Raw genomic sequence first — 72,089 nt, 5'->3', positions numbered from 1 at the left:
CATGTCTTATGTAATAAACAATAGTTAAAGAGCTTGTACAAGACCCGAAAGGCTCAAGTACGCCTTGCCACAAACCGAGGGTTCTCCCTAACTTCTATGGGTTACTTTCGGGCCGTGACAATACCCATATACTAGCACCCTGTAGTTGGTCAAACAAGCCATCAATCTTGGGGATGAGATACTGATTCTTGATTGTGACCTTGTTCAACTATCTATAGTCAATGCACATTCTGAGAGAACCATCTTTCTTCTTTATGAACAACTCCGGTGCATCCCTTGATGAAATACCAGGTCTGACAAAGCCCTTATCTAAAAGGTCTTTGAACTTCTTTTTCAATTCTTTAAGCTCAGCTGAAGCCATCTTTTAAGGAGGCATAGAAATAGGCTGGGTATCTAGAAGGAACTCCGGGAAGATCTTCTGGAAAAACTTTTGGAAACTCACTGACTACTGGAACTGAGTTAAGAGTAGGGGTTTCAGAGCTAGAGTCCTTAACCCAAACAAGATGATAATTATAACCTTAGAGATCATCTTGCTGGCCTTAAGGTAAGAAATGAATCGTCCCATAGGCGCTAAGCTACTACCCTTCCATTCTAAGATTGGTTCGTTTGGAAACTGAAATGAACAATCCTAACAATCAACTGAGGCATAACAGGAATGTAACTAATCCATGCCTAAAATGACATCGAAATCTACCATTTCTAACTTTACATGATCTTATGAGGTGACTTTCTGAGAGACCAATTTTCGTATACCTATGTAGCTATAACTGGGTCACCGACTGGAGTAGAGATTGAGAAAGGTTCTTAGAGAGTTTCTGGACTAACACTAAATTTGACTGCTATATAAGGAGTTACAAAGGAAAGAGTAGATCCTAGATCTAATAAAGCATACACATTGAGATCAAAGCTTGTAACGTACCAGTGACTACATCAGGAGAACCATCCTGATCCAGACGAGCCTGAAGACCATATAACTTGTTCTAGCACTGATCGCTACCTATATCGGATGAGTTACCTTGCGGAGACTTGCTGGTGCTGCTGAAGTTGTAGACTGAGCTCTACCGTTACTACATCCTTGACCCTTTCTAGAAGGACAGTCTATTAACCTGTGACCAGACTGAATCCATCTAAAACATCTTCCCTTTTCTATGAGGCACTCGCCCAAATGGTTCTTACCACACTTAGGGCAAGTGGGGTAAGTCTTGGTGCCTGAAACACTTCGTTGAGAGTTAGATCCTGGTGCCCTAACCTTTTGATCATACCTATCTTTGGAGGATGAAACACTAACTGACAAAGGGGCTGGACTGAAAACTTATGCTGACTCTGCGAGAGATTTCCACCACCTTATTTCTGTTGAGAATACTTATAGTTCCCATTCCTAGCCTTCTTATTCTCCTTGGCATGTTCCCTAAGCTTATCACCCTCAACCTGCCGAGCATGAGTCATAAGCCTAGAAATGTTCATATCTCCCTGTAACATAGCATTTCTGCACATTGTTTTCACCGAATCGGACACTCCATACAAGAACTTATTCATTTGATACTTGGAGTCAGCAACCATGTAAGGACAATACTTGGAGAGTTGGTTAAACTTGAGCCCTTAGTATTAGACTCTCATGTTACCCTGCTTTAAGTTTATGAATTCTTGGGCCCTTGATTCTCTCAACTCTATCGGGAAAAACCTATCCAGAAAAGTCTCACAAAACATTTCCAAGTAGTAGGGGCTACATTTGTACCCCTATTTTACTTCCACTTGATCATTCCTATTGACTTGAACCACCTCAAAGATCTTCCTGATCTCATCTATGAAATTTGGGGATCATCATTAGTATGAGAACCTAAAAAATCAGGTGCATTTATCCTAACAAATTTACTGACCATAACTTTTGTTGATCCACCATTAGCATTCCCAGGAGCTTGAACCCGCTGATTGTTCTGGTAAAAGACACTCTGAGCCAACATATGACTGGCATTTCCAAATTTAGAATTGGAGACTTCCTGATCTGGGACTGGAGGAGCTGCGTTTGCATTCCTGGCAATCACATTCTTGACGTTGGCTCTACGAGGAGACATGATTTAAAACATAGAACATCAAGTTAGAATGGATTCAAATCATACCTTACGCACAATAAGAGTACCAAGAAAATGAGGATTTTTCTAAAATACTTTGTATCCTCCCTCTCATTAGATGTGGTGCGCACTACACACCAATGAAAAGGACTCTACCTAGTGCGACTTTTCAGGCATCCTACACTGAAACTGTAACAACCCTCAAAATGAATTAGGATAAAATAGAGAATCACATGTGTTCTATGAGTTAATAAGGCGTTAAAATGGTGAATAATAGCTTTAGAAGTCAGTTTGAATAGTTTGGAAGTCAAACTTCGAAGAACAACTAAGACGTTCAGAAACTAGTCTTGTGTGTGTGCGAGTATGTCTTTGCATGTTTGTGTTGTTTGGTGTCTAAAATGATAGAAGGGGACCCTAGGATCTATATGGGAATGTTTAGGGTCAAAAATTCTAGGTACGAATCCCCGAGGACCACCCTAAGAGTACTTGAGAAGGAGCCAAATGTTTTCCATGAAGATGCAAAAACAGCCCCAATCGACGACCCCAAACACCGCCCTCTAGGTCAATCGACGCCTCGTCAAAAGGGAGAGTGGATCCACACATAGTTGTGGGAGATTAGCCCCCAAATAATGGGTCTATGACCATAACCAAGACCTGCAGGACGAACCGTTGACCAAACGACGCCCCGTCTATTGGAGTCGTCGTTTAGCACTGCAATATCTGCAGGGTTCTGGCCAACTTAGGCGTGAAGTGGTAAATTTGCCCCACATCCTAATTAACTAGTAGATAGTTATTTTAGGCATTTTACTGTATTATAAGTTAGTTAAATACCTTGACCTAAATTAGACTCCACTTTTCAAAATCAAAACCCCTCTTCCAAATAGAAATCTTTCAAGACTCCATTGGAGCTTGAACCCAAGTTGAAGCTAGGATTGAATATTTTCAGTGGTTTCTCCATCAATTTTCTGGAATTTCAACTATTATGGTATGATGGTTCCATTCTTGACTCTTCCTTCATTCAAGTAGCTAATTCCAAAGGCTTTTTGAAGATCACCAAAAACCTTCAAACTCTATTTTGAATTCTAAGCATGAGATCTTGTTTAAAAAGGTTTAAAGTGATGTTTCATGAAGTAATCAATGTTAATTGATGGTTTTAAGGTCAAAAACTACATGAACCCATGTATTTCTTGAATTCCTCATTTTGGCTCTAAAGTGGGTGTATTGATCATGATCTAATTAGGTTAAATTCATGTTTAGATTGTTATGAGCTATTGAATTATATGTTGATTACTGTTGAAATTGTTCTTATTTTGCCTTATATTATTGATATCTATATTGTGTTTTGTGGGATCATTGATATGGATTAATTGTTGGCCTAGTCTTATGGACATTTTCATTGATAAGATCTTTTGATTGTGTGAATTTGTTGGAAAGTCTATGGAATGATGATTGTGGCTATTGGAAGGTGGTGACTTGACCTAATTCCTTTGTTTAATATAGAATTGATATTTAATTGCTATTGATTGGTATGATCCACTTATGGTGACAATGTTTAATCGTTATAAATGTTATGGACATGACCTTGTTGGCATTATTATGTAAACTATGGTATTATCATGATATGGTATGAGTGACTTATAGGGTTAAGGTGCTCATATGATGTCTATATGATTTTGTATAGGTGTTATAATGACTTGATTGAAAGTATTTCCTCTCTAGTTGTTGCTATATGATAATTAAGGACTAAGGAGAGTCTTTATAGAATGATGTTGTATCTTGTGTTGTAGACATACTTGTCCCTACTTGGTACTTGTTATTGTATTGAATAAGTGTATGAATGAAAATCTAGGATCGGTAGACCTAAAGTAGGTATCCTTCTATGAATGACTAATGTGAAACCTTGAATATGTAAAGAAGATTAATTAAGAAGGCTTGAATGGATAGACCTAAATGGTGCCTCCTACTTGAGTGGAATGATAGACTTAGAGGTAGGTTGGTAGGAACGACATAAAACAATCTTTAAGGAAGTCATAAGAGCAATTGAAATAGACCTTGGTTGGCAGCCCTAGTGGACCCATCCTTGGAAAAGATATTATGAGTTGGTAGGACTTAGTGATGGTACCCTCTAATACACCTATATGAATGAAATTACTCTATGTAAACAAAGTCAAAGCACCGAGTGGATATGCTTAATTGAGTAGCTCTAGTTGAGTATGAGGCTAGAGTACAAAGAAACCTTTTGATATATCCTAAACCATGTGCCTACACGGGATGTGTCCTATTTCTACCCTTTGCAAGTAGAACACCTTCCACGGTGTGGGGTCTTATTACACCGGATTCCATACCTAGCTAGTGGGTCTATGTCAGCTAATGCCTATTATTTATCACGTGGAATGTGCATTCTGGTATTGGATAGGTTCTATAATGTGTAGGAAGTGGAATGAGATGCTATTTACACATGACACGAGTAGGCTTTGAAGATGCTACATTGAGTTCCCTAGGTCTTCCAAGACCATTATGTGAAGTCCCTAATTGTTTACTTGTCTCTTAAATGGATAAATTGAATAATGTTGACTTAGTTAAAGTATGTGAATAGAAAGGTTGTTATCTAGGGTAGCTTTGGGGATCACTTAGGTGTGCTTGAAGAGGGTGTATGGACGGTCTGTTCATCTCTTACTCAAGTGAGTTTTAGAGTAACCATAGGTAGAGGGTCTAAGTGAATAAAAGGCTTACTTGTTGAATAAAGAATATGTCTTATATGAAATTTTGAATTTTATTATTTCTCTTAAACTCTTTTGATGAAGATTTCTATTAAAATATTATGAAAGCATATCTTAAAGTAAATGTCCCTTTTTGCATGGTTTTCTTGATACTTAGTGCATTAATTGTGCTAATTCCACATGATTCTCTATGTGTACAAGTGTAGGTGGCAAGTGCGGATTTTATAGAAGTTGAAGCTTGGGAAGTAGATTTCTCTCAAGATTGGTATGTCCTCATATGATCGAGGTTATGGCTCTTAGTTCTATTTTTCCTTTTCTAAAAGACTTTGTAATAAACTATAAGTTTCTTTTCAAATTGATGAAAGGGGTCAGGCTTTGACCCTATGATATTGACTTGTGTCTAAGAGGCCTTATGATGAGACATAGTTTCTTCCTTGCATTTTATAAAAGAGTTGGACTATTATTGTGAAAAACTTTAATTCCGCACTACCTTTCATATCTATGTGATGAATGAATGCTAAGAAGCTTGTTTAAGACCTCCGAAAGGTCAAGTACGCTGCATCAGGAATTGGGGGTGCTCTCGGATCGTGAAAAACTTGGTATTAGAGCATAAGGTTAGGAAGCAATCTTTAGGATTCAAAGTCTCAAAAAGCAACTCCTAGTAGAGTCTTGTTCATCTATGTGAGTCGTGACACATCTATGAATGAGAGACTATAGGACGATAGATGTTTTACTTTCTTCATTACTCTTGTGTCGTGCCATAGAGTTGAGGTTATAAGTGTATTTTCCTAATCTCTTATCTTGTGTTTATATGATATGAATACAAGAAGGACGCCCGCAAGAAGAGTGGATAAGAGAGTTCCCCCTAGGTGAACAAGTTCCCCAAGGAGGTCAAGTTCCTCAAGATGAACAAGTCCCTATAACTAATCAAGAGAATGAGGTTCAGGTGGTTCCCCCGGACATGAATAATGAGGAAATTAGAGGAGCTCTTCTTACCCTAGCTCGAGCCATAATGGCTCAAGTGAATTGAGATGTGGGTCCTTGGATGAATGCTCCTGAGAGTACCATGCCCTCTAGGTTGAGGGACTTTGTGAGGATGAATCCTCCTACTTTTCTTGGTTCTAAGGTGGGAGAGGATCCCCAAGAGTTTCTAGATGGTGTTTATAAGGTGTTGAGTGCTATGGGGGTGACTTGTATGGAGAAGGCGGAGTTGGCTTCGTACCAATTGAAGGAGGTTTCTCAAGTGTGATACACACAATGGAAAGATAATAGGCCGGTTCAATCGGGTCCCATAAAATGGGAAGAGTTTAAGGAAGCATTTTTAGAAATGTATTTTCCCCATGAGAAGAGAGAAGTGAAGGTGGAAGAGTTTATACACCTAAATCAAGGTAACACGAGTATGGATAAGTATTCCTTGAAATTTACCTTATCGTCTAAGTATGCTCCATCTTTGGTATCTAACCCTAGGGATGAGAAGAGTAGGTTTGTGACCGGTGTTGCTGACCTTTTGAAGGAAGAGTGTCGTAAGATATTCTCCATAATGACATGACTCTATCTAGGCTTATGGTGTATGCTCAATCCATTGAGGAATATAAGCTTGAGAGGAGGGGTAGAGGTGTTAAGAGGGGAAGAACTGATTAGAAAGGTCAACCTAGGTTTAAGAAGAGAGATCCAAACCAAGATGTCCCTAGTTCTTCTAATGTTAATCATGAGAAGGGTGGTGGTTCCTAAATTGCTAAGCCTACTTTCTCTACTTGTGGAAAGAAGCATTTTGGGAAGTGTCTAGCCAGTACTAGTGGGTGCTATGGCTGAAAGAATGATCACAAGGTGAGAGATTGGACTACTATTGCTTCCATGGGAAGAGAGGTCCAACAAGCTCCTTATGATGGTCTGGGTATTGGTGAACAAAACAGGAATCATTTCTATGTTCTCCAAGCCAACAAGGAAGCAAAACCAGATAAAGGTACCGTCAAGTTATAGTATACCCTCTTATGTTGTTCTTGATAGAGTGATGGATTTTTCCCAAGTAGGGAGCATGGTGAATAGTTGGGTTGATGGATTTTGTCTCTTCTCTTCTCTTCTACTCAAGCTTAAGAGTTAGAACTATCTAGTAGCATGTGCATGAATTGGGATTCATTTGTGAAAAATGAGTTTCATGGTTCCCTTACAATTTTAGCATGTTTCCATGAATGTATTTTTTTTTGTATGGTAAAATGAGCTAAAATGATTTTGTCTCACATGTTGATGTGCATCTATAATGATTGCCTAAATGTTGCATAAGTGAACTAATAAGCATGTCTAACAGTAAGCTTTTGGAAATGTTACATAATTGTGTTTTATGAGAAATGGACATAATGTGCTTATAAATAATGTAGTCAGCATGATTATATGTGAAGAAGGAAGTTCCTCCAATGTGAAATGAGAAATGTGAAGTCGTATTGCATGATAAGTTGTAGATGTTGTTCCTACTCTCTTGTTGTGTTTTGAATCTCTTGTTATATGGATTTGATATTCCTCCAAAATAGGTGTATAATTTTTTGGTATGGTATGGTTGAGGGCTTCTAGTCATGAGTTTTAGAACCTTGATGATGTTTGAAGAATGTTTGTATCATTCGAGGATGAATGTTTTTATAAGTGGGGGAGAATGTAACAACCCTCAAAATAAATTAGGATAAAATAGAGCCTAACATGTGCTATATGAGATAATAATGTGTTAAAATGGTGAATAATAGCTTTATATGTTGGTTTAAAGAGTTTGAAAGTCAAACGTCGAAGAACGACCAAGACATTCAGAAACTAGTCTTGTGTATGTGCTAGTGTGCCTTTGCATTTTTTATGTGTAGTTTGGCATCTAAAATGATAGAAGGGGACCCTAGGATCCATATGGGAATGTTTAGGGTCTAAATGTACGGGTAAGGATACCCGAGGAACACTCTTCAAGGACCCAAATGTTTGCCTTGAATCTGCCAAAACAGCCCCAATCGAGGACACCAAATGATGCCCAATAGGTCAATTGATGCCCCGTCAAAACGGGGAGTGGATCCACACTTAGTTGTGGGATATTAGACCCAAAATAAGGGGTATGTGACCAAAACCACGACCTTCAGGACGGACCGTCGACAAAATGACACCCCGTAATGAGAGCCGTCGTTTGGCTCCTATAATTTCTGCAGGGTCACGGCCAACTTAGGGGTGAATGGATAAATTCACCCCATGTCCTAATGAAATAGTAGATTGTTATTTTAGGTGTTTTAGTGTATTAAAAGTTAGTTTATACGCCTAGACCTAAATTAGACTCCACTTTTCAAAAGAAAACCCCCTCTTCCAAATAGAATTCTCTCAAGACTTCTTTGGAGCTTGAACCCAAGTTGAAGCTAGTATTGAAGATTTTCAACAGTTTCCCCATCAATTTTTTGGGATCTCAAGGTATGGTAATTTCATCTTGACTCTTATTTCATTCAAGGAGTCAATTCCAAAGGCTTTTTAAAGATCACCAAAAACCTTGAAACTCTATTTTTAATTCTGAGCATAGGTTCTTGCATAAAAATGTTTAAATTGATGTTTTATGAAATAATCAATGTTAATTGATGGTTTTAAGGTAAAAATCTCTATGAACCCTTATATTCCTTGAATTCCGAATTTTGGCTCTAAAGTGGGTGTATTGATAATTAGGTTGAATTCATATTTTGATTGTTATGGGATATTGAATTATGTGTTGATCATTTGTTTTATATTATTGATATCTAATTAGTTTTTGTGGGATCATTGATATGGATGTATTGTTGGCGCCGTCTTATAGACATTGTCATTGGTAAGATCTCTTGATTGTGTGAATTTGTTGTAAAAGCTAAGAAATGATGATTTTAGCTATTGGAAGGTGGTGAATTGACATAATTCCTTTGTTAAATACAAAATTGATATTGAATTTCTATTGATTGGTATGGTCTACTTATGGTGGCGCTGTTTAATTGTTATAAATTATATGACATGGCCTTGTCGGCATTATTTTGTAAACTATTGTATTATCATGATATGGTATGAATGAATTTATAAGGTTAAGGTGTTCATGTGATGTCTATATGATCTTTTATAGGTTCTATAATGAAATGATTGAAAGTACTTCCTCTCTTGTTGTTGCTATATGATAATTGAGTACTTTTGGAGAGTCTTTATAGAATGATGTTGTATTTTGTATTGGCAGACTTAGTTGTCCCTACTTGGTACTTGAATTTTATATAATGAGTGTATTAATGAAAGTCTAGGATCGGTAGAACTAAAGTGGGTAACCTTCTATGAAGGACTAATGTAAAACCTTGAATATGAAAAGAAGGTTAACTACGAAGACTTGAAGGGATATACCTAAATGGTGCCTCCTTCTTGAGTGGAATGATGGACTTAGAGGTAGGTTGTCCGGAACGACATGAAACCGCCTTTAAGGAAGTCATAAGAGCTATCGAAATAGACCTTTGTTGGCATCCCTAGCGGACCCATCCTTGGAAATGGTATTATGAGTTTGTAGGACTTAGTGATGGTACCTTCTCTAATACACCTATGTGAAGAAATACTCTATGAGAATAAAGGCAAAGCACAAAGTAGATATGTTTAAGGGAGTAGATCTAGTTGAGTATGTGGCTAGAGTACAAAGGAACCTTTTGATATTCCCTAAACCACGTGCCTACATGGCATGTGTCCTAGTTCTACCCTTGGCAAGAACACCTTCCATGGTGTGGGTCTTGTGACATCGGATTCCATACCTAGCTAGTGTGTCTATGTCGGTGAATGCCTATTCTCATCATGCGGGATGATGTGCATTCTAGTATTGGATAGGTTCTACAATGTGTAGATAGCGGAATGAGATGCTATCTACACATGGAATGAGTAGGATTTGAGGGCTAAATTGAGTTTCCTAGGTCTTCCAAGACCATTATGTGAAGTCCCCTAATTGTTTAGTTGTCTCTTAAATGGCTAAATTTAATAATATTGACTTAGTTAAAGTATGTGAATTGAAAGGTTTTTATATAGGGTAGCTTTCAGAATCACTTAGGTGTGCTTGAAGAGGGTGTAGGGCGGTCTGTTCATGTCATACTCAAGTGAGTCTTGGAGTTACCTTAGGTAGAGAGTCTAAAGTGATGAAAAGGCTTACATTTTTAATACAAAATATGTCTTATATGTTATTGTTGACTTGTATTATGTCTCTTAAACTCTTATGATGAAGGTTTCTATTAAAATATTATGACAGCATATCTTAAAGTAAATGTTTCTTAAGTAAAGAAGACATTCACTTAACACTAAGTTGAATCTATCTATGTCTTAAATAACCCTCTAACTAACTAGAAATCCTGGGACACGCCCCAGCTAAGTCTAGGAAAACTGAAACCAAAGGACTAAAAGTTCTGAAAAAAAACTCATGACTATTGTCCTCGTAGAATGAGGACACACCACTGATGTTACTGAATTAGACATCGAGAACCGATCACGAGAAGATGTAGCGCATATGCGTCAGTATTTGAAAGGTACTGAGTATGTAGGACAGAGTAAAGCTGAAATAACATATAAATAAACAAGGCAATAAAACAATGAAATAGTTTGAACATGATAAAGATACTGAATGCTGAGATAACTGAATGAAGTGACCAATTATTAAGATGTTAAAACTGAATATTGAATATATTGATAAAAAGGTCAATGCAATAGAATCTCACTGAACTATGAGAGCTACTAATAAATGATAATAAAACCACATGAGCTAAATGTGGAGTTCGATGTATACACCCCATTAAAAGGTCCCAATATACCCTGCCAGAGGTATAAAGACATGCTAGCGTGATCACTAAATTGATGCCTACAGAGGGAAATCACAACCTATTTGGCTAGTAGTTCTGGGACTATTTGGGTACGCTGAACCCTAGTCCAACTCGGTATTATGCTACTCCCAATGAATTAAGTAGTTAACTGATTATGACTAAGTTTCTGTAAATACTGGATAGCTCAAACAGAACATGCAGACTTATAATGCAACAATTAATCTGATAATGATGCATTAAAAGTTGATGCATGTATAACTAAATAATTGAGATATGACCTAGCATGTGTAATTCAAGAACTAAAGAAATATGTAGCTAGGGTTCTGAAATTCATCCGAGAAACGATGTAATAACATGATAATCTGATTTGAAACATGTTAATAACTAATTCATGATAATCTGCTGAAATTCTAGAATCCCTAGGTCTATTCATAATATGGGAATCAAGAAATTGACTGAATTCTAGGGACTGAATCGGAGAAAAGAACCCATTAGTTAAATCCCACATACCTGGTGACTAATTCAACAGAGAAATCTTTCAATTTTGGGCTGGAACTGATGGAAACTTGTTGCGTTCTTGAATTAGGATTCTTGACCTCTTTCTCCTATCTTGTTTCTAATTTTCTGATGTTTGATTAATGATTTTGACTTAGGTAAGTTATAGTTTTGTTTATAGGCCTAAACTGACTAAAACCTCATGATTTAAGATCTAAACGACGTAGCTTAGGGGCCAAAGAACAAGGAGATGATTAAAAGACCCCATACTTAAAAGCCGACAGAATTTTTGATTGATGATTGATGGATCGTAAGTTAACTGACGGTACATACTGGTCGACCGTCGTTTGTTACTGAGAGCTTAAAGTCAATGGAGAATCGATGGAGTCGACTGACGGTCTGTAGTTGGCTCCATTGCTGACACCTGCAACTTCTGAAAAATCTGCATTTTTGGTCTAGTTTTGATATGGGTTACATTATCTTCCCCTTGGTACCATTTGTCCTCAAATGAAGACTAAAATAGCTGAGTATGGAGGGAAAGAGCTGCAATCCCTACTACTAAGCACTGAGAACTGAATTTTTGACTGAACTGAGTTCCAAGAATATGCAAATATGCTAAAAATGCAAGTACAAACTAAAATAACATGATACTAAGACTGAATTTGTGCATGAACGACTGAAAAATTGAATAGGAACTATTACCTCAAGATGGAGTGGAATCAAAAAGAGAGAGGTGAGGATACTTGGTTTTAGTGGCTGCTTCTGCATCCCAAGTATCTTCCTCTACGGACTGACTTCTCCACAAAACTTTGACTGAAGCGACTTTTTTGTTTCTCAACCTTCTAACCTGACAGTCAAGGATCTCAACTGGTACATCCTCATAAGAAATACTATATTTCACAGCCACACTCTCTAATGGCACTACGAAGGTTTGATCACCTAGACATTTCTTCAATAGTGAGATATGGAAAGACTGGAGGCATTACTTCTAATTCTGCTGGCAACTCTAAATCATATGCCACTTTGTCAACCCTTTTCAAGATTTTGAAAGGGCCTACATATCTAGGAATGAGCATCCCTTTCTTGCCAAACCTCATCACCCCCTTCATAGGTGAGACTTTCAAAAACACCCAATCATCAACTTAGAACTCTAGTTCCCTTCTCCTTACATCTACATAAGATTTATAATGACTTTGGGACGTCTTAAGTCTATCTATAATGAGTTGCACTTTCTCCATAGCGTAATGGACTGAATCTCATCCTATCAAAGCTGCTTCACCAACTACAAACCAACAAAAAGGAGATTTTTATGACCCGAGGGTATTCCCTAGAAGTTATGGTATCCTCAAATCGTCACACGGCGTCGTCGACCTTTCAGAGGTCCAAGACAAGCCCTTAGACATCTTTCATTGTATAATCATAAAAATAGCGGAAATTAAAACTTTTCATAGTAAATCATATGCTAGAATATTACTTTGCATATATATAAAGTCATAAGTACATAAGTAGACTCTAAGTCTCTTTTCCATCTTAAGACAACTCAATAAAATATAATAGGGACACGACCCTTATCAACATAACATATAAGTCTAAGCTATTACATCAACTTAAAGAAATATCTTGACATAAGCAACCCTTGAATCATAAGGGTCCCTTTACTTGAACTTGGTAGATGTATCCAATATCTTTGCTTACTAGACATCCTCGAGCCATCAACACCTACACTTTGTGTAAAAAGATGAAAAAGAATGGTATTAGTACAAGAATGCACTAAATATGACAACCATGCAAAAACATGAATTTAAAGAGGACATTTCATTTGAAATAATGCAACATGCCTTTTTATTAAACTTTATGAACATAGACACATATAAGCTCAATATAGTTCACATACATCATATAGACATGGATACTACTCATAATAGCACATAAAGTCATTTATCATACTTTGAGACATATCAAATTCATAAAATACATTACCTTTATTTTATTAAGCCTCAAGTGTACTTAGTACAATGTATCACCTTGAGGTCACCGTAGAATAGTGTTTCATATATATGCTTCATAAACACAACCACATATATTCACAAGTCATAAGCACATTGTAGACATCAACTTCACATAAGGACCATCACCTAAGACAACTCCTAAGTCACACTAGTGCAATGCGCAGGTAGCATCCCATAATACTACTTCCACAAAGTGTACCTAAGAAGTCACCCTAGACTAGGTATAACATGCTTAACAAGTCATACCACTTTCATTTACAACTAGACATAAGGCCACATACTTGATGCTACATGCTTAACAAGTCATAACACTTTCTTTTACAACTACACGTAAGGTCACATACTTCATAGCATCATATAAAGACTTTTTAATTTACTAGAACCTTAATCATAACTCATTTAGTTCATATCATAGGTAAACCACCCTCATAACCCCTTCACAAGCTTACTTGTGCAATGTACACATGGAGTCCCAAACCTCCACATATACTAAGTAAACTCATTTAGAAGCCATAAGTGTAACTCACATGCATAATCATAATTCATGTATTAACATAGAAAAGTCACTTAAACATGCATTCATACAAGTCATACATAACATAAGTCTTTACTTCATAAGAGGCTCCAATCCTATCCTTTCTTGAAGTCATCTAGTGCAATACATAGGTAGGGTCCATAGTCCTCCCTATACTATGTACACTTCTTAAGGAAGTTAGATTAAAATCATATTCTTATCTTAGTTAATTTATTAACCTTCGGGAGACATAGCCATAACCGACATAGACCATGTGAGCTACATGGAATCCGGTGTTCTACTCCCACACGGAAAAGAGAGGGTTAACACTTACCTAAGGTGCAATCATTCGTACATAGCTATCTAGGTGAAAACCACAAGCTATAACCTACGGGGTCATGTAGTTATGTAACATGGAGATTGATTCTAGAAACCTTGACTTACTAGCGTGGAGGTTTCCATCTTATGAGACAACATCTATGTTGGAACCCGGACTTGCTAAGCCTGAAGGTTCTCTTTGTGGAAACCGGACTTACTAACGTGAAGCCCGCACTCTCATTTTTCATGTTCACTCGGTGCAAGGATCTAACTCCCTTTTAAATATATTTAAGTCTTTACTGCATTAGGTCATAAAGAAGGCTTTAGGAGCTTGCTCCTTCATACATCATATTGCTCAAAGGATTCTAAGATGAGAATGTCCTTTCATCATAGATCCTACTTCATGTGAGAATATCCTTTCACATGTTCATACAATCATACATCATGTGTGTTGCATACAAAGTGAGATCTATATTCACATAACACCTCTAATCACACATGTTCATAACTTCATTAATAATATACTTCACATGCATAGAAATAGGTAATGACGCATAGGAGAACTATCCTTTCCTTAATCATCATGAATCTACCCTATTCATAGATATGCATGAAGTGTGTGTGTACATTGGTCAACATGATCACATAATGGCTTAACACCTAACATTGAGGAAGCCACCTTCTAAAGATCACAACACATGAAAAACCTTTCCTCAAGTCTCAAGTCATACACACATATAGAGTATTAAGGACTTAGACTACACACACTCACATTACATCATAGGAGACACTAACATGTTCAACATTAGAATAGAGGATTCCTAGCATACTTTGATCACACATTCATATAGGGTTCATATAGGTAGGGGTCATGCTACAAGAATATTTTTCATAATTAGCCATATACACCACAACTAACCCTAACATGATCATCACACATATACACATAAAATCATCTCCATACCTAGGTCATGCAACTAGTTTTGAGGGCTATTCATATACTTCACATAACTTCGATTCACTTAGAACATGATATTAGAATAAAGGCTAAATCCTCCAACTCCTTAAACATGGAAATAATCATATCAATTCATCTTTCATCAAATGCCTTCAAGGATATGATCACAACACATAAACATGTACAAGAATGTAAACACCGCCACCATAAGTGGATCATACTAATCAACACAATTCAATGTACATTCTAAGTTAATTAAAGGAAATAAGTGAACTTACCAAATCTCCAAGCTATTATCATCATTGATCATTCCTCCAAAACTCATATTCAATTGATATAGATAGCAATAGCAATAATCAATTCAATACAATTTAATCACAATTCTATAAACATGAAATCAAGATCACAAGACCACATTATAGGCTAACTTTGAGAAATTAGGAGGATCATGGGTTCTTCATAAAATTGGATAACAATTCATCATAAAATCATTATCTAAACATATATTCATCATTACAATGCTTTTGAAATCAATTTGAGAATGAATTCATGGTTATATTGAAAGATAGGATTTTGACTAAGAATCATGTATGGAAAAGCTTTGAAAGGACTACACAGATGAATGGTTATCTATGCATGAAGGATTACCATACCTTATACATTAGAAAGCCCACGAAAATTTGAGAAAAATTCTCCAAGAATCCACTTCCATAGCTTGTTCTTGAGCTTGGTCTTCAATGGAGGTTTTGGGGTTTTGGAAGAGAAGAGAGTTTTGGGAATTTTGATTTCTTAATGGGTGTTGGGGTTTTGACTTGGTAAAGGGGTTAAATAGGTCCTAAAAAAAGTTTAGAAACATCCCCTAAAATTACCAAAACACCCTCAACTTATTGGGACATTTAGACATGTCAAAATTGACTTTAAAATGACACAACCGGATCTGGGAGGTGGCTGTGCATCACGGAGGCAGCCTTTGGTTCTTTCCCAAATAATTTTTGAGGCAGTGTTCCCGTTTTGGGCGTGCGTCGCGAGGCTGGCTTCCCAATCTTGCTGCTGCACGCTGCCTTGGGCAGCCTCCTTGTCCAACATTTGGGTCCTTCTTGGGGGCCCTTAGGGTGGTCCCTGGGGAGTCGTACCTGGACGTTTTGACCTTAACATGTATATTAAGATAATAGGGTCAAATCCACTGCTTTTATACTCCAAACAACATATAAAAACAAGGCAAACATACAAGGACACGCTAGCACGTCGAAAGACCAACTTTCAAACGTCTTGGACGTTCTTGGAAGTTTGACTCCAAACCTCTAAAAATCAACTATACAAGCTGTAAAACACTTTATTAACATGTTATTACCCTTTTTAGGTACATATGATGCCTTATATATCTTAGTTCATTTAGAGGGTGTAATAGAGATCTACGTCTATGCCCATACAGTGCCTCATAAGGGATCATCACAAATTCATTAATGTAAAGCCTGGCATAGTCTCCGCTGAATCTGTAGTCTTGACCGCCAAAAAGCAAGAAGACTTAGTCATCTTGTCAACTATCACCCAAATAGAGTCATGTTGTCTGCGAGTATGAGGTAACCCTGTGATGAAATCTACATTGATAACTTCCCATTTTCAAGTAGAAATGTCGATCTCTTGAGTAATACCCCCTGGTTTCTGATGTTCTACCTTGACTTCCAGACAATTGGGGCACTTACTCACAAAATCTGCTATATTCCTTTTCATGTCATTCCACCAATAGACTTCCTGCAGCTCACGGTACATCTTAGTGGCACCAGGATAAATAAAATATTAAGAGTTATGGTCTTCTGCAAGAATATGTTGTCTCAACTCACCCACATCAGGAACACACAATCTACGCTGGTAGCAAAGTACACCATCTCCCCCTTAGAGAAAACCTCCACTCTCTAATTGTGGAATGCACCCTTACGTTCAAGCAAGATTGGATCATTGTCTTGCTTTTCCTTAACCTTCACTACCAAAGAAGATTCTGCCTTATTCTGAATTGTTACACCACTGTTGATATTCTCATAAGGCTAACTCTTAAGCAACAAGCCTGTGAACATCCTTCACTAGTTCCTTCCTTTTTTCCTCAACATGGGCTACACTACCCATAGAAAATCTGCTAAAAGCATCTACTTCTACATTTTCCTTACCATGATGGTAATGCACATTCATATCATAATCCTTAAGGAACTCAAGTCATCTTCTCTGGCAAAAATTCAACTCTTTCTAGGTGAACACATATTGAAGGCTCTTATGGTTAGTGAACACATCTACATGAACACCACACAAGTAGTGTCTCCATATCTTGAGTGCAAACACTACTGTTGCAAGATCGAGGTTATGAGTTGGATCATTCTTCTCGTGAACCTTAAGTTGTCTAGAAGCATAAGCTATAACCTTATCTCACTGCATCAACACACAACCTAGGCCAACTCTGAATGCATCACAATAGATCACATAAACATCTGAATCCTCTGGTATAGTCAAGATAGGAGTTGTGTCAATCTAGTTTAAATTCTGCAAACTTTTTCTCACAATCATCTAACTATTGAAACTTGACCATCTTCAGAGTCAACCTAGTAAATAGTGAGTCTATGGATGAAAATCATTCTATGAACCTTTTGTAATAACCCGCTAGACCTAAGAAATTTTTGATATCTGTAGCAGAGGTAGGTTTGGGCCATTGTTTCACTACTTCTATCTTCTGTGAATCCATTCGGATCCCCTTGCTAATACAATGTGACCAAGGAAAGTAACGAATTACAACCAGAAGTCACATTTGCTAAACTTAGAGAATATTGGAGATCTTTGAGAGTCTGCAGAACAACTCTTAAATGACTCACATTTTCTTACTCATTCCTAGTATAAATGAGAATATCATCAATAAAGATCATAATGAACAAGTTCAAGTACTTTTTGAACACTCTGTTCTCAAATTCATGAAAGCTGCAAAAGCATTTATTAGTCCAAATGACATAACTACAAATTCATAATGACCATACCGAGTTCTAAAGGTTGTTTTTGGAATGTCACTATCTCTGACTCTGATCTGATGATAACCTAATTTGAGGCCTATCTTTGAGAAATGACTAGCATCCTAAAGTTGGTCAAACAAGTCATCAACCCCGGGGATGGGATACTTATCTTGATTGTGACCTTGTTTAACTGTCTATATTCAATTCACATTTTGAGAGAACCATCTTTATTCTTTACGAACAACATAGTGCACCCCATTATGAAAAACTATGTATGATAGAGCCATTATCTAGAAGGTCTGTCAATTGTTTTTTCAATTCCTTAAGCTCAGCTGGAGCCGTTCTGTATGGAGGAATAAAAATAGTATGGGTATCTGGAAGACGATTTATTCCAAAGTCAATTTCCCATTCGGGAGGAACTCCGAGAAGATCTTTTGGAAACACTTTTTGAATCTCACTGACTATAGGAACTGAATCAAGAGTAGGGGTTTAAGAGCTATAATCCTTAACCCGAACTAGATGATACAGATAACCTCTAGAGATCATCTTACTGGACTTCAGGTAAGAAATGAATTGTCCTATAGGCGCTAAGCTACTACCCTTCCATTCTAAGATTGGTTTGTTTGGAAAGTGAAAACGAACAATCCTAGTTCTACAATCGATTGAGGCATAAAAGAAATGTAACCAATCCATGCCTAAAATGACATCAAAGTCTACCATTTATAACTCTACAAGATTTGCTAAGGTGACTTTCTGAGAGACTGTGATAGGGCAATTTCTGTATACCCATCTAGCTATAAATGGGTCACCGACTGGAGAAGAGACTAAGAAAGGCTCTGAGAGAGTTTCTGAACTAACACTAAACTTGATTACTATATAAAGAGTTACAAAGGAAATAGTAGACCCTGGATCTAATAAACATACACATCAAGATCAAAGACTTGTAAAGTACCAATGACTATATAAGGAGAACCTTCCTGATCCTGGCAAGCCTGAAGAGCATACAACCTATTCTAGCGTTGACCGCCAGATGTACCAGAGGAGTTACCCTTTTCAGTTGGGCGACTTGTTGGTGTTGCTGAAGTTGTAGAACCATTACTACCTTCTTGGCCCTATCTAGAAGGACAATCCCTTAACCTTTGACCAGACTGACCACATCCAAAGCATCTTTCCTTTTTTATGAGGCACTCGCTCGGATGGTTCATACCACACTTAAGGAAAGTGCTGTAAGTCTTGGTGCCTAAAACACTTCCCTGAGACTTAGATCCTGTTTTTCTAACCTTCTGATCGTAACTGTTCTTGGAGGATGGAACACTAGCTGACGAAGAGGCTGGGGTTGAAAACTTCTTCTGACTCTTCCACCACCCGATTTCTGTTGAGAATAGTCATAGTTGCCAGTCCTTGCCTTCTTATTCTCCTTTGCCTGTTCCCTAAGAATATCATCCTCAACATGCTGAGCATGATTCATAAGCCTAGAGATGTTCATATCTCCTAGTAACATAGCATTTATGCACTCTGTTTTCACCAAATTTGACACTCCATACAAGAACTTATTCATATAACCCTGGAGTCAGCAACCATGAGGAGCATACCTGGAGTGTTGGTCAAACTTGAGCCCATAGTCTTGGACTGTCATGTTACCCTATCTTAAGTTCATGAATTCCTGGGACCTTGCTTCTCTCAACTCTATTGGGAAAAACCTGTCCATAAAGGTCTCATTACAATTACCAAGTAGTAGGGGCTGCATCTGTACCCTTTTCCTTCCACCGAGAGTACCGGATATGAGCCATATCTTTCAGCTGGTATGATGTCGACTCAACTCGATCATTCCCCAGTGACCTGCATCACCTCAAAGACTTCTCAATATCATCTAAGAAATTCTGGGGATCCTCACTAGTATGCGATCCTAAGAACTCAGGCAGATTAATTCTACTAAACACGGACCCTAGCTTCTGTTGATCCACCATTAGCATTAACAGTAAATTGAACCCGCTGATTGTTCTAATTGGCGACACTCTGAGCCAACATCTGAATGGCATTTCCTGAATATAACATTGGAGACTTCCTGATTTGGGACTAGAGGAGATGCATTTGCATTCATGAGATTCACATTCCTGGCGTTATCTCTACGAGGAGGCATGATCTGAAATGTAGAATGTCAATTTAGAATGGAATTAGATCATACCTTACGCACGATAAGAGTAACAAGAAAATGAGGATATTTCTAAAACACTTTGTAGCCCCCTCTCATTAGATGTGGTGTGCACTACACACCCATGAAAAGGACTCTACCTAGTGCGAATTTTCAAACGTCTTAGGACCACTTAAACCTAGCGCTCTGATACCAAGTTTGTCACGTTCTAAGCTACACCCGAGACGCAGACACGGGACCAAGGACCACAATTGATCCTAATATGATCATGAGCATACTAAGATAATAAATTGGTGTGAAATCTAAATGATAAATAAATGAAGAGATGGGGAATATCGATATACTAGATAAGTGAAATACTGACGAGCTTAATACAAAGTAAAAATTAACTCAACTCTAAGCTGAATCTAACTATGTCTGAAATAAGCCTCTAACTGATTAGAAATGTTGGAACAGGACCCAGCTAAGTCTAGCAAAACTGAAACAAAAGGACTAAGAATACTGAAAAAAACTCATGACTATTGTCCTCGAGAATGAGGACTCACCAGTGATTCTGTTGAACTGGAGATCAAGAACCAATCTAAATGTGATCTGAATGCTGAGAACCTGAACCTACATCACGAGAAGATGTAGCGCACGTATGCATTACTACTTGAAAGGTACTGAGCATGCAGGATAGAGTAAAGATGAAATAACACATAAATTAACAAGGCAATAAAGCAATGAAATAGTTTGAACATGATAAAGATATTGAATGCTGAGATAAGTAAATGAAGTGATTAATTTATAACATGTTGAAACTGAATACTGGATATACTGCTAAAAAGGTCAATGTAATAGAATCTGAATGAACTGTGGGAGCTACTTATAACCGACAATAAAACTAGATGAGCTAAATGTGGAGTCCGATGTGTACGCCCTATCGAAAAGACCCAATATACCCTGCTAGAGGTATAAAGGCATATTGGTGTGATCATTAAATTGATGCCCACAGGCGGGACTTACAACCTACTTGGCTAGTAGTTTTGGGAATATTTGGGTACGCTGACCCTAGTCCAACTTGGTATTATGTTATTCCCAATGAATTAAGTGGTTAACTAGTTATGACCAAGTTTCTTTAAATATTGGATAGCTCAAAATGAACATGAAAACTGAGAATGCAACAATTAATATGATAATGATGCATTTAAAACTGAGGCATGTATAATTGAATAACTGATATATTTGTTCTAGCATGTGTAATTCAAGAACTAAAGAAATACGTAGCTAGGGTTATGAAATTCATGCGAGAAATGATGTAATAACGTGATAATCTGATTTGAAACATGTTAATAACTAATTCATGATAATATGCTTCTAGAAATCCTAAATCTATTCATAATAAGGAATCACGAAGCTGACTGAATTTTAGGGACCCAATGGGCAAAAGGAACCCACCTCGTGAAATCCCACATGTCTGGTGACGAATTCCACGGAGCAATCCTTCAATTTTGGGGCTAAAATTGATGGAAACTTGTTTTGTTCTTGAACTAGGGTTCTTGACCTTTTTCTCCTCTCTTGCTTCTAATTTGTAAGTTTTGATTAATGATTTTGACTTAGATAAGTTCTAGTTATGTTTCTAGGCTTAAACTAACTAAAACCTCATGATTTAGGATCTAAGCGGTGTAGATTAGGGGCCAAATGAACAAGGAAAAGACCAAAAGACCCCTGACTTAAAAGTTGTCGAAATCACTAACAAACCATAAGTCGGCTAACGATCCTTACTGGTTGAACGTCATTTATGATTAAGAATTGAAAGTCATCTAGCGAATTAACGAAGTCAACTGACGGATCGTAAGTCGACTGTTGGCCCATACTGGTTGACTGTTGTTCTTGATTGAGAATTAAAAGTCACCTGGCCATCGACGAAGTCGACTGACGGTCCTTAAGTCGACTGACTATTCCTACTAGTCAAACATCATTCACGAATGAGGACTGAAAGTTGACTGGCCCATCGACAGAGTCGACTAGCGGAACATAAGTCGACTGACGGTCCGTAGTTGGCTCCGTCGCTGACACCTGCAACTTCTGAAAAATCTATATTTTTGGTTTGTTTTTGATACTGGGTGTTACAAATAATGAGTCTTCTTATTGCAAAGACCCGATGTCCAATTTGGAAGCACCTTAGGCAAACTTTTTTATTAAAAGCACGAAATAGACAAGCTTGATAGCATTCATGATTTTATTGAGATTCTAGACTCTTTTCATCAAGTGTTTTTGACTCGGCAAGACACAGTCAATCATTTTCTTCTTCAAGAAGCCCTTCGTGAATAGTAAGTCTTAAGCAAGATATTTGATGCTCATGTGGAAGGATTGCTTCAACTTTAAAAATAACTCATATGGGGTTGCTTGAGTCGGTGTGTGAAATATAGTCCTATATGCCCACAAAGATTCTTCCATTCTTTTATGTCAGTCTCATTTGGACTTGGAGACAACTTTCTTCAACAGTTTCCATAGAGTCTTATTGAATGCTTTAGCTAGACCATTTGCAACAGCATGATATATAGAAAATTTACGTTGTTTAAGCCAAAGAGATCACAAATCTTGTTCATTCATTTGTTATCAAATGACTTTCCATTGTCTGTTATTTTATATAAAGGGATGTCAAAGCTATAGATAATATTCACTCAGATAAAATCAGCAACATTCTCTTTCTTCATTTCTTAAAGAGCGACAACTTTGACCTATTTCGAGAAGTAATCCGTTTCGGCCAAGATGTACAAGTGTCAACCAGAAGATTTAGGTTGTGGTTTAACAACATCCAATCCCCAAGTGTCGAATAACCAAGATTTGATAGTAGGTTATATACTCTGGGCAACTGATGTATGAAACTTGCATGAAATCAACATTCCTTACATTTTCGAGCCTAGTCTAAGCTTTCTTTCACCATGGTAAGTGGAGTTTGGATTTAGTATGATGTGAACTACATACTCTTTGTCACGATCAGGGATCACCCCTTAGAAGTAACACGATATACTTGACATCTCAAGGGTCTTGTACAAGTCCTTAGACACCATCCATTGCATATACATATGAAAAGTAGCATGGAATTAAAACTTTTTCTTCAAAAACATAATGCAGAATCATTTCATAAAACTTATAACATATGTATCAAAAACCATCTATACAACATGAGTAAAAATGTCTTGGATCACAGCCCATAAAAGTCTAAACATAGAAAAGAACATAAAATATAATATAGTGGTGGTGTCCTCGGATGCTATGAGGACTCACCAATATTCACTTGTTGACAGCCTTGGAAACTCTACCCTTCAAAACAACTCAAACTCTTCAAGACCCTACATTGAATTAGAATGTAGACAAAATATGTGTTAGTACGAAATGTACCAAGTATGGAAACTATCATACCAAACATAAAATATCTCAAAGGGTTAGTCTACAATTGACATAATCATAAGATATAAAGGCATAAACATACCATATCATAAGTATAATAAAGTATCATAAAGCATATAAGAGTTCATACTTAAATCATTGTCTTTCTTACTCAAATGAAATACATCTCAAGTCACCTCCAAGTATACTTGTGCAAGGCTAAGGTAGCATCCCATACTGCTAGCAAAGTTAAGTACCTCTCTTTGATCATTCTTTATCATAATCCATTCTCATAATTAAGACTTAGGTTCATCATAAAATGTGAGCACTATGCCCCTATGCCACCTCAAAGCACACTTGTGTAATGCATGTGAGGCCTCCATTCTACCTCACACACTAAGCATATCTTGATGTCACCCTATTCCCTTTCATTTTAGTTTACAAGTCTCTAGTAAACCTATTTCATATTGATAAGGAACTACCATCTTAAGTCAATCATGTCATGCAAAAAGAAACTATAGCAACTATCCAAGCTAAGCATATATCATGTAGAAGTCATGTCATAGGTAGCTTCACATCATACTTGTGCCATGTATGAATGTCATCCCATATTACCACACACACTAAGTACTTCTCTAGGCTATCCTACTCTAAGCTAACTTATCTTGCATCCATGTCTATAAATCTCAACATACTAACATAATAGACCTACTACCATGGAAAGCATCTCAACATACCAACTAAGCTATCAAAGGAAGGATACAAGATTACCATCCTAACCACCATGCAACCAATCATGTGGATGCAAGATAATCCATAGGGGAGCATGAATCCTCAACCCTAAGCTACCATGGGAATACTATCCCAAGCTATTCCATGAAATGCACGTTGCATTCAAATCAAGCTACCATGAAATGCCTTGCATGCAAGTAAAGCTAACATTAGGAGAGTATATTCCTTTCCCCTAAAGCCCATGAAATGGTTTTGACCTAACCAAGTCAAGTTATCATGAAGACACTCTAGTCATGCTACTTCAAGCTATTCTTAGGAGAGCTTCATTACTCAATCCCAAGCTACCATGGGAACCACCATTCCCAAGCTACCAAGATCAAGCATCTTTGCAACACATGACCAAGATAAACATGGGAAAGCTTACTTCCTCCATCCCAAGCTAAACATGAGAAAGCTTAATTCCTCCATCCCAAGCTATCATGAGATTCATCACCTCAAGCTACCATGAGTAATTCAACTCCAGATTCCATGGGTTCAACATCTTAAGCTTCCATGAGTATTTCAAATCAAGCCTCCTTGAGATTTACCATATTAAGCTACCCTTAAGATTTACCATCTCAAGCTACCCTTGAGATCTACCATCTCAAGCTATCATGAGATCCACCATCTCAAGATATCACGAGATTCATCATCTCAAGCTATCATACCTTGGTCTTATCACACCAAGTCAATTACACAAGAAGTGACTATACAAACCATCTTCAATATAGTCTTAGTCTATCATGTCTTGATCCATTTTAGGTTCTTAGATCAACCTAGAATTCATCTATGTAAGAAAACTTGCTTCCCTTAGCTTGTTCATTTCTAAGTGTAAAAGAGAAAGAAAATATCATCACAACCTCTTCACAATGACTTCACCACAAATCCCTAGTAATCAATGGCATACAAGCCCTATAATTTATTATAACCTTCAATCAATCATGAACCATGTTTAATTATAAGTTAATTCATTTAGTTAGACCATTAAAAGGTAAATCTAGTCATACATGATCACATAGGTTCAATTACAACTTTACAAGTCAAGATCATCCTTAATAAATTAGACCTAGTTCAATTCATATCTAGGTGATTCAATCATGATAAAATAACATACAATACAATTGAATTAAGAAGATCAATTTAGAACCTTCATCTTGCCTCTAATGGCATAAAATCACAATGATCACCTTCAACATCAAATACTACAAATCACCATGAAAACATCACATAATCATCATATGAACATAATTGAATGCTACTCACTATATTGGGATCACAATCAAGCCTTATCCACAATGCAGTCACAACCCTTCCTACATTGGGGTCTTTTGGATTCACCAATTGAGGGATAACTATGGGACTTCATGGATGGAAGAATTCATGAATGAATCAGTTCACATACCTTAGATTAGAGTCTAAATGAATCTCTTATTGTTTAAATACTCATAAAATACCTAAAATCACCTAAAATAACCGCCTATGCATTTAATTGGACGTGGGAGTAATTTACCGTACTACCCCACCCATGGCAGAAAATGCAGGCACAAACGACACCCTGAAAGCGACGGATCGTCGATGGAACAACAGCACCGTCCTGCAGGTCCATCTTTTGTGACAGAGAGTCACATTTTGGGGGATCAAATCCTACGTCTAAGTGTGGAGCTATGCCCCCAATCGATGGGGCGTAGTCTGTATGATGGAGCGTCGTCTGACAGTCGTCAATTGGCACTGTAAAGGCAGTGTGCTGCCTACTTTTGGATCCTTCTCGAGGACCCTTAGGGTGGTCCTTGGGGAGTTGTGCCCAGATGTTTCAAACCTAAATACGTCTATATTAGGTGTTAGGAACCTCTCTTATGAATTTGAACTCCAAAGACCACGTAAAACATGCTAAGGCACACTAGAACACACAAGCACGTTTCAAGGCTAACTTTCGAACATCTTGTACGTTTGACCTCCAAACTCCTCAAAATAACTTCTAGTGCCATAATTCACCATTTTTGGACCTTATAATATCATTACACACATGTTAGTCTCTATTTGGACCTAATTCATTTTGGGGTCTTTACACTTTTGAATGTGCAGAGTTTAAACATTTGAAGAGTACTCCCTCAAAGGATCTTCTATATAAGGTTTCCTTGTAATAAAGTAAACGGTTTGGAGAGTACTCCCTCAAATGATCTTCTATATAAGGTTTCCTTGTAACAAAGTAAATGGGGTACATAACGATGATATGTTCCTTCTTTTTGAATTTTCTGAAAGTATCCCATGACACTGATCGTCGATAATAGGTTGTCTCCAATCTTTTTTTGTGGCTTCAGAAACAATGACGAGATACTCAAATTCATTTTATGTATATTGGTCCTCATTTGGTAGTGGTACTACCCATTTTTTGTAGATAGTAACTTGTGAAACTAACACATCAACTCATTATAGGCTAAGTTTCAGGGTTACATCTCCAAGCCATCCTATTAACTTTTGAGCATAACCATGGTAAGGGAATAGTTCAGGTTTCTCCACCTCATAACTTGTAACACCTCAAATTTCGAAACAGGAAAAGATTACATGAACTTTTGACTACTGGTTTAGGTCTACAAGACCAATCTACTGTCGTAGACTAGTTTCCAAGTTGAGTTCTATGATTAGGGTCTAAAGACCGCAGAAGGTTTCCATCACAAGATGGGTAATTTTAAGGTCCCAGTACTTGGTCTATGATTGACCGGTATAGACCGTCGAAAGCTCTATGGTACGTAGGTCAAACCTGTAGACTAGTTCGACGGTTACTTTTAAGGGCTTTTGGATTTTTTCCTAATTATTTCAAGTCTATACCATGTCATTTTGACTTCAACCCTATGACCTACATAAAAATTTTAAATCATGGATCTACCCACTTTGTACCTATACTCCTACTTCTCCAAAATTTAACCAAATTCCCTCTCCTGAATTGCCTCTCAACCTAAGAAAGAAGTAGAAGCTAGGGTTCATTCCAAGGTCATCAATTCACCATTCATCTTGGGCTTTGAGTAGCAAGGTATGAGAGAGGCGTAGATTTTAGGTTGCAGACGATACTTGTGTGAGGTGCTCCTATCCTTTGCCAAGTGGATTTTGGATCCCACGTGTAAGAAAAATGGGCTAAAGGTTACTTTTTTTTCTTTTTTTTCTCTATTCTCTCTCCTCTGTAGTCCAAATTTTCAGCTAGTGCTATTAAAATTTGCCAACGTAATTTATGTTATGTTTTTGGACTATTCCATTTTTTCATGTTTTAATAGAAAAATGATAATATAACAACAATAATTAATTAAATAATACAAAAAAATGACATAAAATCATTTCTGACATTATCAAAATAAAAATATAAATCAAATTATAAAATAAATACAAAAATGATTAATTATTATAGAGACAAACACATGAATACGAATTAAGAGTTCAAAGATTAAAATCTATCATAATATTTTTATTTTTTTAATATGTATTGATATAGTTCACGTGAATCAAAGTGGTGAATTGTTCACCGACAATTTAATAGTAAATAATGGAGTGAAAATTTCTATTATAATAAATCAATGTATAATCTTCTATAAGCGAACACAAAAATTAAAAAAAGTATATGTAATCTAAGTTCTGATATTTTCGATATATCATTTATAAAAAAAAATTTTAGAAAAATATATTTTATGAAATTAAGACACCGGATTTGAAATACTAATATCACTTTCTTCAATTCCTTAAACTTATCCAAAAAAATTAAATTTAAATTTTTTGACACACCCATTTACTTTTTCCTCAAATAAATGACGGAACAGAAAAATGTTAGATCACGCTTAATTAGAGGTCTCGAGTTCAAACTTTGAATATGAAAATTTTTTGATAAACAATATATCACTTCGAACAAAACTTAGACAATGCCAATCTTAAATAGTTGTGTTTTACTTCATATTTTGAATATTAAATAAAAATATAAAAAATATCATAAAAAGTAAAATATGTTGAGAGTTAACAAGTAGGAGAAAAAAATGCAAGAAAGTGTTTTGAACAAAGAAAGAAAAAGTATTTTTAAAAAAAGGCTAAAAATAAAAGAGAAAAGGAAATGAAAGAAAGTGAATGTGGTTCCATAATGTACACTTGACAGTAGGGGTGGGCATTCGGTATTTCGGTTCAGTTTCGGTTTTTTTTCGGTTTTTGATTCTTATAAATTGTAAACCGTATACGGAATCAAAATATTTCGTTTTGATTCAATTTTTATTATTTCGATTCGGTTTTTATTAATTTGGTTCAATTTTTTATTTTGGTTTTTAATGGGTCGCCAATTGAAGACGGCGTCGCTGCAGGCGGCTGCTGCTGCTGCTGCTGCTGGAGCCTAGCAGCTGCTGCTGCTGCTGGCGCCTGGCGGGCTGCTACTGCCTGAAAGAGGAAGAGGAAGAAGAGGAAGAGGAAGAAGAGAAATAGGGTTTCACATACTTTTTTCTTTTTTTTAAAGATTATTTAATATTAATAATTATTAATTATTATAATATAAATTATAGTATAATATTTCAGTTTAAATCGAAATACCGAAAATCAAAATAATACGTATCGAAAACTGAATCAAAATACCAAAAAATACCAAAAAGTTAATCGAATACCGAATCGAAAATCGGAATTCTGAAAAAATTCAATTTGATTTGGTGTTTCGATTTTCCGGTGTTTATGCCCATCATACTTGACAGCTAAATAATCCCTCAGACAACTGACAATAGTTGCACCTCGTACAGGATAAAAATTTTTGTAGGAAACAGAAGGCTTTCAGAGTTCTTTAAATTAAAAAACTATTAATTTGACGTATAGAAAGGGAACTTATGGGAAACAAATAAAAGAGTTTATACATAACTTTATACTTCAGTCTGTTCAGAAATATGCTGAGAACGTAATCCACAGAACACACAAATTAGCAAAGAAAAAACACAGCCACATATCAAATGGACACCATGCTTCTTCCACTATACATAACATTCATATTTTGCTTTACAAACATTACTCTCCCTATCTCAAACTAACGACAGGCCATGCTGAAACTCCAGTTTCTGGCAGCTGAGGTCGAATCACAAGAACCCGCTTCACAACAGAAAATGCTTAGACGTGCAGCACGACTCATGAATTGAGACACCTTCTGCACACAATGAAGAAAATTAATTAAGATAGACATATTTGACTGCGACAAGAAATAGGCCCAAGGCAAAGAACCAGGTTTATAGACAATGACAATGTTTCAGAGGTTTAAAGTCTACAATATTTGTAATGTTACTACTTGTCTTTCCTCAATAGTTTCACAATAGCACTATATCCTTGCACTTATTTCCAACCATATTCTGAAAAACGATTTTCTTGACCCAAGGATCTTCCGGGAACAACTTCTCTACCCAACAAGATAGAGGTAAGATTTGTTTACACCACCCCACCATTGTCAGACCCAACTTATGTGGGACTATCCTGGCATGTCAGTTGTAAGTCAATTGTAGTAATTCAAGCAAGAAAAAGTGAAATATAGAAATGACAAAGGATAAAAGATGAGAACATAAGAGTAATAAATTTAGAAGGACAAGGTTAGTTTATCTTGGTTTACGGTTGAACTTACTCCAAATACAGACTAAAAAATAAATTCACACTGGCACGAAGGGGATTTAAACACTAACCTCACATAGATAGTGAGCCCTCTGGACCGCCTGAACAATGTACATGCTTATGCCAAGCAGATTCAAAACATTATTTCTATATGTATTGTCTTTGTTTTAATTATATGATTTACTATTCTACAAAATATAATTTTCAACGAAGCCCCTTCACACCATGTGGGTCCGCCCCTTCTGATTTGATAGTTGAAGGTGGTTAAACACATGCTAACATTGTACATATTTCTAACACCATCTTGGTATTTATTGATGAAATTTATGGATTTAGAAAAAGAAATTTTTTACGATTGAGACATTCTAGAGTCTAGTTATACAGGGATATTGATAACATTTCTGTTGTGTTCATTATCTGATATCACAGTAAAACTATTAAATTTTGGCAGTAGTATGTGCATCCATGGGGAACTATTTTTGCACTTTACGCTCATGTTGAAACAACTACTTCAAAAGAATCCCCAATTCTGGTATTACCAATTACGTGACCATTGCATTCTCTGAGAAGTAATTATAAGTGATATCAGGGCTGAGCTAGAATAAACAAGTTAGGTTGCAACAACGCATTTTAAGCTGGCATTCACTTGTAATAGAAGAACAAAAATCGTGATTACCAAAATGATACAAAGTAACAAAAGTCTGAGGGTGTTATCAACCATTATACCACTGCTCTATAAAATCAACACTTCATTAGGAGCCAGATGTGATGCATAACTAGCCATATCCTATACCTTCAAGATGCATATCACTCTGGAACCAATATCCTAGATACAATTTGAATATGATGCAAGTGACAACCGAAAAAATCAAGAAAATGCCAAAGTCTGACACCCTAATGGCCACAAAAAGTTGTTATAAATCAATTACTCTTCAGATCACCATAATACATAGCTAACTTAAAATATCACTCTTTTTGAACCACAATGCATAGCTAGCTAAAAAGAAAGTTCTCAACAAGGAAAAGATAATGAAAACCTAAGTATAAGACATCCAATCAGAAAGATTTGGGGGGTTGAAGGAAATATCATGGAAGTATGTTAGTATTTGAAATTAAACCCAAACTAAAAAAGACAAAAAACTAATTATGGTTTCCTACGATTCTGTCTTCCATATAGACTAGGCAATCTGCTGTACAATATTGTTGTATTCACGAGTAGTTGAATAATAGAAAATGACCTTACAAAGATCTCTTTTATTTTATTTACCGAACTCCTGTGAAGAGGGTCATATAACTAGATTACCATAAAACCGATCTTCTATACTCACTAAACTGCTAAAGAGTCATGACCTCTTGGGTTCAAGTTAGGAGTTTTAAACTCTCCCTCTTCTACAGTACCATCAAAATAGCCCAGCACTTCAATACAAAAAATGTCTATGTATTTTTGTCAAAAGCATAAAACATTTCAGTTATTCTTTGGGATAAATAGGATGAAGCAACATCCAATTCAAACCCACATTGAAGCTTAAGGTCAAAGGTGTATCCATTAGGGGGGTCACCAGGCTGCCCTCCTGAAATCATATATAGTAGTGCTATATTTTTAAAAAAATATTTAAATATAGATAATGAATCCACACTTGAAGTATCATATCGTACGATTATGATTGGGTGCACCTGTCTAAGTGAGTTTTAAAATTTGAATCTTTTATTTATCATGTTTTATGTTTCCTTTTTAAAATTGGGTAATGCCTCTTTAAGTGGTTTGGATAGGTAAAAATAACTTTGGAACAAAAATTTTAAATTCTTTTAATTATTCTTAGTAATAATATCCTGATTAACCGATCAAATTTATATCTTAGATTCATTTTTCTTAATAGTGGACCATCATCTCAAAATTCTGAATACGCCTTTGCGATTAGCAGTTAGCACCTGTAACAAGGAAAAAAAGAATGTAACTAACACAACAGTATTGGAATGTAACCTTATCATCGACGGCAACTTTGAGCTCCAAGCCCTTGGTCTTCTTCTTCATCTTATACAATCTACGACCTAATATCACGAACCCCATCACAGCAGCAGCTACAGAGAAGGCCCACACAGGCCTAATCCTGGACGCACAACACTTGAGAATCTCCAATGGTGCCTTCCACCACACCACACTACTCTTCTGCTCTCCTGCTTTACTAACTTCTACTCCAACAGTTCCATCCGTCTTTTCACCTTCAACCGTCTCATTTTCTTCTTTTTCTTCTACACAAGACTCTGACATCTCCTCAACATCCCCAAACTTGACACCACCAAGTTCAACTCCACCAGAATCAGGCAAAAACTCCGTCCCAGTCTCACTACCTATATCATCGATTTCTCTAAAATCCACTTCCATAATTGAGTTTTGCACAACACCCATGTGGGCTTTACCCTCACTCTCCATCTCTTTGATTTCACCAAATCCCACTTGTAATTTTGAATTTTCCACAACACCCACCTCAAGTTCCCTTAATTTCACTTCATTTTCACCACCCATCTCATCAATTCCACCAAGACCCAGTTGTCCTTTCGGGTTGTCTAGCATACCCACATCAATTACCCTCTCTAATTGATGATCATCAGACCTGAACTCACCCGAATTATCTGATTCCTCAGAGCCTTTTTCAACACCATAAGCATGAAAAGGAGTAGTCATGGAGAAGTAATTGGTTTGAATAAGAGCATCTGTTTCATGCCCAATTTCAACAAAAGTATTATGTTTTTTGGCTGAGTTGAGATCGAGCTCGGGATCGAAAGGTGAGTTCGGGTGGAGCAGCTCCCATTCTTGAAGCTCGGTGTACTCAATATCCATGGTTGTTGATCAAAGGGTGAAGGAAACCCTAAAAGTGATATTAGAGCGAAGAGAGGTGGGGAGTTTTGAATGGCTTCAACTACCTTCTGGATTGGTGGGTTACCCACAACATGCAGTTGAGATTTTTAATTTCTTTCTTTTTTTCTTTTTTTAATTCGATTAAATTTAAATTCACATTCAAAAATTTCATATAATAAAGTAAATTACCGCCTAACAACCGTAACCACGAATTATTCACTTCTTAGAATAATTTTTATAATCTAATAGAAAATTTTTTTATGTTACCTAAGACCACAAATTGGACACATGATAAGTTAATCATGTAGAGTATATATACTTATATATCATTTTACCCTTAATTAGTGGCTATTCTTTCATTTTCATTGGAAAAGAGGAAATATTTAAATTATTGTAATTGATGGTATTATTTATATAATTTTAAAATAATATATGTTATTTTAAATGTATAAATTTTTTGTGATATTAATGAAATTTTGAGAGTTCATCAAATTCTTATGTGTCTTTCCAAAAAATTTAATTAGTGACTTATTATATTTTTTATATTATTTTCAAATAATATAAAGTTTCTTTCTCTCTCCAATTTTTATTGAAATGATGTAAAAAGGAGTATCATAAGTAAAAATAATTATCAACTTAAAAATTTAAAAGGCAATACAAATATTAAATAGTTCTCGAAATAATATCAATGTCACATAAATTCAATAAAGAGAATAACATATATAATTTAAATATAAAAATAACACTCCACACACATTTAAGATGATATATATCAAGTTATAAACTTACTTTTTAAAAATAAACTACTTATAGCAAATTATTGTCGAATTATAGCATATCAATAAAAATATATTAATTAAAAAATATATAAATAATTATTGAAATAATAATTAATTTATTTAAATAATTACTTTTATTTTTTCAGTTACCTTTTTAAAACTAAACTCTTTAAATTTTTACTGATTAATTATACAGTTACCTTTTACAGTTTTAACTTTGTAAAATAAATAAAAAATTATTATTAATTAAATTTCACATTATATAGTTACCTTTTTAAAGACAAAAACTAAATAATAGGGATTTGATTTTAGTTTACACCCTATTTTACAGTTACCCAATAACTACCCACCCCGATTTAAATCAATACACTACAATTTTTCTCCAATACACTCAATCTTCCCCCACACGCCTAAAACATCATCTTCCCCAAATCCCCTTACTGTTCCCCAAATCTTCTCATTATCCCTCACATATCAGTTCATCCCCAAAATCAAACATTCATACTGTGTTCATATAGAATGTCGAAGAAAGGTAGTGAAACTCCACGTAAAAGTAGAAGATTGGTCGATGAATCAAGATCTGAGGACTTTCACGCTCCTTCATTTAACATTTTGTCACAAACTCAAACACAAAAATCAACTGGAAAAGAGAAGTCAAGGTCAGTGATATCGAAGATGGAAAAAAATAAAAAATAAAAAAGAGGCAAAGGAAGAGGGAAGAAGAGGAAAAGAAAAGTAATTCAAACATCATCTGAGTCCGAGTCGGATTTTGCTTACGAATTAATAAAGATGGAAAAAAATAAAAACAAAGAGGCAAAGGAAAGAGGGAAGATGAAAGGAAAAGAAATTCAAGCATCATCTGAATCCGAGTCTGATTTTGCTGACGAATTAATAAATACAAAATCAAAAAAATAAAAGGCATTGAAATTGGTACGTCAGAGATAAGCCACAAATAAACCAAAACAAGTTGTTAAGGTCAGTAAAGAGATTTTTTCAAATTTCAATTAAAATGTACTGTTTAAGTGTGTTTAATTTTGATTTTATTTGTCAATAGTATAGTACATGAAATTTGTATGATTTATATATGAGTTGAGTTTTTAGTATTGTATATTATAATTATATATGAATATTGTATGATTTAATGTTCTATGATTTGTGAATATATAATTGAATTACAACAAAGTATATAAACAATAATGTATTAATGTTGTATGATTTTGTGTATAAAATAATTACTATATTTCACTATAGGAATGTATGCATTAATGTATAAACTTTGTATGCTATGTGTATGAAATGATATATTGTCTATTACAATATCGGTGTATGAATAATGTATTAGTGTTGTATGTCGTATATTTTTTACTATTATTATAAATATCAAAGTTGTATATTTTATGTTCTGATTTTGATGTATGAATTAATGTAGTGGTACTGTTTGAGTAGTAGTTTATAGTTTAAAAGTCATAAATTTTTTTAAAAAAAAAATCAAATATGTATAATATTGTATGAATTGTGTATGAACTGATATACAATATTTGTATGCTTTGTGTATGAATTGAACTGAATGTCCATTTAACATAGCAGTGTATATATGATTTTATATGACATTATATAGTATGATAAACGTATTAATTTAATTTTACCAATTTTATAGGAGAAGAAGATACAAACACATTTGTCTTCATGTATTAATATGAATGTGTTTGCGGATCTGTTGACCTTCCTAGGTCAAGACAAGTTTCAACAATTCTTACAAGAAACACCGTTTGAATTTTTTTATGATTTGCATAATATAAAAATCCAATGTCAGATGTTACGACATATATTTCTTCTTGAAACTTAAAACGACAGGAATGACATGTTTGTTATAAATGTAAATAGTACAAAGCTACATCTTGGGTTAAAAGAATTTGTTGCTGTAATCGGTCTGAAATGTGTGCGATTTCTAATTTTGTATCTGATCCTATCAAAATAATTCATACAAACTTCATACAGATTTAATATATCATTCACTGTCATATACACTATTTCAATTAAACAAAAAGAATATAGTTTTCATACAAAATATATATTATAATTTTAACAGAAACATATATTGTAAGTTCAACAAAATATAGACTTTCATACACAATTGATACAAGTTTCTTATAAATTTCATACACAATAAATACAATTTTCATACTTCACCAGTACACAAAATTATATCTTCTTACTTTTTGAATATTATCTGACCAGGTTTTACCATTAAATACAAATTTTATATAATTTTCAGATATTATTTATACATTTTGTAATACTTAACCTGTACAAAAGAATTATATCTAATTATTATTTGTCTAGTTAATAAACACAGTGTACGTTTTTCTATTTTCTTCACAAATCAATTAACATGCGAATCTTCAATTTAATTACAACTCAAACACATTTATATTTACTTATCGTTTATCAAAATATGTTATACGTAACCTGATTGTTTATCTCAAAAAAAGAACATACAAATTATATTTTAGATCTAACAATAATAAAAAAAATCAAACACTTTTATACATGTACAAAATAACAAATATAATTAAAACCAATAATTCATAATTAAAACAAACAAATCATAATTAAAATCAATATGATGAATTCCACTTTCCACCATGTTTAATTAATATCGACACAATGTTCTCCATCAAATCAAATTGTTTTCAACGCCAAAATTTATTCAACTACTAATAAAAAATGAAACTAATTTCTACAGATCTCAAAAAAATCGTGAAAATTTTGAAAACAAAATGACTTGTACGTTCATGTCAATCCGATAGAGCTTTTTAAGAAATTAAATCAAAATTTAATATCATTTAAACTAATTTGAGAGAATTAAGGCAACTAACTAATCTAAAAAATTTTAAAATCCCTTAAAACGTGCTAATTTATTAACAGTAATTAATAATTATTTAATTTATTTAATAAAAGATCCCATTTTCCATTATTAATTTGTCCGTTTTTATTTTTATTTTTTATTTTAACAACTCTTTTTAATAATTTAAAATTAACATTATATGTTTTTTAAAAATGCTATAGCTTAAGATATTAAATGTTATACAATGAAATTCAAACTCTAATGCTATAACTTGAGAATATTACTATAAAAAATGCTATATACCTAATTTACACTTTAAATTTATGTAAAAAGTTCTATAAATTATAATAATTAAAATCATATTTTTATTTAAAAGACATACAAAATTGTGACATCCTTACAGAATTTAATATGTGGAGTCGCTATCTAACGAATTAAGGCGCGTTAGAGCACCTATCTAACCTAACTAAGTCTAGCTAAGGTCAACGAGCCAGAGCGGGGTAAGGGTTCAAATTACCTCGAGGGGAAGGTGTTAGGCATCCTTCGAGGTCGACAAATGTGGGTTCCGGCATGCAATCTAAGTGGGGGTTACAAGTAGCAAATAAGGTGACTTCATTTATTAGTTTATTTAAGTAGCATGCTTGCTAGGTGATAAGAAATATAGAACAATTAAGACTATTTTATTGTTTTAATTAATTTAAACATGCAATGCTAGGTGATAGCAATATATAAACAATTAAGCTTATTTTTATTTATTTTAACATACGAGACTATGTGATAAACAAATCGAACAAACAGCTCATGTTATTATTTTAATTAATATTTAAACATGCGAGTCTAAGTGATAAAATATCAAACAATTGAGAAATAAATTAATTATTTTTAGTTAATTATTTAAGCATGCAAAACTAAGTGATAATAATAAATAAACATTAAATAAAAATTTAAAGATAAGCGAGGGGATAGAAAAGAGGCAAATAAATAAGTAAATAATTTCTTATTTTTTATTTTAAGCTATCCCAAATAAATTACTAAACAATTAAGATTACTTTAATTATTTATTATTTGAGCATACGATCTATGTGATTAAAAATATTGACCAAATATTAAGCACTTAAAGAGATAAACAAAAAGGCATAATATGCACAAATAGATATACAAAAATAATTCAATTTAATTTATTATGTCGCACCAAACAAGAATAAGATGTGCGAAAATAAGATTTTAAAAAATTGAGCAAATTTTGGATAGAATTTTTACTAAAATGTTTGTTTCCTTATAGGGATGATGCCACGATATTGTTAATCGCGCTCCTCCACCATAAAAACAATTTTGTTTTGAGGTCGGTCTTTAAAAATAATAAAAGTTTATATTTTGAAGATGATTTAAAAAGGATTTAGTTTGCATATAGGCACGTAATATTTACATATAAATACACATAATCCCTTTTGAAAAGCATGGGTAGGTGGTACTCCCGGGGACGCGTCGGCTTAATTTGAAAACATTGAAATTAGACCTCGTAATTTCTTTGACTTTCCCACTAACGATAGGTTAGAAGATAGTGCTTATTGTATAGTTTTAAAATCATGTCATGTCCAACCCAAAATTTGAAAAAGGATTGAACAACAACTTTAACAAAAACCAAATGATCATGTCGTAAAATTTTATTTAAAAGCTAACAGAACATTAATGCAGACAATAACTTAGTAATGAAGTTATAGGAAATTGTTAATGCAAAAAAAAAAACTTATTTCAAGTTGCAGGCAGTTAATAAGATGCATTAATGAGCAAGATTTAATTAGTAACAGATGCAAGAATATGATTAATAAGTGATAGAAAATTAATTATTTTACAAATATTTAGTTAGTAATGGAGCAAGAATAATAAGAAAGACGGTACCTATTTCAGTTTACCAAATTATTGTTTCTTAAGCATGCCAGAGATTATAATGGACTAAAAAATAATGTCCAGCCTTTTTAAGGCGTTGAAAGATATCTAATTATAGACATGAATTCTAATCAATAAGCAATATTGAAAACTTTCTAAGTTATTAATGTTATTAAACTTGATTAACTAACTAAATTGCTTAAGTTATTAGAACAAAGTTGATTTATTTAAACTAATTAATTAACATTATTTTATTAGTTACATTCTATAAGCATGATTTCTAAGTGTAACTACACTAAAAAATCATTGATCCTATAGGCATACTTTCTAACATCAAATAAGTTATTGCAAACAAATTATTAAACATAAGCATTTATAATATAATCCCACATATAACAAAGTTGATTCTAATGTACATATGTCAAGGAACAAACAGTGTAAAGCTGACCTAATTTACATAAACACTTGTTTTTATAAGTTGATTAAAACTCCGAATAGATTTTTAATAAGGTTGAACAATTAACGACTTTTTAGTCTTGATAAAATTATGGTGTGACAACACAAATAGATGCGCTAAAAGTAACACGTAGCATGTAAATCCTCCTCCCCTTAGGTGATCCCTCAAATATTTTATTTATGAGTGTTTTAGAGTTAGCGTAATACAAAATATTACAAGTCTACGAAATAAATACAATATTAACATAAACTTCAATAATAAACTTGTCTGGAAATTTCTTCTAAGCAATTCTTCAACATCTTGAACCTTCAAGTTCAAAAACCCTGTTAAAGTAAAATGAGAGTACGAGCAAGTAATAACACATAAAAGATGATAGCAAGAATAACACTTATCACATGGTACATATATAAAGCTAACAATGCAAAAATTAAACTAATAGAAGGAACTAACCGGTTATGCAAAATTATATGTCAGCAATGAAGGGTTTTAGTAAGGTTTTCAAGTCACAACAACAATACAACAAGAAAGAATGATCCAAAGCCTAACTAGAGTTGTTATTTCTTTTCAAGAATAGAGAGCAATATCTAAAGTATGAACAAGGTGGGAGATGAGAGTTTAGAGTGATGAGATGACTTGTATTAAAAAGTGAATGAGTTATGTGAGAGTGTGAAATAATGAAGGGAGGGGTCTTATTTATATAACAAAGAGGAGGAAACAAATAAGGAAAAGAAATATTTAAAGGAATCAATTAATCACAATTTCCTTATTTTAAAGGAGAGCCAAAAGTCTGATTTCTTTTTAAATTATTTTTACCAAATATAAGCAAGTAAAAATAAATTAAGAGAGAGTAATATTATTATTTTTCCTTAAATAAAGAAGAGTAAAAAATTATTATTTTACCATATACAAATCAGTTTAAATTCTTATTATCCAAGCAAATCAAGTAAGGATATTCACTATATTAGTAATACACACAAGTTGACTGAATTTAAGGAAAGGAATAATTAAGGAATCAATTAAATATCTTCCTTACTTCTAAGGAGCCAAAAATCAAATTTTAAAAAACTATTATTATTCTACCAAATATAAGTCACCAAATAAGATAAGGAAGATAAATAAGGTTGTCATAAACAAACAAGTAAGAATTGATCAAACCAAATATTAATGAAAAGGAGGGATTGATTAATATTATTTTTCTAAATAGAGAGCATGGAATCAGTAAATAACTATTTTCAAATGAGTAAATATTTTTTTTCAAGAACAAACAAGTAAGAAATTTGCTAATTTTACCAAATCAGCAAAGATTTATCATATAATTTTGGCAGATTAACTTAAACATATTATAACACGTATGAGAAGTCAATCAAGAAAAATCTTAATAGAATGGCATACTTACAATTAGTAACATTCATGAAAATTAAATATATCAGAATAAATAAACATTGATCCTTCGTCGAATAATCTACATAATAATTAAGCAAGCTAGATTTATAAATTAACAATTAAGGGAGAACAAATGCATATCATTCTAGCATTCGAACATTAAAAAAAACAAAATATAATTTAGATATCTGAATCACTTGAACTATGAATAGACAAAATAATAATAGATAAAAAAAAAATACCAAAGACGGATGTCAATAGATCCATCACATGACCCAAAGCTCGGACAACGCCGAAGCTTGCTTTGTTGGAGTCGCTGCCAGAGTTCGCTGCTGGTACCTGCAGGGAGAAGAGCGAAAAGATAAAGAAGAAGGGACGGTAAAAACATTACCGGCAACCTTCCTCGCCGGCGCTGGCCTCCTTCGCCGGTGCTGCTGCCTGCGATGGTTTCTCGCCGGTGGAGCTCGGAGTCGTCCGCCACTCTTGCTTGTGAAGGGGAAGGGAAGGAGAAGGGGAGAAAGAAGAGAGGAGGGGAGACGAAGGAGAGGGGAGAGGAAAGAGGGGCAGCTTCCACCACTTGGAGGTGGCGATTCCCGCCGGAAAGAATGGAGAAAGAGAGGGGAAGAAGATGAGGGAGGTGGAGAGAGGGAGAAGGGGAGGCAGCAGAGGAGAGGGGTGGCGACAGAGGGGCGTCGCCACCTCTGGCTGATGGCCTCGCTGGCTGCAATAAAAAGAGAAGAGGGAGGGGCAGTGCTGGAGAGAGAGGGAGAGAGTGGCGGCTGCCAAGGAGAGGGGATAAGAAAAGAAAATTTTAGGTTTTGATTTTTTAGTGTTTTGAAATCAGGAAGAAAAGGAAATTTAATCACAACCATTGATTTAATAAGAGATAAAGGGTTAGGATTCGATCTAGGATTTATTCATTCAAACGGACGAATGAGATTAAAAGATGACATTTAAAAATCAGATTTTGTTGGATATGAAATGGCTAAAATTGCAATAAAATTTGGCTAGAATTGGAATGAAAGAATGACTATGTTTGGAATAAAATTGAAATTGATTTGGCTAGAATTTAAAGAAATTAGACTAAAATAGGCTACAATTTAAATGTTTTTGAGGAAAATTTAGGAATTACTATTTAATTAAAATACTACATATATTAAAATATTTTATACAATTGAAAAATCATTTAGATTTTAAAACATTCGAAATTCATTAATAATTTTAAAATATTTTAATAATATTCACAATAAGTAAACATGCAAAAATATATAATTTTCAAGCAAAATCGACTAAAAATTCTAAACCTTAAATAAATTTTAAAATACGTATTTAATCGAATAGTATTCCTAAAAATGATTAAAAGTCGGTCAAAATTTGGTGTCAACAATATATATGAATTAGATAGAATTATAATTATCATAACAAACTATTTAGATAAATATTATTCAAAAGAAGCTTCAAAATTTTCATTATTCTCCTCATTCATCAATAAAAAATAAGTCAAGAATTAATTATTGTTTACTTTCATCATTATATTTGGTGAACATCATATTGAAAGAAGTATCAATCAATTCTTTTGTAGAATTATCTAGCATGTGATCACATGTAACACCTTGGATTCGAGAAATGGCAAAATGATAGTTTTCAGAATTTTCTAGTGCCATTCGACGGAGGACAACCACGACATGCGTACTGAACTATGGACCGTAGGTCTGTTTCGTGGATTGGCCAGCCAAAGTTGCTCAGGAGATCACGAACCATGGCCTGGATCAACGGATCGTCGTTGGGTCCACGGTCCGTGGAGGAGGTTTGTGGATCATGTCCTCAAATTTTAGTTTTTGAAGATGACGACGGACGTGCAGGACGGAGCATTGGTCAGACCACGGTCTGTTGGTTTAAGCGGTATGTTGGTTTAAGCGGTATGTCGAAGGTCGACAATTATATATCTTTAGGGGCAGTTGGGTCTTTTCATAATTATTTTATTCTAATACTATGTCTTTTACCCGTTTCTAAGGTTAGAAAAGAGTTTCTCCTTCTTGTGTTTGATTGTATTGCTTTAAATCTTCAAAATTTTTGTAAGTTTTTACTTCTAACATGTTTTCATGAATATATCATTTGTCCGACCAATGACGGAGCTACAGTGTCTTGAGGGTGTCCAATTTGAACACCCTTCGCGGGAAAAAATACCGTATATATAAGTAAAATGTTAATTGTAATAATTAAAATAAATAAATTGGACAACCTAAGCACATTGACATGCTTTGGTTCAACGGTGTGAAGCTCCCTTACTTGCTTTAAAGTCGTGGGTTCAAATCCCGCAAGTTATTTCTTTAATTGTCTAACCTAATTAAATTACATTCTTAATTAAAAATTTAGGTTTAGTAGCTAGTTGAATTCAATGATTTTGACTTTTTATTTCCTCCCATTAAAATTTGAAATAAGACTTAAATTTTAAATACAACACTTTTATTTTATTTATTAACTTATTCTTTAATTGTCTAAGTTAATAAATTACATTCTTAATTAAAAATTTAGGTTTATTAGCTAATTGAATTTCAATGAATTTGACTTTTTATTTTCTCTCAATAAAATTTGAAGTAAAATTTAAATGTAATTATTTAATTTAAAGTTAATAAACAAACTCTAAACTATTTCTATAAAGCCGTTAAAAACAAACAAAAGAATAACTGATTTGATTTGCCTCCATTATTCATATCACATTATTATTGTCATCACCACAGATTAATGAAAGCTTGAAACGTAAAAATGATTTCTATTTAAGCTTAATGCTCCCTTTTTTTTTTTGCTTTGTTCGTTCACTTTATATTAAATTAAACACAAATATTAAAGCTAAATATTATGCAATTTGATTTTTAAAATTTTGGAATGTTCATTTGTAAAGAAAAGTAATATTAATATTATGTAGTTTAATTTTTTCAATGCATCTATTTATCGAAAAAAATACTTATGTATTATTTGGACACCCTTCGTAAAATTCTTAGCTTCGCCACTATGTCCGACGTTTATAAAAATAATCATTGTGTCTTTAGGAGTCCTTACCTTACCCTCTATGTATGCCCTGAATAATTAAGTATGAATGGTGTATAGGTGGTATCGTTACCAATTTTTTCGTTATTTTTTATTAGTATTATATATTACAAAGTTGTTCTAAGAGTGTTGATTAATTAACTTTATTTTATTTTTAGTAATAGACTCTTGTGTGAAGAAAATCAACATCATTGATAGTTTTTTCCTCTAATTTTGTTAGAGACAATTTTTTTACAGGATAAATAAATGATTCAAAATTTATAGTGTAAAAGAAAGTTTTTTTTTTGGTGCATGGTTTTATTATGTAAGTTTCCCTTATATTAACGACAATATTCTAAGTCTAAATATTTAACTTTTGAAGTTTGTGAAAGCTCATTATCAATTATATCAAATAGAAATCATTATTTTAGAATTAAAAAAAAAACTTTCACATTGATGATATTTAGAATTTTAAAGTTAAATAACGGGGATTTTTTTTTTTATAAACATATATATATATACATGAAAAACTAATCAAATTTGATTCTAAGTTCATAACAAGATGGTATTGTTTCTTATCATGAAAGTGTGAAACATGAACAAGTTCACTCGTATGATAAAGGAGCAAATTGTTAAAGAAGTATGATGAATATTATTGTTATGAATGTAACGCATTTGGTGAATATTCACCCAAGAAGTGTTATCTTATACATGTTATGTACGTAATTAATATTAGACTTGTATTAATAGGCACAAATTTATGGAAAGAAGGTATTTAACAGGAAAGTGAAATGGTAGTAATCGGTTAAGGTAGTTGGTTGGAAGAAAAGAGGACCAATGATTTGTTTATATTATAATAAAAATATGGAAATGTGTGAAAATAAAAAATTATAGAAATTTTATAGCTTGTCCATTCACTTATTTATAAGGATCACCGTTTGTTTCGTGCAGAGTTGTTAGGTAATTTAAGAGAAAACTCCTCCATATTTTCTTATTGTCCCTGCCATTTCTTTTTTGTCACTGGTAATCAATCATCAATTATTATTATCTTTATTTACTCATTGGGTTTTTCTTATATTTCATAATGTAAAGTTTAATGACATACATTGTGTTGTTTGTTACCTGATTTACCTTTTTTGTTTTGTATTACTAAAAATGATTTGAAATTTAATAGGTGTACCCATTCAGCAAGAGAGTAAATTGTATAAATTGACACAGACCTGCAATCATGAGTGGCAAAATGTCAACAGGACCTCTTGAACGACCACTCAGGCCAAGTAAGAATTTGATGAAGAAATTATGTTGTTATTGCATTATGTGTAATAAATATTTGGATTAATTAATATTGTATATAGGTATGGAAAAGATTGATGTTGAAAACACTGAGGAGGATAAGAAGCCAAGGCTAGGGTCATTCAAGAAAAAGGCACTTAATGCCTCCAACAAATTTAGACAATCTTTAAAAAAAACTGGCCGTAGAAGTAGTAGCAGGGTCATGTCTGTTGTGTTTGAAGATGAGCATGACGCCGAGGAAGCAAAGTCAGTAGATGCCTTTCGTCAAGCACTTATATTGGATGAATTACTTCCTGCACAACATGATGATTATCATATGATGCTAAGGTAGATTACATCATAGTGTCATTAAATTCACATGTGATCGCGATGCCTGATGCTCACAAGTGTATTTTTAGGTTTTTGAAGGCCAGGAAATTTGAATTAGATAAATCAAAGCAAATGTGGTCTGATATGATTAATTGGAGGAAGGAATTTGGTGCAGACACTATTATGCAGGTACATACTTTTTGAAATGTTCAGTAACTCAAAAATATTCCCAAAATTTGAATTTGAAGTTTTATTACCTCTTTCTTTCTTAGGACTTTGAGTTCAAGGAAAAGGAGGAAGTCGTCAAATACTATCCTCAAGGGCATCATGGAGTTGACAAAGACGGAAGACCAGTTTATATCGAAAGAATTGGTCAAGTAGATTCTACCAAGCTCCTACAAGTCACGACAATGGACCGATATCTTAAGTACCATGTGCAGGAGTTTGAGAGGACGTTTAATGACAAATTGCCAGCTTGCTCCATTGCAGCAAAAAAGCATATTGATACAAGCACAACAATTTTGGATGTGCAAGGAGTGGTATGTTCTGATATTTTATAACACAATCAGATAAGGAAAGAAATCTATTTGTTCGTTTATAGCAATTACTAACTTAATTTACATCAATAATGAATGACTCAGGGACTTAAAAATTTCAACAAATCAGCAAGAGAACTTCTTCAATGCCTCCAAGGTGTTGATGGTAACAATTATCCGGAGGTATTTGTTCTCCCATTAGACATATATATTTGATGAAAATTTTCAAGTTTGTATTGCTTACATGAATATCTTTATCGACTGTTTAGAGCTTGTGTCGTATGTATATCATCAATGCTGGTTCTGGATTCAGGCTATTATGGAACTCTGTTAAGTCATTCCTTGACCCCAAGACCACCGCAAAGATCAACGTAAGCCTAAATTCATTGTCAATCAGAATGGATGATTTTTCATAGGAATAACATGCTTCTTTCTTCTTAGGTTCTTGGTAACAAATACCAGAGCAAGTTGCTTGAAATAATTGATGCCAGGTAAATACAGGTGAACTTAAATATTCTCTTCCGCTTTCTGAGATTTCAAGTATACGTCCAACTAACAAATGTGCAACTCGTAAAAAGAAAATAACATTATATATTTTTATCACTAACTAAAGTTCATGTATAGAGGCTAAAGAGAGTTGTTTGTCACTGCCTTGCATCAGCGAACTTCCAGAGTTCTTAGGCGGTACTTGCACTTGTGAGGACAAAGGAGGATGTATGCTTTCTGATAAAGGGCCATGGAATGATCCAGAAATAATGAAGGTTAATTTCATCGAATCCTGTTCAAGTTTTTAGTACGTAACCGATACAATTTCCATTTCCATTGATACACACATGATTAATTTATGCCAGATGGTTCACAGTGGTATGCATAAATGCACAAAGAGAACTTCCATTCCAGTTGATGAGAAAACTATTTCAGAGGATGGGAATGCCAAGCCAAAGGTGCCTCATCGATCTTCCATAATTGTTGTTTGTTCTTTCTTTATAAATAACATTTTAATGAAGTGATTTCAATACATGTACGTTGTAGGACGCAAAGAAGAGCAATTCTATTAATCTGAGAACTGCATCTTCCAAGATTCAGCGGGATCATGTATCACCTACACAACTATCCACTGTCCACGAGGAAGTAAGGTTCTTCTACATCCGCAACATATTAATTAGAATAGAATCCACATAAAATGAGGTTGAGCTTCACAAGAATAAAAGCATACTAATGCATTTGCTTATTTCCTATAAATTGAAATGTTTTTATAGGATGATATAATTAAGAAGCAACCTAGCGCATACACCCCTGTTGTTGACAAAGTAATTGAACCAACTATTCCTAAAGCTACAAAAGCGGACAACTACGCCATTGCTAAAGGTATAACCTCTCATTGCATGTATAGCAAATGTTTTAATAGTTGATATATTAACAATTACATTCCCTGTTTTCAGCTTCAGATTTCTTACCCATGCATGATATTTCTAAATCCCCCGATGGATTTAGCAACCACCTTTTCACAGGAGTGATGACATTTGTGATGGGTGTGGTGACAATGGTGCGAATGACACGCAACATGCCAAGAAAGCTTACAGATTCGACTCTCTTGTCAGGTTCATTAAAAGGAGTTGATATGCAAGTTAAACCAGTACACGGTCAAGAATATCGGTTGAGTGGACCTGCCATCTCAAATAATGAGTACTTCAGCATGATGAAACGTATGGGAGAGCTAGAGGAGAAGGTTATTAGTCTTAGCAACACGCCTAGTTCCTTACCACCCGAAAAAGAGGAAATGCTTAACAATGTCATGACTCATGTTGATAAATTGGAGCAAGAACTTTGTGCAACAAAAATGGTATATATATACTTGTCTTGATACTCTATTATTCATATTCATGAGGGGCCGGTAAGACGACTAATATCATTATTATTGGCAGGCACTTGAGACAGCCCTTTCCCGTCAAGAGGAGCTCTTAGCTTACATTGAGAAGAAGAAGAAAAAGAAGAACTTCTTTGGTTTTTAAGGCAACATACACAAGAAATAATGTTGTTTGAATGGCCGATGACTCAAAGCTTATTTAAATTCCGTATTTGCAAATTTGCAATGCAAGTTAATATAAGCTACTGTATATGATCTGGCTATTACTTCTTTTTAGATTTCATTCAGCAACAATTACTTGTTAATTTGCGGCTTGCATTTTTGCTTCTAATTAGTTTTCTGTGTATATATATGATGGATAAGAGCAGTTTGCATTAGTTATGTTCTAATTCATATTCTTGCCTTACCTTTCTTCTTGAGTATACTTTTCCCATCTTGCTTCCTCTTCCTCTCTCAAAATATAATACTGGACGTTGTGCACATAATGAAAAACTAAACAGGAACAATAATACAAGAGCTAGCTCGCAAAATGTCACACTTCCATCATCTCAAAAAAAATTATTAGCAATACAATTTGCACCATATACATTTTCAATAGATACAAATGTGGTACTGAATTTTCAAAAATCCTCACTGCAGTTGGTGCCAACAACATCCAAATATTTGTTTATCCGTAAAAAGGTATGTCAAATGTCTAATGACACTACACCAAATATCATCTTTATATAACTAGATTTGTTATTTTAATGATAATTAACACTCTTTGTAAATGTTGCTAAAACTTATAATGACAATCAATTAATGCCAGTAAAAAATTTAATACTCATTGTTAATGTATATATTTACTGTTGCTAAAAATATTTTTGTCGTAGAGTCAAACATCTAGAATATAAGTTCTTTAAAAAAAATACCATATAACTTGTGATATATGTAACGTATTATAACAAGGAGTGTAGGGTACGAGTTGCTAGTGTAACCTATTAATATTACTTCATTTAAAAAAGAATGTCTTAGTTTGACTTGGAACGGAGGTTAAGAAAAAAAAGAAGACTTTTAAATCTTATAGTTCTAAATTAAAGTTATGTCAAATGTACCAAAATGCTCATTAATCTTGTAGTCTAAACATGCTACGTGAAAAATTGAAGTTAAACTATTGCCGAAGAAGAAAATGATTTTTTTTTTTAAACGGAGGTATTAATAGAAACGCATCCTTTGCATTGCCACACTGTGTGTAACTTTTTTCCGTTGGGCATTGTATCCTTTCCTCACTGTCATTTGTGTGTGACGTTATGTGGCATATATATGTTATAATCATCTAATAATTGTGCAGTATTTGGATTTGTAGATTAATGGCATTATATGCATTCTTTTATCCTTACTAGTTAGTGGTTAAGTGTGCCCATTAGTATTACTAGTTTTTAGTAACTTATCTAATTTTTAAGTCATTCATTTACCTATATTATTATTCACATTTTTCTTATGTATTACAAGGAAGAATTCTCCACGTATAAATACCCATTGTATTACTTTGTTTTGGAGATGAGAAATGTACAAGAAAATATAGTGGAAGAATTATGAGATTCAATTTTTGTTATAGTTTGAAAATCTGGATATAAAGATAGAAGATTTCAACATGCGCTCAACATTGCTCTCTTCAAGAAATGAAAGAGAAAAGTTGTACAGGTAACATATTTTCCTACCAGCTCAATTCATGTAGTGAAAAGGTAAATAAACCTCTTACGTAATATTTTTCATTAAAAAAAATGATATTTCCTTTTATGAAACAAAATTGATATTTAAAATTTTAAAATAGTGGGAGTTCTTCAAATTACAAAAATCACTCGGAAAAATGTGATTTTTGCGTCTTTGAGTAATGATTAAAAAAGAATATTACAAGTGTATAAATTAATCTTAAAAAAAATTACTCCTTTCGTTTGAAAAAGAATGACCTGGTTTGACTTGACGCGGAGTTTACGAAAATAAAGAAGACTTTTGAATCTTGTGGTCCTAAATTAAAGTTATGTGAAATGTACAAAACTTCCACTTAATCTTGTGGCCTTAAACATGCCACGTGGAAAGTTGAAATTTAAATGTTACCAAAAAAAAGAAAGAGGTCATTCTTTTTTAAAACACACTAAAAAAAGAAAGGATGTCATTCTTTTTGAAACGAATGAAGTACATGTTATTGTTCACATATGCTTTGATGATTTTGACTCTAACATGAGTCTTACCAAATAAATTATGAAAAACGTGTTGAGTAGTCATTTTAACATCAAATGTTTGGGTGAGATAAATTTCAATCTTGAAATGAAAAATAACATAAAACTTGTGATGAATGTTTTTCTTGCCAAGTCACATTATGTGGAAAAAATTGTGAAAAATAATTTTTGTTGCTTGTGTGAGTCTTGCAACTCAAATTGGTTCAGTTGTATGAAAATGATGTCCCAAATAAAAAACGTGTTTGTTAGCCTAATTAAAAATATGAGATATGTAGCTAACAACTTGACTTGATGTTGCATTTGCAGTTAAAGTATTTAGTTGATATAAGAAAACCATATGGAAAAACTTTGTGCTATTTGTTAGAAATGAGAAAGGAAAGTTATATTATTTGTTAACTCTACTTTGGAGATTGAAGTAAATAAAAGGCGAAATGGTCTGGTAGACCCTTGTACTTGTATCTGTTAGTATTTTGGACCCTTCTACTTACNAGAACGGAAACGGAATTCGATTCACTCCCCATTCTCTCTTAAATAAATAAAGCTCGCCCTGGGCCGGGTCTTTCCCTGTTGTTCTGTTCCCGCCACGAGAAAGACGCACGGAAGAGGTATTCCCAGCGCGCGGAGGATCCGTTGAGAGTTTGTCTCGGTAGGGAACTGTACGATCTTTTCCCCTATTGTATTGAATCAATAAAAAAAAGAGGTCAGTGCTACGGCCCCCTATTGTTTGATCCAATATTGACCGGGGACGAGCCCCCACTTCCATAGATCCTTGGTTTGACCTCCCGTAGTGGTCCTTGCTTTTAAGAAAGCGGAGCGGGGCCAATTTCTCGTACTTGCTCAGTGTGCCCCCCTTTCTTCGAGTGCCCCGCCCGGTTCACTGGGCTGTTGGCTTACCAAGCACTTGCCCGCTGCTCCCGCCGCCCGCTTGGCGGGCGGAGCGCTCGTTATCCTGACTTTTCTCTCTGCTGGGGCCCTCCCATTGCTATAGCCATAAGCTATGGCAGCTCCAGCTCGCAACCACAGGGGCCCGCCCCGCGAGGCCAGAGTGGGCTCAGCGGTCAGCCTCCATTCGAATTATGTTAGGGGGTCTTTCGCTTTTGCCAGATCTAGAGAGATACTACAAGTCCTCCGTCCCAGATTCCATCGCCGCGGCCATCTGGTTCACCGGTACTACCAAAAAGTCTCATGCTTACGTTACTGTTATTGATGGTTTGATTATCTTGGACCACGAGGACCCCAGTCGTGCTTCTGGTTTCCATTCCAATCATCATATTGATGATAAATCTCCTCGTGCTCTGCCATAAGAACTTGGAGTCCGTATCATGGTGAAGATAAGGGAAGGCTGGGATTCTTGCTCAAAAAACAGACCGAACGCCTTCGAGTTATTGGCTCGTCCAACCCGGCAGCATTCATGAGTCGCTAGTTCAACTGTCCCTCGGAGACAGGGTCGAGAAGGACCATGCATGGTTGCCCCCCGTCCTTTTTTTCTATCAGTCTCACCCAGCCAGCCACCCCAACCCTACAGCCACAAAAGGTAAGCGCCTAGCGCGAGCCTTATTTATTAGTTTAGTAAAGTCAAGCTTTGGCTCCCTAAAGACTAAAGAAATGGATAAAAAAAGGGGGGGACTTATGCAACGGGCTATGCCACCCAAACCAACTGAGGGAAGTCGCATCCGTCCCATCGCAAGCACCTACAATGTCATGATCACATTGGTTTACCCTAGTTTCTTTGGTAGTTTAACGTACGGTCGCCCCTCCAACAAGAAAAGGTATAAATATGGAAACTTCTCTGCCATTTGGATCGGAGAATTTATGGAGGAAATCGGGTTTTAAATTCCCAGAAACCGCACGATTATATAGCCAAAGGGAATAGGCCGCGCCTAAAATCATCCCAAGCGCTGCTAATGTGGCTACTAAGCTATTTCTTTGGAAAGCTCCTACTAAGATGAGAAATTCCCCGATAAAGCTGCTAGTACCAGGTGAACTCATATTGGCCAAAGTGGAAGAGAAGAAAATGGTAGAGAGATTCGGCATGGTGCTCACTGAACCTCCGTAATATCTAACAAGTCGAGTCTTATGTCGGTCATATAGAACACCAACACATAGAAAAAGGGCTGAAGAAACCAGTCCATGACTTGACATCGGTAGAATGCTACCTCCAATTCCCTGTATGTTCGATAGAGCCAAAGATTCCCCCCCACTGATCGGAGTACGCCGATTACCCCCCGAACCGTACAAGATAGTTACCACCTATCATACGGCTTTCTAACTTAACTTCTTTTTCTGGTCGTTCCGCTCTGTCGATCGATGGTAGTATAAGAGATCTGTAACCCCCCGAAATTTTTTACATAATGGTTCCTGCTTCCTACCCATAGTTAGCATGTATCTCCCCCGGTCATACTTTAGTATCACATCGTAGACCCCCACCCCAACGCTATCTTCCTTATCAGTGAACCGGAACATAGTGCATAGGTACTCTTCGATGCAGCGGGGACGAGACGACGTGACATACTACGATCACGTACAGAAGTGCTGTCCTTCGTCTCGGCAATATGGAACCTCTCAACAGCTCCCGTTCTTTTATGGGGTCCTATCGGGATAGGTAGGCCCAAGCCTTTTCCCTCCCCCCTCCCTCCATAAGACCCTCTTTCTCTTTCCCGAGAGGGAAAGAAGATAAGAAAGGATTCCTTTTTTTCTTTCATGTGAACGGCCCTATCTTGTATCGAAAGGTTTTTCGTGCTATACACCACGTTGAGAAAGACCAACCTCCTATGTACCGTACTCTTTTTGTACCTCGAAAGGGGGGTCCTCCTTATGATGCTACGGACGGCTGTCCGAAGTGCAAGGGGTAAACTCGGACTCGGATAGGATAGGATTGTGCGCGCCGGGCCCTTCGGGTCTCATATTTTGGCCGAGTTTACCGTACCTCCGTCCCCTATGTTAGGCGGCCGTAATATTTTGTTACGTTCTACCGCTGTTACGCCAGAATAAAAGGTTCCACACGAGCTCCCGTTCTGCGGCGTGGTGGCAGGACCGCTAGGGGAGTGGCTCCGGGTATAGATAGGGTGAAATCTGCAGGGGTCATGCAAATACATAGGCCCCTTCCCTTCTCTTTTGGATGAATGGGGTGGGTTAGAAGGCGCTTTCCGATCTACGGTCCCTCGGAGCGAAGGGTTAGGCAGGTAGTATGGGCCCTCTGACTTCCAGCTATGTGCTGTGCGGCTCCCGCGAAGCGAATGAAGGGAAGCTCTTCGAGCTTCCGGGTGAGCTTACGCTTACTCTCAGCCTCTTTGATTGATAGGCGGGCGGGCTAAGCCCCCTACTTAAGATTCAATTCATAAGGCTAATTTTATGTTGTCGTGAGGCTTTGGTTAGGCCGACTACTATAGGCTAGCTACTTCTAGCTTCTATACTGGCCCTTCCACTTTGGTGTAGTTTTCGTTTGTATTGGTACTGAATGAACATATCAAACAAAGGCGAGCAGTATAAGCCCTTCTCCGGCCGGCCTGGGAAAAGCAGCGAACTCTAGAAGCTAGGGCTTTGTTCCCCTTTGGACACGAACACTATTCCGTTCTCAGCGGAAACCCGCCTTAGAGATTGAACGGCAATAAGATAAGTCAACGTTCAATCTAAGACAGCGCTGAGCGCTGATAGCTTGTAGTGAACAGCCCCATTATGAAACCAACCGAAAGCAGCCTTTGGTACTTAAGTAGTTAAGGTTTGGAACCCTTGCAACTATGATAGAAAGCCGTTTGCTTGTTGCCAAACCCTTCGCCTTTCTTTTGAATCAAAGTAGGTCGCGACTGTTGTATTTTAGTCGGTCGGGGGAAGCGGTAGCTTCGTGCTCCGCTTCTCTCGCGCTTGCTTGCGTGAAGGCTTAGAGCCCTTTTCGCTAGGTCCAAAAGCTTCCCAAAAGATCTGATCCAACAGAAATCCCGCATTGAGCGTAGCTGATATGCGGCTACGGCTAGCCGATCATATCATTCCATAAAATCAATCTATATGTATAGAGAGATCCCCTAGATATACAGATAGAATAGATGTTCATGGATAGACAGACATTCCATGGATTCTTAGTTTTTGGGCTGAAAAAGCTCGTCGATCCAAATGAATCATTCTTCCGGTCTCTCTTCGCTCCCCACCCCGAAACTGACCCACGGCACAGCGCCCATTCGCTTCGCGCGCGGGAAGGCAACGAAGTTCAGTTCATGAGACCGCAGCGCAGCGGAGTGGAGCAGCCGCGACACTTCCTTACTGGATCTCGCTGGTGGCCACCTAAACGGTAGGTAGGCGGCGGATGTGTGACGTTTGGAGTTGTCGTTCGTGCACCTGTCCCCAATGGAAGAATGAGTGATCTGTTCCCCTGCGGATCATGGCCTTACCACTCGGTCCCCGATGGCCAGCGGGGATTCGGTATAGCAGCTCAGGTTCGTTTGCGCTGCGCGTTCCCGCTGGACTGGACACATGTTAGCTGTAGGAAGTATGGTTCCGAAAGTGACTTCGGGTCGCCAGTTCAGGCTCAACTCCTCGCTTTACGTTAGCGGACCCACAGGTCGGGCCGGGGCTCTGCGCTCTTTCTTTCTGTGTGGGACGATACCGGGGAGAGAGGGGAATGCGTCGAGGCGGCGAGCAAGACAACTACATTTTGGCTTTTCCCTCCATGAGATGAGCCCAGTGCATTGGACCGATGGATAAGAGAACTGAGCTGGCCTAAAAAGCGCTTGGGCGCTCTACGTACGATGTAGACTCCATCAGATACATATCGATTTCTTTCTGATGGATCAAGAATAGATAGTTGTCTCATCAATAGATAGAAATAGGAGATTTCCCCCTATTCTTGAGAGATTCCCTCTCTATCTCTTTCGATCTATCAGAACAGATCAGGCTATCTATCAATCGATTTGAAAATAGCACGCTCATCTCGCTTTTCGTTCATTTTCGCCACGAAAACATAGCCGCCATAATAAGAAGCAGGCGAAGCAGCTAGAAGTACTCGCTTCACGCCCTTGAATTATTATTCACGAATGAATTGGGAAAGCCAACAGAAAGATTCGATTCTGACTTCGTAGAGCCGGTGCTGCTGTTGCCTGCGCGTAGGGCCGTCCCCCACTCCCGTCCCGGGGCGCTAAGGGGCTTTTGTTTTTGGAACAGACGGCAGTGTTTTGCTGACGCCTCGAATCAAGCTTTTATTGCGACATGCTATGCTTTCTCCCCCATTGCTAGTAGGTTGATGGGTCGCGCGCCCGGCACACATGTTTTGGCCTTGTGTGTCCATAACTCAAAATAGGTGACCTAACGGCCGCCGCCCGACTAAACATACCAATAGTCACCAGATTCATATGAGCTACTGAGGAGTAAGCAATGATCTTCTTAAGATCGATCTGCCTTAAAGTGGTCGAGGAAGTATATATTATAGCAATCGCGCTTAAAGTATAAATGAAAGGAGTGGAACAAAGTGTCGCTTCGGGAAACATGGGTATTGAAAATCTTAAAAACCCGTAGGTTCCCAATTTTAAAGCAATTCCTGCCAAGATGACGGATCCTGCCGTAGGTGCCTCTACATGAGCTTCGGGTAACCAAATATGAACTGGTACCATAGGCACTTTGACGGCGAAAGAGGCGAAAGAAGCAATCCATAGAAAGATTTGGCGCCGCTCACTAAATTCTGTGGTTAATGAGATTTGTAAATCGGTTGTTCCTGTTTGGAGAAGAATCAACAGAATAGCTAATAGCATAAAAACAGATCCAAGTAAAGTATAAAGGAACAACTGATATGCTGCCTTGATCTTTCTTTGTCTCGAACCCCATACCCCTATAATAATGGTAGAGTCAGGGGTGGCCCCAAAGCGGAATTGACCGGTGGTGCTTGGTCGAAGCTCCAGTAGGTAGCCACTCCCTTCTCAGAGAACCGTACGTGAGACTTCCGCCTCATACGGCTCCGTCCCGAGCTTCCGTCGTCGGCCTTGGCATTAAACCACTATCTATGCATGTATTTTCAGCCTGGACTGACGAATCTTTTGCTTCTCGGGTGGTGTCGAACAATGGTGCTTGCGTTGCGGGAGATGCCCGCCCGTAGGGTCCGGCCTGCTTCCCGCCCGAAAGAACCGCTCACTAGCTAGCCGGACTAGTGGGGGCCCTATCTGGAGACATACTGAAAACCATGCCTTTCGAACCGAACGCAATGCCCGTCTTCCAAATCAAAAAAAGGGCTCGTTGGGAAGAAAGATTACGTGCGGCCTGTAGAGCACATGTAAGGCACAGTCGGGTTGCTCACGCAGCGGATCACTCTCTCAGAGAGAGAGAGAGGTGTGAAAGTAATAGCCTTATGTTATGGCCGCCCCCCGACTTACGGCCTTTACGCTACTACTATTGTGATGTGAGCGGTTCAAATTGGTTGAATCTTTCTCAATCATCCTGGCCGGAACTTGTATGCAGCACTTGTACGGAGCATAAAGGCTTGGAACTCTTTTCTTATCTGAATCTTAAGGACAGGACCCTACCCTATTCTCGAACCCTCTGCCGAGCTCTACCCTGCCCGCATTTCCTTGTGTTTTGAAGAGGAAAAAAAAATCTCTCTACCTGCTGCCAACAGTCTTTCTTCGGAATTATCTGAACGGGTCGATCCTCCCATCCCGTTTGTTTTAGCAACTTATCCTAAGGTCTCCTCGCCAAGAGCTCCCCGGCGACGACAGAGGAAGCAACCCGTCTGCTGTGGCGGGGCGGCTTTTTTCTTTCACAATAAGACCTGGACGATTATCCCTACCTTCGGTAGCTTACGAGTTTACGTCCATCCCTGGTCGGGTACAGTTTCCTTTCGATTTCTCCCTTGTAGCCGTTACCCGAATTCGCGCAAGTGTGTCCACACCCCCCAAACTTACTTGACGAGGAATCCTTTCTCGCGAACAAACACAACCCCTACACACACCTAGGAGCACCCCCTCCTGCATATCCATACAAGACCCGAGTAGGCGGGTCGAGGTCCTACGAGGTACCCACTACTCGGAGTACCCTCCCAAAAGGAAAAAGATGTGTCTGTCAGGTTCGGTTCTTCTTAGTTGGGTTGGGCGGGTTCGACCAGAAATGCTATGCTTACACACAAGACTACCCCTCTTCCCGAAAGCTTCGCGGGGACTACTTTAGGACGACGGACGACCGCCCGTAGGGGGTTTACTGCACAAGGCCCCTGCAGAGGAAAGGCTTTATCCCAGCGAATAGAAGATACTCAGCTCCGCACAACATAGGGATTAGCACACTTTCGGGAAGAACATAGAATAGTAGAAGATCCAGCATGCAGAACACGGCGATCATTATAAATTCACGAATTAGAAATGCTGTAATATACTCTTTCCCATAACTTCTCATACCAGACCAACCCACTAAAATGCAAATAGGGATCAGAAATGTGGTCAATATCACGAAGAATAAAGAGATACCGTCTATACCCAAATAAAAATTGATGTTTTCATAAGGAAGCCATCGAAGGCTTTCCACAAATTGAGATTTGGCCGTAGAAGGATCGAATTGTATCCGAAGAACAGGGGGATACAAAAAAGTAATAAGAGAGGCGCACAGACCAATTAATCGTATCGGTCGTATTCTTGAATTTGGAATGAAAAGAGGAGTAATGCTTCCTAGCACGGGACAAAGAATAAGACCACTTAGATCAGAATAGCATTCACAGAAATGTTCTAACATAGAGTAGAATCGAACATGGAAGAGATTCATTGACAACAGTAAAAAGATGGGCGCCTAATTCCAATACAATAGGGGTCTATCAGTGCAAGTCAGCTGAACACCGTGATTGATGAGTGGGTAGGTGGGTTAGGTGCACCTCTCGCCCAGTGGGAAGTAATGAGGCTAGTCTCCCCCCCTTTCCCCCTGTCCGTGTGTGGGCCACCCTTCTGAAAGGCGAAAAAGCGGGAGAACCCACTTAGACCCAATAGCGGGCAGCACGAAGCACCCTAAGATAGGGCACGCTCTGCTGCGTGCCATCCCGCTCGACCTGGCCCAAATACCTATTTAAGGTATTCTCAGAGAGAGCCGCCCCACCCCTAGTAGGGTGGTTAAAGAGGAGGTTGCGGATTTCTGACCTCCGAGCCAGAACTATCTGGGGGGGAAACCCATCCCCCACCAATGCGGCCTCGACCCTCTTTTCCAAGAGGAACTGCTTCTCCAGGATACCCAAAAAGAGTGGGAGGTGCCTGGGCTCGTTCCTCCCGATAAAATAGAAGGACAGCCGGTGTTGAAGCTCCGCTCTCCTTTGGATATCAGGAAGGAGAGGGCGTTCGAATTCCGGAACCAGAACGGCGCGCGGAATGGGCGCAACCTCGGGCTCGGGAATGTGCGGCTGTGCTTCTCTCCCAGGAGGGTAAAAAGGGCCAGACGGGGAACCCCTTCCCGCGTCGCACGCGGCAAGGAAGCCTTCAAGAGCCCCGCCCGAATAATAATTCAGAAATAGGAGAGGGAGAAGAACGAATACCAAAAGATATTTTATACTCTTTGTTTTGACTCCTCGAATAGAAAGGGTAGAAAAAAGGAAAAATAATAATACACTACATAAGAAAAAGCTGGAATTCGATCTTGGAAATAATCGACTCAAGCTCATCATACCCTTTTTTGTGACTCGACTCAAGCTCATCATAGCCCTTTTTGTGACTCGACTCAAGCTCATCATACATAATTCGATTTCCTCTTCTTCGTGTTCTATTGATCAGAAGCATCCAGCAGCGCCTCGCCGGTTTAGAATTCGAACACAAAATGGCCATACTTAAGCAATTCTTCTTATTCTTCTTCTTTCTTAGTTGAAGTTCCCCTTCTCCGGCAGCTAGTTCAATGGTTTCTAAGCTGGACGACTGGTATTCTCTGGATGGACGGTAAATCCAGGTATGCTGCTGGTCCTTAGAAGGACCAAGGGAATCCTGGTCTTCTCTCCTAACGAATTTCCCCTTTGCTACTCCCTTTCGCTACCTGGAGCCAGGTTTTTTCTTATTATAGATAACGTACGCACAGGTGATCTATCTAATTAATGGACTAGCTTCACTAAGACTCATTCGATCTTCTATAGCGACTTTCGGACCATTCCATTCATTGTCTTCTTCTCAACCTCTCCTCGGTCACTGAACTGGGTTACTGAACTCCACCTTCTCGGAATCCCATTTCAGAAAGTCAGGTCGAAGGCAAATGGATTCCCTTGCTTGGGCAATAAAAAAGTCTATGATTCTCATCTCGAAAAAAGAGTTTAAAGCTACGGCACCTCCTATAACTACACCACCAAGACCGGGTAACAGAACAGCGGCCAGAGCAGCAGATTCCATAGCCGCGGTTCTTCCTCCATCAAAAGGCTCTGAGCCTGCTACGTAGCTAGGCTACGAGATTGATTCTCTGATGATAGAAAGAGAGAGGATAGAGGATCACGCTTACAAGCAGCCTTTTCCATCGTCTTTCGCTGACCCTGGTTCTATCAAACCCGCTTCTTCAATCCTGGTGTGAACTTCTTCCTGCCTTCTTACCCAAGAGCTCTGATTCCGCTTAAATAAAAGCAGCTCTTCNGTGAGAGCACCAGGTTGGAAGATGCTGGTTCGAGAGGACCTGGAAAAATGCTAGTAAGAAGGAGGCTAGTTTGCTAGGTTGTAGATCTTCTCCCTTATTCTTTATAGAGGAATCCCCTAAATTCAAATAAGATCTTTCTCCGCTCCGTCAAAAGCCTAATTGAGACAAATCAGCTCTTACTGTTCTCCGGTCTTTGCTCTTGAAGATCCGCTCTTGAGAACCTCTATCTCTTTCTTCAAAGCCTCATTCGAAGCCTGTCAGTCTTACATACAGTATATTACCCGCAAGTTCATCTTCTTTGATAGGATATTAGATTAGTCAGCAATCCAAGTTCCAGCTGGTTCTCAAACTTCAGAGGTGGCCTTACTTCCTTTTTAAAGCAAACATGTGGACATAAAAAAGAATGAAATTGATAGAATAGAGGAAGATTAATGTGCAGCTGATTCTATACCAGCCGATTCAATTGTTCAGCTACTTCGAAAAAACTTACTATTATGGCTATGTAAGGGGACCGGCTTCCCCTTTTTCAATCACCTCCTACCTTAAGGTAGGCCCACTGCTGAATACCCTCAATCGAAAGGTCAAGGAGATTATATAACCCCATAGTATGAAGAGCTGCTCGGGGGATCGCACCCCTTGGCCTAGGGTATACATTCAGATCTGGAGGCATACCTAATTAACGATAAGAGCAGAGATCTCCTCTCTCCTTCGGACCCTCTACCTCTACTTCCCTTCCGCTCATAAACAGCCTTCCAGCAAGGAGAAAGAGATAAAGAAGAAAATTCTCAAATTCCCACAAATGGTTTGAATAAGCATTCCTTAGAGAGGGAATGTCGGATGAGACACTATTTGGCCTTCTTTCAGGAGTTGTAGATAGTATCACCTTTAGCTGGTAGCTAGCAAAGAAGTTATCCCCTATCAACGTATATAGTTGAGGGCAAACCGAGGGTTTACCCGCAGCTTCTGTCCATGAATCCTCTTTCGCTTGGTTACGGGACTAGAGCGAATCGTCTCTTGTGCTACGGTCTAATATATGTGTCAAAGAGCGGATTCTCTTGCAGCGGATACGGGGCATGCCCCTGGGCCTATTGATTCAATTCCTAGCAAGTCCTGTCTCTCTCCTTCACTTAAAACACAGCCTATGATGATTCTCAATTCCTTTTTTTGAACCTTCAGTAGGCTCCCCCTTCTTTGGCGATAAGGCTCATCAGTAGATTGACTACGAGGCCGAAGAGTCTTACTACAGGGGTTACCACTCCTGCAAGACTGCTTTGGGTTCCAGAGTTGTTATAAGGGCGGGACGGCGAGAGGAGGAAGCTACTACTACCGGGCGAGATGTTAGTGGAAAAGAATAGGGTTCAGAGGAGAGGTCACAAGCTACCACTACTACGTAATCTACTTCTACTGCTACTTGAAATCGATTCTCTTTCATGACTCTCTTTCTCATTCTCTTTCCACCACTAGTTAGAAATAGACTAGAGCATTCCCTGGAACAGGCCGTAGAGAGGTATTCAACAAGCGCCACTCAACTGCGCTAACTAAGCCCTCCATAGAAGTTCAAGGAAGTAAAGCTACATACTACTGGAAAGAGATGGGCTTTCTCCTTTCTATTTCTTGCGGGCTATTGATTTCGGGTTGAGACTTTGCTTGCTTACTTTCACGCTTCCTTCAGTGAGCTACTTAAGGTTTAAGGTAAGGGGCACTCCTAGCATAGATTACCATTCTAACCTGTCTTTGCTGGTAGATAGATGCGCTTAATTAGTTACCTGAATTAAAGAGGACTCTTGAATAAGTTGACTTCGCCTGGGCGTCATCTTTCCTTTCATTCACTAGTTGAGTACTTCCTCCTGTCAGATAGAAGCTTTTCAAAGGGTGCTTCGCTTCCAGCTCTTCTTGTTCGATACCGCTTCCCGTCCTTGTAAATATCATCTCTTACCGCTCTTATGGATCAATCGGTCAACTGTAGGAAACTGGCCAATTGCTGTCAACTGGTATCGGTACAACCACGAATCTCTTGTTTTCTTTGTTTACAGCTGGCCTTACTTAAATAGGAGTTCCTGCTTCTAGCTAGCTCAATCAGTGCGCTGGAGTTCCGTTCTTTCAATCTCTCCGCCAGCGCCAGGGAAGCGCTCTTCGGGCTGAGGTCCAATTCATCTCGTAGGCTTATTGTAGAAAGGAAATCTTCAATCAATCATCATCTACATTATATAATAATAATATATATATAAGAGATGAAGTGGGAAAGGCTTCCCTCGGTACAGCGAGGGAGGAACCAAGCCTTCGCTCGATCACCGAACCGCCAGTCTTAACTCCTTGAATCAGTCAGCAAATTAGTAAGTCCATCAATCTGTAGTGGAATAGTCTCACCAGCCCGTAGACTAGTCCAGTAGTGGGTGAGTAGAGTCTGTGCTTTGGTGGGCACCGGGCATCCAGTAAGAAGAAGTAGCTCCGCCAACAGCGCACGCAAGCTGCTCAGGAAGAGCACAACTCTAACTAGCGAAGGGAGGTGATCAGCTCAATTGAAAGAGAGGGATACTCGCCTCTTTTCCAAGAAAGCCATGGGAGTCCACGTTTGCGTGGGGCCGGGTACTTCTCCTTTATCCCTTGCCTTGCTTTTTTGCTCGGCCACTCTCTGTTCTTAAGTAAGGGTTCCCCTCTCTCAAAAAAAAGAATATGTTAATCGTTACCGATACCAGGCAGAGTTGCTTTTCCTTGCTCCAGAGGAGATTGGTATTGGTAGAGTCGCATTCAACCCCGTCTTTTTGCCCTTTGGCTGGTAATCACATCGGCCATAAGGTGGTCTATCACCTCGGTTGGGGAGAAAAGCTTTTTTGTTGTCGGAAAATCCCTCTCCGCTTTATTAAACTCTTCTCTTAGGCGAGAGCTCACTCAATTCCTTTTTAAACTTTCGCAAAGCTCTCCTTTCCTTAGAGTGAGTTGGTTTTGAATGAAAGCAGGTTTCATCCTGACTTTCATCGGGGACAGGTACGGGGTCTGGGTCGGTCGATACGATGAACGGGAAATCCAAAAATGTTGCTTCATTGAAGTCCCTCATGGAAGAAGAATTGGCTGNTCGGTACAACCACGAATCTCTTGTTTTCTTTGTTTACAGCTGGCCTTACTTAAATAGGAGTTCCTGCTTCTAGCTAGCTCAATCAGTGCGCTGGAGTTCCGTTCTTTCAATCTCTCCGCCAGCGCCAGGGAAGCGCTCTTCGGGCTGAGGTCCAATTCATCTCGTAGGCTTATTGTAGAAAGGAAATCTTCAATCAATCATCATCTACATTATATAATAATAATATATATATAAGAGATGAAGTGGGAAAGGCTTCCCTCGGTACAGCGAGGGAGGAACCAAGCCTTCGCTCGATCACCGAACCGCCAGTCTTAACTCCTTGAATCAGTCAGCAAATTAGTAAGTCCATCAATCTGTAGTGGAATAGTCTCACCAGCCCGTAGACTAGTCCAGTAGTGGGTGAGTAGAGTCTGTGCTTTGGGGGGCACCGGGCATCCAGTAAGAAGAAGTAGCTCCGCCAACAGCGCACGCAAGCTGCTCAGGAAGAGCACAACTCTAACTAGCGAAGGGAGGTGATCAGCTCAATTGAAAGAGAGGGATACTCGCCTCTTTTCCAAGAAAGCCATGGGAGTCCACGTTTGCGTGGGGCCGGGCACTTCTCCTTTATCCCTTGCCTTGCTTTTTTGCTCGGCCACTCTCTGTTCTTAAGTAAGGGTTCCCCTCTCTCAAAAAAAAGAATATGTTAATCGTTACCGATACCAGGCAGAGTTGCTTTTCCTTGCTCCAGAGGAGATTGGTATTGGTAGAGTCGCATTCAACCCCGTCTTTTTGCCCTTTGGCTGGTAATCCCATCGGCCATAAGGTGGTCTATCCCCTCGGTTGGGGAGAAAAGCTTTTTTGTTGCCGGAAAATCCCTCTCCGCTTTATTAAACTCTCCTCTTAGGCGAGAGCTCACTCAATTCCTTTTTAAACTTCCGCAAAGCTCTCCTTTCCTTAGAGTGAGTTGGTTTTGGATGAAAGCAGGTTTCATCCTGACTTTCATCGGGGACAGGTACGGGGTCTGGGGCGGTCGATACGATGAACGGGAAATCCAAAAATGTTGCCTCATTGAAGTCCCTCATGGAAGAAGAATTGGCTGATGTAGAAGGCTTATTTGTTATCGTATCCACCACATAGTTTACATACTCAGACAGGCTGACTCCAGCGCCTATAGTCAGAAGCCCTTATAGCAAGTGCTAGCTCTATTTATCCTATTGGGATTGGAGCAAGAGGGGAATGGAAGAAAGAAAGCTGTCCTTATCTTCTTCTTCTCCTCCTCCCGACATGAAGGAATGCCCGATAATCCTTCGGGGGCTGGTATGTCCTTTCAGTTCTGGTCTGGGGAACGCCGATCAGAGAAAGCACTCCTATACTGCCTGGTGTTGATTCGGCAATTTGCGTCTAGTGGGGAGCTTTGTCATCTCAAAGAATAAGCGGATCTTCCCTTGCATGCGGATCTTAAAGTCGTGGATCTTTTGATGGCCGGTAGCTGCTTTCTGCTCTCCTTATTAGTGCCAACTCCGCTAGGTATAGGGAGGGAGTCTTCTACAAGTCGCATTACTGGTCGATGACCTGATTTTGGAAGCAGTCGAGATGCCTTTCCTGGGGGACCCCTTCCTTGCATTCTTTTATTGTATTCGCTTCAATCGCTCCTGAATCGGGGGATCAAAGATCGGAAGACTTTCCTTTGCCCTTACTCTATTAAGAAGGAAATTTCCTGGTCTTCACTCTTCGCTCCTAACTCATTTACGCTTTTGGTATTGACTAAAAATGTCATCCGGCTCCTCATCTATTGAACTCTCGGCTTACGCAATGATCGGATCGGAAGAACTCTTTTCAACCGCCCATGATTGAGACAAGCGTAAATGAGAAGAAATTCTTTTTCATAGTCTGTTAATTTTCTTCTTGTTGCATCTCGTCGATACGATAGGGTGATTTACCTTACTAGTCATATGCCCTAAAGGTTTCCTGTCTGGATGGTACTTTCCAACAGATAAGCGAATCGCGCTCAAGTGGTGGTTGACGAAATATCTAATCCTCGTTTTCCCTGTCTGGTGTGGTCTTCCGCTGTCCCTTTCCGCTTCACGCAATAGCACGCTCCGAAGCAAGCGGGCTTCGCCGGTAGTAGCCTCCTGAATTTGTCGAATAGCTTCTTTCCGGCAAAGCTTACCAATCCTACACTCCTTTCTTCTATGTCTGGTGGAGCTATTCCCAGACAGCCTGAGAGCTGAGTGAGGACCTTATTTGACATGCTTTTTTCCTTCCAAAGCGAAATAATCACTCCTGTAGCTTATTGCGCTCGATCTACATCCTACCTAACTCGATTAAGCTTTTCTTCTTACACACAGAAGGTTTTTGCTCTCGTATTGCGGGTTTTCCACTTCGTTCAGTTACATTAGGGCTTTATACAACTCTACCTTGGTGATTAAGTTCCGCTTTAGTTGGTGTGAAATGAGCGGATTCTGGGATAGGAGGTCTTGTCGGTATGGAACCTACCCTTCCGGAGTGAAGGATTGTCATCCTATAGCCGAGTGTTTTTAATTTGGTTTAGAGTCGAGTGATGAAGCTCATGATTCTGCCGTTAGTGAGAAGCAAGTAAACTCTATAGCCCTAAACTAAAGGAGCAGGTCAAGTTCGTTCAGCTTGAGGGATAAATTACGTGGCTGACCTGCCAGTCCATCAAATATCGTAGTTTATCCTTAAGAGCAGGAGGTTCCTTGTGTGAAACTTAGATGTTGAAGCACGCACCTCAATCACCCTGCCTGTGTGAATTGAACGAACTTCAAAGTACAACCAGCTTAAGCTGGTTTTCCACCGATTTTTTAGTGTTCGGCCATTTCTAGCAAAGTCTAAAGGACATATTCGTTGCCGATTTTGGGTTCTGATGGAAGATACTGCTGAGGTTATACACCAAGTACACACGTGATTCTGCTCTGGCAGAAGTGCACGCGCAATTCAGCTCTGGAAAAACTCCCTGAGGTCCAGAGAGAGATGAAGTTTATAGTCAACCTCTGCCTCTCAGATAGCTTTCTTTTCCAACACTTCTATGTGGAGATAGATGTAATATTAATATGATTGATAGTTTCAGTTTACTATTTGAAGTTTTCCAAAGTCTCAAATTGGTTCCGGCCTTGTTTCGTAGTGAATTTATGGATTTGAATACTTCTAACACTGAATTTTTTTTTGTAAATTCAACTTGACTTGTACCTGGAACAGAGAAAAAGGGTATCCAATTGAAATCCAGGCACTTTTTTCTATTTTTCGCTTAGATGTGCTCGGCAGATGCTAAAGCCAGAGCGTGATGGCAAGAATTGATCGAGCGAAGAATCACAGTTCTCAGCTATCACATTCAGAAAGACTACTGGCCTAATTTCACTCAATTAAATAAACTATACCCTTACAAAACTTATTAGTACTCCTACACAGTTGTTCAATTTTAATGTCATTCTCAACTCTATCCCTGACTGGGTCTTTGATTTCAGGCCCTTTTGAGGAGGGTATCTTTTTGGTTAATATCAGCCCGGCTCGCATGGACTTCCGGTCTTTCTTAGTTGACAACTTTTTTATTGCAATTTGAAGTTCTCTAGTTACTCCTGCACAAGCAACAGCAGTTATGGATTTGATTGAGGGGCGCTGGGAAGAATGGATCGGGGAGATGCCCTTGAAGATCACTTACCCAGCTCTGGAAGGACATGAGTGGAGAATTGTCACCGGATTTGATCCAAAAAACACAGGGCGGAGTTACCTTATTGGTGAGTCTTGGCCGGGTTAGTGTTTAAGGAAGAAAACCTTATTGTAGGTTATTTTTTATTTAAATAGTGCCAAATTCCAAAATAAAAGGAAAGGGATGCTTGTACGCACATTAGATTTGCTAACTCAATTGATCCTACTGTATCTAGATCAGGGTTCCCGTTTAAGAAAGCTTGTTAGCTTTGTATTGGCTCCCATCTTACTTAACGGGGCCCTTAGTTGAATACCGATCAAAATTGTTTGCAATTTTGAGACTTTTCCAATAAAGAATTATTCGTTATGTTAAATACCCCGAAAAGCTGAAACCTCTTATTCCGGTCCTTAGAAAAACTACAACTAGTCAGGAATTGCGTAAGAGAAGAGACGTCGTAAGTAACAATAGCGCAAAAGCAGGCGGCGGAGATCCGCAAAGGTAACCGGATGCTTGGGGCTTAGGACAAGGAGCGTCCGGAGTCTCTTAAGAAAGGACAAAGATAAATTTATATCATGTTTACACCGATCGGATTTCAAAAAGTCCTTCGCCCCTTATCTTCTCGTCTATCTTCTTTATCTTCTGATCGGATCGCCTGCCTTCTTTCAAGCCCTACTTGAAAGGCTTGCTTTCTTAAAAAAAGCTTTCTTTATTAAGAGTCCTTTAAGAAGCTAAGCTCCTTCAGATAGTAAGATTCGCTTAACTTCATACCTCTAAGCGCTCGTGACTATCCGATGATAGTCACTTCGCTTTCCTTTTAGACTGAAAAAGGAAATAATAATATATATATATATATATATATATATATTATATATATGGCCTCTTCATAATTTATTGTTGATATGGTAATGTACATGAATTAGCTTTTGAATTGGTGGGTACAAAGAGAATGCTCTGCAAAAGTACTCTGAAATTCACCACATGGGACAGCTTAAATTTCCTATTTCAATTTCTTCCTTTTTTTAGTTTTAATTTTCAAATAATAGTTCTAATAAGATTGCCACTACACCTTTTGTAGTTACTTCTTTATTATGTTTAAGTGCTTATTTCTTGACCTCATGCTTTGCTCATCTTTCTTTTGTAAATTTTCAGTTATTAACCGATAAAAATGATCTTTAGCGATAATAAATTAGTTATCATTGAATATATATTTTTAATGATGATTAGTATTATTTTCATAAATGTCCTTAGAGCTTACAGTGATATTTGATCCAATCATAATAAATAATTTTTTACTTTTTAGCAACATGCAATCGTCAATTTCTTACCGTTTATCTCTAGAAACCATCCAATAAAAGAAAACTTTGTGATTAATTTTTTACAAATTTTATTCAGTATAATCTGTGTGTATATATTTTAAATCAATCTGACTAAAAATGTACATTAAAACATTTGATAGATTGACAAACAATTCATACAAATAAAGATAACATAGGTATATAAATGGCCAATGGTGGAGTTGTGCAGAAAGAATAAAATTAAAGTATATATATGATGATTATATTTGAGGTACAGACAGGTAGTTTGATGTCAATTCCAAATAACCCTTTTACCAAAATAATGAGTAAATGCAGTTTCCACATGGTTAGCAGTCCCAACTATTTTTGGCTACTAATTAATTACCCCTTACTATATTAAACCAAAATTTAAGTAACTGATCTCTTTAATATCTAATCTCTACCATTCAATATTAGCAATCATAGAGGAGAGAATGAGATCAATGTGTATTGTATGAGAAAGATTATATTGTGGTGGCCAATGAAGTAGGTGGTTGAAGAAAATACCAAGTGTTTGATCTAAACTATACATTAATGTTTAGAACTTAATGTAAGTAGTTCATATATTAAAGTAAACGAACAAACAATTCAAAATATTTCAATCTTGTAGAATCGTGAGTAAATTTCCATCAATCAACTGATCAGACTTTGAACTTGCGGACCTAAGAGAAACTGGAATCAGAAAAGTGAAAAACGTCTTGTTCTATAAAATAGTCCTGCATTTATCCAACCCAGAAAAATATTAAGAAGTTCGACGACGACGGAATTTTAGCTGGTAACAGAATGAACCAAGGAAGAGAGCAATTTCCAGTCCATAAATAAAACTAGCATCAAAATGCCCAACAGCAGATACCCTAGCTGCCAATAAGACATCAATTTTCTAATGTTTTGCCTTAACTAAATGTGCCTTTCAGCTGTGACTTCAAAAATAAGAGACTCAGGTTTCTTATGGGTAACGCGCCAAGATAACTATATATAATTACAGAACTAGAAAACAGGGGCAATCACTGAAGCTGCAAGAGGCAGAAATTGCATCATGTCAGCTGTTCAAAGCCGGAGGTCGCAACATTATTTGGTTTTGGAGTAGGACAACCAGTATGCTTGTTGGTTTTGTTCTTCTCCTCTGCCTGTGCGGAAGTCAATTTCTCGCTGTGAAACAAACTTTCACCCAATTCTGACTCATGTTTCCTCTTCACTTTCTTTTTTGGCACCGCATCTGCTCCTCGTGGATCAACAGAGCTGCCAGAAACTCCCTTTAGCTTCTCCTGCTTTAGACGATTCACATCAGAACCATTAGCTACGGAAACATGCACTCGTGCAGAAGCATTTACAGCTGCACTACTGTATACTGGCTTGTTTGTTGAAGTTGAAGAATGATCAACTACAATCTTTTCTTGGATATGCACCGACTGGGCAATAGGTCCAGCATCTACTCTACTAGTATCCCCTTCCTTTGTGGCCAATAATTTGTTCCTCCTAATTTTCTCTCCGTCCTACATAAAAAAAAACAAATGAACCTTTTTACCCATTGTAAAAGCTACAGAAAGCATTTAGGCACAGGTTTGAAACTGCATTTTAGTGTAATACACTGAGAGATGACGAAGAGAACAACTAAGGAGTGATTACTATGTGAAATTTAATTTCTTAATGGAATCTCAGACACCATCAGAAATAGACCAATAAATCCTATACATTTAACTAAAACAGAGCTCCACTATGAACGCAAGCTCACAATTTAATAGCTACAAGAAAATGAATAATGAACTAAACAAAGAAAAGAAAATAAAGATAAACATGGTATTTTTTACCTTACGTCGTGCGTGCAATGCTCTCCTCCTATCTTTTGCTCTACATATAGCACGTTTAATACCATGATTGTCCATAAATCCATTTGGCCAACATCCTGCAAGCTGCAAGAAAACCAGAACAATGACAGTTAAAAACTAGCCCAGGGAAAACTATGAAGAGTTCGGAAACCCCCAAATGTCAAAGCAGCTCCTAATTCACATTTTTTGTGGCCAAAATTCTGAACATACATCAGAGCTTAGCAGTGGAAGATTTTTTTTGATGAAAGCTAAAAAGAATATACACCGATAAGTGACCACCACAATAGAGAACAGACTCTTGGATGCATCAAAAAACTGTTTTCTGATCTAGAGTCTACCTTCAGATACAATTGGAATTTAGTTTGCATCAAGTACAAAAATCTCCAAGATTGCCCAATGGCAAATGAAGTAGATGACAGAATTAAAGACTACACATGCAAAATGAGGTTCCTTCTTCAAGAAATAGCTACGCTTTGTATGTCCCCTTACCTCTGCATACAACTTTCTGACTTGTGGACCAGCATCTTCATCCAGGCCCTACAGGTACAAACAAAGTAAATCTCCAGCACAAACTGTTTCTAGTAAGAAGCAATCTTGTCGAGGACATTTTTGTTTTGAGGTGGGAAGGGGGGAGAAGGGTAAACTACCTCAACAAAATGATCATAAAGGTCACATATTTTGTCTTCCAATGCAACATCCATGCTGTATTTTCTCTTAAAGGCTTCTTTCTCTTCAGCACTTGCTTCTTGGAAGTCATCAGAAGCTCCAGCTTGTTGTTCAAGTAACTGCAAACACACATCAAGCATCATAAAAAGGAAATTTTGCAGGTTTTTCATAAAACCATCTCCCATAAATTGAGGGGTAGAATATTTTTTTTTTGATTTCCTATTGAAACATTCACTTCTACAAAAATGGAACACTCTTTTTTCTTAACCATTAAGGAACAATGGCAACTTCACAGGAAGGCTTGAATCCCCCAAATTCTAGCAGAGACAACATGCACTCCTGGTAGGAAAAAAAACAAGCATAATATTACAGAGGCATACCTTTGATTTCATTACTGGAATCCGCAACTTAATCATCTCAGCAACTTCCTTCTTTATGTGCTGAACTCTGTTATCTTTCTCTTGTTTTGCTGACAGCCCCATATTGACCATGATTTTCAAGTTCCGCTGCAGCCAGACGACTATTAGATCAATCATAATTTCTAAGACAATGATGGGGGGCAAAACCACTTATGACTTGAAGCATTAGTACCAGTTAAACGAGAGAAATATTAATAAACCTCAATATATGTGAACTAGACAACAACTATCATAAACTTCTCTAGCATGTCCCAAGCTTGTGCAAGATAGAAAGGAAACATGTGGTAAAAGAATCTAACATTAATAGCCATAGATTGGAGCTTACAAGAATATGTAACATGTACAATAGGGTGTGTGCATTAGACATAACTTGAAAGGAGTTCACAGCATTCAGCCAAGAAACTAGATTTGCCTAGCATTTCTCTTTCAATTTTTCTTAAAGCACTTATCCTCCTTCAGATTTCACAACCATGATACAATAAACTGAGAGTAAGTTTGACTTGCGTTTTATCCCGCAATTATGGGAAAAAATCTAAAATAATGATTGAAAAAATTGAAGGAGAAAACATCACATCAAAACTTAACATTTGAAAAGGTTAATGAACTGAACTCTCTTTGCTCCTTGGTGACTAGACCCCCCACCATATAGTTGGAGGTGGAGGCAAAACTGTAAAGGATTAATATGAGACAAACTGGTATTAAGGGGCTAAAATAATTTCTTTTTTCAACTTGAGACTAGGTTAGGAGTCATATGGTATACAGTTTAACACCCGTTGGGTGTGAGTGTGTGGACACAATTAGTAACCTTCTTAGCAATAAATCAAATAATAATTAGTACACCGGAAGACATTCAATGTGATCTTGTGATAAAGAGCACAGTGCTCAAGAACTCCTCAAAGCTTAATCTTCCACCGGAAACCTATGTTACATAGTTTCTTTATTATCTTGATGTACTAAATGGCTGCAACATGAGTATTGGTACTTCATGCAGATTTTTCAAAAAAAACTGAAAATTCATCTAAAAGAGAAATACATACCCTAACCGGATACTTCCATACACCAGCATAAAAATAAAAAAATAAAAAAAAATTATTATCATTTTTATTTTTTTTGAAATAGGAACACCAGCATAAAATTTTTAACAGGCTCATAGAAACATATCCGGACATTTTAAGACACAGATTTTGCAACAAGTCCCTTAGAATGTAAGTGTTCAAATTCAAAGTAAAATAATGTTTCAAGTGTTAGAAAATACAGGATAATAGCTGGAAAGTGAAGGATATTGAGAAGATATTAGCAACATAATTATTAAGTTCATGTTGGGAACTCGGCAAATGGTAGGTTTACACACAAATCAACAAAATTAGTCATGTGACATGTAATAGCCACTGTTAGCAGTCCACAGTAGCATTAAATGAGAGATCGGGCTGGTCTTTGAGCTCTTCAAACTGAAACAGATTTAGCAATGTATCACATTTGGCAAAGTATCTGGTTCTGTGTCTCTTCCAACTTCACAACTACGATTGCTTTAACATTATGCATTACAAGATTTTAGATATCTTTTTGTCTTCTGATGAAGATATGCCACCAAAATAGAGAAAGAAATCATCGCTACAATTGATTCCTGTAACAACCTCACGGATCTCCATAATATAACATATGAACAATTTATGAAATAAATAGTCAGAATAACCCAAACAGATATAGATTCAACATGATGCAGTGTTAGTATGATTACAGACTTTATCTAGAACATCCAAATGACACACAAAAGTACCTTCAATGTGCGAAGCTGTATCAAGTGGCCGACAATACTCATTAAACGACTAATTAACTCATTGGATATTTTTCCATGACTAGCTTGCTGCAACCATCAACAGAAATATTTGACTTCGATAAGTACGCTATGGAATATAAGTAAATACATCAACCAAAAAGATAACAACTAATTAGACCATATAGCTTAGTCTATACCGCCAGTCGGGCAACTTTTGCCAGCCTCTGCTTTATTTCAAGTGGTAACCTCCTTTTGATAGCCTGAGATGAATTATCAGCATCCTGAACCTCCATATTTGGTGGCCTTACTGTGATAATTTGAGATTGAATGTAAAAAAAATTAGTTATTATCAAATAGAAACGACATCTGAACCTCGGCCTTACTGTGATATTTTCAAAAATTAAATAGACGACCAATGCATAAGAAAATGAATTATCGGTTAGAAAAACATATGTCAAAAGTTTTGGGCATACATTCTGCAACGATCTTCTCCAAATCCCTGATGGCCTTCTCAAGCATTGTACCTTTTGGTCTACCACTCGATCCTTCCTTTCTCTGCATAGCAGGATC

At 37.1% G+C, this 72,089-nt stretch overlaps 4 protein-coding genes across 5 annotated transcripts in view; 1 reads left to right on the top strand and 3 right to left on the bottom strand.

The window, feature by feature from the left end:
• Positions 1–29,191: 29,191 nt before the first annotated feature.
• On the bottom strand, positions 29,192–32,609 carry LOC107004317. The gene is given in 3 exon segments (XM_015202540.2): positions 29,192–29,279; positions 29,281–29,318; positions 31,752–32,609. Coding segments are annotated over 3 exon segments (984 nt in total).
• Positions 32,610–43,972: 11,363 nt separating this feature from the next.
• Positions 43,973–47,406, top strand: LOC107004124 (phosphatidylinositol/phosphatidylcholine transfer protein SFH12-like). 2 transcript variants are annotated; one of them, XM_027912825.1, is made up of 14 exons: positions 43,973–44,031; positions 44,183–44,285; positions 44,364–44,628; positions 44,700–44,799; positions 44,883–45,149; positions 45,252–45,329; positions 45,416–45,517; positions 45,588–45,637; positions 45,808–45,907; positions 45,998–46,090; positions 46,179–46,277; positions 46,406–46,514; positions 46,748–46,989; positions 47,072–47,406. In XM_027912825.1, exons 2-14 carry the CDS (start codon positions 44,237–44,239, stop codon positions 47,156–47,158), a joined length of 1,641 nt encoding a protein of 546 aa, XP_027768626.1. In that variant the 5' UTR covers positions 43,973–44,031; positions 44,183–44,236; the 3' UTR covers positions 47,159–47,406. The 2 variants fall into 2 exon arrangements, with proteins under 2 accessions (XP_027768626.1, XP_015057843.1); XM_015202357.2 differs by having other exon boundaries at positions 46,589–46,989.
• A 2,468-nt stretch (positions 47,407–49,874) lies between these two features.
• LOC114074671 (NADH-ubiquinone oxidoreductase chain 4) lies at positions 49,875–56,982 on the bottom strand. The gene is made up of 3 exons (XM_027912649.1): positions 56,467–56,982; positions 54,541–55,055; positions 49,875–51,409 (listed from the first exon to the last, which is right to left on the bottom strand). Exons 1-3 carry the CDS (start codon positions 56,955–56,957, stop codon positions 50,970–50,972), a joined length of 1,446 nt encoding a protein of 481 aa, XP_027768450.1. The 5' UTR covers positions 56,958–56,982; the 3' UTR covers positions 49,875–50,969.
• Positions 56,983–67,518: 10,536 nt separating this feature from the next.
• Positions 67,519–72,089, bottom strand: part of LOC107003842 (ubinuclein-1-like) — a 4,882-nt gene continuing 311 nt past the window's right edge. Inside the window, exons 2-9 of the mRNA XM_015202107.2 lie at positions 71,993–72,089; positions 71,717–71,826; positions 71,520–71,606; positions 69,704–69,829; positions 69,305–69,442; positions 69,147–69,194; positions 68,640–68,741; positions 67,519–68,324 (exon numbers count right to left, since the gene is read on the bottom strand). The exon at positions 71,993–72,089 is cut by the window's right edge and continues 53 nt beyond it. Of these exons, the coding sequence (XP_015057593.1) occupies positions 67,866–68,324; positions 68,640–68,741; positions 69,147–69,194; positions 69,305–69,442; positions 69,704–69,829; positions 71,520–71,606; positions 71,717–71,826; positions 71,993–72,089 (1,167 nt within the window). The 3' untranslated portion in view covers positions 67,519–67,865. The remainder of the gene's footprint in view (positions 68,325–68,639; positions 68,742–69,146; positions 69,195–69,304; positions 69,443–69,703; positions 69,830–71,519; positions 71,607–71,716; positions 71,827–71,992) is intronic.

The sequence above is a fragment of the Solanum pennellii genome, chromosome 11 (assembly GCF_001406875.1).
Source record: "Solanum pennellii chromosome 11, SPENNV200".
Classification (NCBI taxonomy): domain Eukaryota; kingdom Viridiplantae; phylum Streptophyta; class Magnoliopsida; order Solanales; family Solanaceae; genus Solanum; species Solanum pennellii.
This window is presented reverse-complemented; position numbering and strand designations above follow the sequence as displayed.

Bases quoted from the DNA above. Each gene is read 5' to 3' on its own strand.
- LOC107004124 (XM_015202357.2), top strand. From the start codon at position 44,237: ATGAGTGGCAAAATGTCAACAGGACCTCTTGAACGACCACTCAGGCCA. The intron at 44,286-44,363 runs GTAAGAATTTGA...TATTGTATATAG, and splicing joins TGAACGACCACTCAGGCCAA to GTATGGAAAAGATTGATGTT. The intron at 46,091-46,178 runs GTGCCTCATCGA...TGTACGTTGTAG, and splicing joins ATGGGAATGCCAAGCCAAAG to GACGCAAAGAAGAGCAATTC.
- LOC114074671 (XM_027912649.1), bottom strand. From the start codon at position 56,957: ATGAATCTCTTCCATGTTCGATTCTACTCTATGTTAGAACATTTCTGT. The intron at 55,056-56,466 runs GTGCGGAGCTGA...CCCTGACTCTAC, and splicing joins AGTGTGCTAATCCCTATGTT to CATTATTATAGGGGTATGGG. The intron at 51,410-54,540 runs GGGCGGCGGCCG...CTTTGGCTCTAT, and splicing joins GACTATTGGTATGTTTAGTC to CGAACATACAGGGAATTGGA.